The 72,089-nt window shown below is 38.7% G+C and overlaps 4 protein-coding genes across 4 annotated transcripts; 2 read left to right on the top strand and 2 right to left on the bottom strand.

Moving 5' to 3' along the window:
* The first annotated feature begins 29,459 nt into the window (after positions 1-29,459).
* Positions 29,460-39,101, top strand: LOC131310641 (putative phospholipid-transporting ATPase 9). Its single transcript, XM_058337783.1, has 11 exons — positions 29,460-30,670; positions 31,488-32,839; positions 33,938-34,048; positions 34,374-34,650; positions 34,756-34,844; positions 34,934-35,042; positions 36,674-36,883; positions 36,997-37,122; positions 37,240-37,338; positions 37,533-37,724; positions 38,190-39,101. Exons 1-11 carry the CDS (start codon positions 30,275-30,277, stop codon positions 38,823-38,825), a joined length of 3,597 nt encoding a protein of 1,198 aa, XP_058193766.1. The 5' UTR covers positions 29,460-30,274; the 3' UTR covers positions 38,826-39,101.
* Positions 39,102-48,178: 9,077 nt separating this feature from the next.
* Positions 48,179-50,105, top strand: LOC131309418 (F-box/FBD/LRR-repeat protein At3g26920-like). The gene is made up of 5 exons (XM_058336058.1): positions 48,179-48,691; positions 48,794-48,871; positions 49,029-49,109; positions 49,231-49,320; positions 50,055-50,105. The coding sequence occupies exons 1-5, from the start codon at positions 48,179-48,181 to the stop codon at positions 50,103-50,105; spliced, it is 813 nt and encodes a 270-aa protein (XP_058192041.1).
* An 802-nt stretch (positions 50,106-50,907) lies between these two features.
* On the bottom strand, positions 50,908-51,855 carry LOC131311250 (uncharacterized). The gene has a single exon (XM_058338611.1). It carries the CDS (start codon positions 51,575-51,577, stop codon positions 51,077-51,079), a length of 501 nt encoding a protein of 166 aa, XP_058194594.1. The 5' UTR covers positions 51,578-51,855; the 3' UTR covers positions 50,908-51,076.
* A 2,438-nt stretch (positions 51,856-54,293) lies between these two features.
* On the bottom strand, positions 54,294-62,163 carry LOC131311978 (uncharacterized). The gene is made up of 2 exons (XM_058339651.1): positions 61,797-62,163; positions 54,294-55,394 (listed from the first exon to the last, which is right to left on the bottom strand). Exons 1-2 carry the CDS (start codon positions 62,111-62,113, stop codon positions 54,551-54,553), a joined length of 1,161 nt encoding a protein of 386 aa, XP_058195634.1. The 5' UTR covers positions 62,114-62,163; the 3' UTR covers positions 54,294-54,550.
* Between the last annotated feature and the right edge of the window lie 9,926 nt (positions 62,164-72,089).

The following is a 72,089-nucleotide window of genomic DNA, read 5'->3' as shown; positions in this document are numbered from 1 at the left end:
TTAATTTGGATCCCCGAATCTCCGCGGGAATCTCCGTTCTCTGTTTGGGGGCGGGGATAGAGGGGACCAAAGGAAATATCCGTCAGGGATCAGGATGGATTCTGGGACAGGTGGAGGGTTTAGGGATAGTAATATCTGCCCCATTGCCATCAGACTTCCCCTATTCTTCTAGCAGCCAAGATTCCATGATGTCTAGATTGATGTTCCAATCATCGATCAAATTCCCCAACTTTTCAGATTGCCAAGTGTCCAGAAGGTTTAGATCGATTGGTAGATTGATCGTTTATTTGCTTGATCGACTTCCTCTATTCTTCTCGACGCCAAGATTCCAGAAGGTCTAGATCGATTGCTTGATCAATCGTCTATTGATCGAATTTCCCAACTCTTCGGATTGCCGAGAGTCCAGAAGGTTTAGTTCGATTAGTCAATCGAGCTGATCTCCTAGGTTTTTCCGCCTGCCCTTCATTCATACGATCTAATCACCCTTAATTACAAATATATTTATCCACCACAGCTTTTTGCAGCTTACATCAAGTCGATCAAAGAATGCATAAAGACTACATTGTTGTCAATATTGTTGAATGGATCTCCAACAATGAAGGTTGCAACGAAGACGGGGATTTGACTAGAGTTTGTTCTTATGCTCAAGTTTCTGGTATCAATACGAGCTTTTTGAGGACATGCTCTTAGCCGGTGTTAAGGTTTTCCTTGTGCTGACAAGTAATAAAAAAATTCTAGAAATGAATTTGTAATTATGTTTGTTTTTCTATCATGTTATTTTTAGTAATATGAATAAGTAATTCCATCAATAAAAGATGTGCAGTGCAAGTAGCAATTTTTGGCAATGACATGAACACTTTTAAATTAATTTGTAGGTGATATTGTGGACAGCATGCCCTTTGGAATTTTCAGATTCCAAAAATGCAAGGGCCCGGAATCGAGGGAGCGCGAGCGTGGAGGGCAAGCGCTAAAAAATACAGAGTTGCCACTCGGATTTTGAAGGTCCGACACCCAAGGAACAGTATTTCGAAATTCACCTGCCGCGCTGTTTGATTTGAAAGAGTGAAGGAACCAGTCGGTCATAACCATATCTGGGTTCGGGAGTCAGGTTATGAGAGGGAAAGGGTTTTAAGGCACCCCTCTTGCCCAATCCGAAGATCGATCTCTACTCAGGCATTTTGTGAAAATATTTGCGATTCTTCTTTTATTAAATAATTTTTAGCCAATTAGGGCGGGGAACAGTTAATCGGGGATTAAAACTGTAACAATTTGTAAGGTGAGATAAAATAGCATGGATGGACGATATACTAGAAAGTAAATGAGATAAAACCTAACATTGTGACTGGATATCAAAACAATGCGTTGGATATGAATTTGACACAAACAGTGGCCAACTTGCATGCATGGATCTGCCAGCATGCAAGTCCACTGTCGCGCGTCAAACCCACTCCATCGCACGAGGGTCAATATCTTCCCAACAGGTTAAGTTTTGCCTCCCTCTGGACTCTGAAAAGACTAGTGTACACCTAGAGTCAAACCAAACAGTTTATATATACTGAAAGTAAATAATAATTACAAACAGAATAAATGGAATTGAGATACAACCCCTAAACAGTGGGGGTATTAAAACAAGGGCCAAAGGCCAAACTGCCCATGCAAGGGCGACCCCTGAAAACAAGCCGACCATCGTGCGATGGAGTCAGATCATCGCGCGCGGGTCATGACTGGACTTCCAGGAATTGCTTTGCATGTCTGGGCTCTGAGACATATTCAGAAGCAACTCAGGAGCACTCCAGAGTAACTAAATAAGTAGCCTAAACCAAGCTATGGACTTTCAACATGCAAAACAGCGGATTAATTTTAATTATGCTTCACAGTGATTTATAATGCTACAGATTACAGAAAATAACTACCATCTTATCCCCACGAGGACCATCGCATGCTGATTGGGACAGTCCCGCGCATGAGTGGCTCCGTCGCGCGTAAGAGTGCTAGTGCACGGTTTTTTGTAACCTTGCTAACTTTAGAGGCAAGACTGATATTAATTACTAGCCTTGGTCCTGCCAGCCCCCCTCAGGGATCAAAACAGTAAGCAGTAAAGGAATTATACCTTTGCTTGAGTGTTTGAAAATGGACTGAACAAGTTGGTAGAGCTTGTGAAATGAGTGTATAAAAGTGGTTTGAGTGATGGAGTAGCTAGTGTGTGGAGGGTTATGGAGGGTTGTATGGCCTTTGTTTCTTTCTTCTTGATTTTTTTTGTAACCTTGATCTTGGAGGACCAATGGGGTATATATAGGAGGTGAGAGAGTGCTTGGTGGGTGGAGGACTTGGCCTAACAACCAGCCAACAAGGCTGGCCAGCCTTCCTTGGTGGAAAAATAGGCCAACAAGGTGAGGGGAGTGGTTGTGAGGGTGATGCAACCCATGCACCTGCAAAACGCTGTTCAGTCGACGAAAACGAGGTTCCACAGGTTAGTAGCCCTCAGATCATCACAAAATCCAGCTGTAAAAAAGGTGAAAGTGACAGGTATTAAAACAAGGGCCAAAGGCCAAACTGCCCATGCAAGGGCGACCCCTGAAAACAAGCCGACCATCGCGCGATGGAGTCAGATCATCGCGCGCGGGTCATGACTGGACTTCCAGGAATTGCTTTGCATGTCTGGGCTCTGAGACATATTCAGAAGCAACTCAGGAGCACTCCAGAGTAACTAAATAAGCAGCCTAAACCAAGCTATGGACTTTCAACATGCAAAACAGCGGATTAATTTTAATTATGCTTCACAGTGATTTATAATGCTACAGATTATAGAAAATAACTACCATCTTATCCCCACGAGGACCATCGCATGCTGATTGTGACATTCGCGCGCATGAGTGCCTCCGTCGCGCGTAAGAGTGCTAGTGCATGGTTTCTTGTAACCTTGCTGACTTTAGAGGCAGGACTGATATTAATTACCAGCCTTGGTCCTGCCAGCCCCCCTCAGGGATCAAAACAGTAAGCAGTAAAGGAATTATACCTTTGCTTGAGTGTTTGAAAATGGACTGAACAAGTTGGTAGAGCTTGTGAAATGAGTGTATAAAAGTGGTTTGATTGATGGAGTAGCTAGTGTGTGGAGGGTTGTATGGCCTTTGTTTCTTTCTTCTTGATTTTTTTTGTAACCTTGATCTTGGAGGACCAATGGGGTATATATAGGAGGTGAGAGAGTGCTTGGTGGGTGGAGGACTTGGCCTAGCAACCAGCCAACAAGGCTGGCCAGCCTTCCTTGGTGGAAAAATAGGCCAACAAGGTGAGGGGAGTGGTTGTGAGGGTGATGCAACCCATGCACCTGCAAAACGCTGTTCAGTCGACGAAAACGAGGTTCCACAGGTCAGTAGCCCTCTGATCATCAAAAAATCCAGCTGTAAAAAAGGTGAAAGTGACAGGTATTAAAACAAGGGCCAAAGGCCAAACTGCCCATGCAAGGGCGACCCCTGAAAACAAGCCGACCATCGCGCGATGGAGTCAGATCATCGCGCGCGGGTCATGACTGGACTTCCAGGAATTGTTTTGCATGTCTGGGCTCTGAGACATATTCAGAAGCAACTCAGGAGCACTCCAGAGTAACTAAATAAGCAGCCTAAACCAAGCTATGGACTTTCAACATGCAAAACAGTGGATTAATTTTAATTATGCTTCACAGTGATTTATAATGCTATAGATTACAGAAAATAACTACCATTTTATCCCCACGAGGACCATCGCATGCCGATTGGGACAGTCGCGCGCATGAGTGGCTCCGTCGCGCGTAAGAGTGCTAGTGCACGGTTTCTTGTAACCTTGTTGACTTAAGAGGCAGGACTGATATTAATTACCAGCCTTGGTCCTGCCAGCCCCCCTCAGGGATCAAAACAGTAAGCAGTAAAGGAATTATACCTTTGCTTGAGTGTTTGAAAATGGACTGAACAAGTTGGTAGAGCTTGTGAAATGAGTGTATTAAAGTGGTTTGATTGATGGAGTAGCTAGTGTGTGGAGGGTTGTATGGCCTTTGTTTCTTTCTTCTTGATTTTTTTTGTAACCTTGATCTTGGAGGACCAATGGGGTATATATAGGAGGTGAGAGAGTGCTTGGTGGGTGGAGGACTTGGCCTAGCAACCAGCCAACAAGGCTGGCCAGCCTTACTTGGTGGAAAAATAGGCCAACAAGGTGAGGGGAGTGGTTATGAGGGTGATGCAACCCATGCACCTGCAAAACGCTGTTCAGTCGACGAAAACGAGGTTCCACAGGTCAGTAGCCCTCTGATCATCACAAAATCCAGCTGTAAAAAAGGTGAAAGTGACAGGTATTGACCATCGCGCGGCATAGTCGCTTCATCGCGCGACTATTAAACCAACCGTCGCAATGGTCAACAGTCAAGGCTTTGACTTTGACCAACACTTGGCAGATAAAGCATCGCGAGTGAGATCCATTTCAATGCACGATGGTCAATCCTGAGGTCAGGGTTTTGACTTAGGGTTTTGGGGTTCAGGATAGATTCCACTCATTTCAAGCTCAAACCATTTCATTCTCTAAACTGTTTTTAATCTAATTCATCATCGGGGAAACAAGAAACCGAAAAACAAAGTAAAACAATTAGGAGATCCAGATTGGGGTGTCTACAGATATCTTCATGATTTCGTATTGAGAGGACGTGCAGTAACATCCCTCAAACTACCTCTCACGACAGATAATACTGCTTAGTTTTGGCTAACAGTTGTTTATTATATTAATTACCGTTATCTTCGTGAGCGTAATTGTCTGTGAGATACCATACAAAAACAAAGCAATCATGACTACGACATTTGTGGCTAAGTGTGTTGTTGGGATACTTCTCCCTACACGACGGTCTTTCAGAATGGATTCTGAGCAAGATACCAGGAGAACAATTCTTACCGGAGCTACTACTCGATGGTAAAACGCGTCAAATCTGGCGGTACACCACTTGTTTTCATGTGGCACACCCCTCACGTCTTCATTTCAACCACAATAAGCAAATATAAGAAGCTGAAGCCCTCCCCCAATGGCACTGTGAAAAGAGTATATCGGTACGAGATATATGCGCCCGATGACATTAATGTTTCTGAGACTCTTGGTCGTGATTGTATCGTTTACCCTGAACAAGAAGAGGTGGCCTTTGTAAATGGCATTGCCCTTCGGTATATTCGGTCTGCCCAAGAATTCAGGGCAACTACTACTGACGAGAGGTTAGAAACTTGAGAGATAGCTAATAATTATAGAATGCTTAATAAGAAGTTCAATCCTCATCTAGACAGGGGGAGATTAAGATTTGAGAACTAGTGTGTATGTTCTTAAAGACATTTTCTTATTCCTTGCAAGATCGTAGTTAGTAAACTCATACTAGTTCCCAAATCTTGATCTCTCCCTAGTTGGATGAGGATTGAAGTTTTATTAAGCATTAGAGAATTATTAGCTCTCCCAAGTACCTAACCGAATGCCAGTAGTACTCGGCCTGAATTCTTGGGCAGACTGAATATACAGAGTGGGAATGCCATTTACAAAGGCCACATCTTCTTGTTTAGCGGACATGGTATGATCACGACCAATAGTCTTAGAAACATTAATGTCACCAGGCGCATATACATCGTACTGATATACACTTTTCATAGTACCGTCAGGAGACGGCTATGGCTTCCAAGTTTTGCTTATTGTGGTTGAAATGAAGACATGGGGGGTGCACTTCGTGGAAACAGTGGCCTACCACCATATTCGGCGTATTCCTCCAACGAATAATAGATCTGGTAGGAATTGTCTTTTTGAGGTCTTACACGAAATCCATTCTGAAAGATCATCTCGAATGGGGTAGTATCCCAACGAAACACCTGGTCGCAGATGACTAAGTCTTAGTCATGATCGCCTGTTCGATATACAATATCCCTCAGACGATTATGCTCACAAAGATAACGGCAATTAATATAATAAACAACCATTAGCCAAAACTGAGCAATATTATCCGCCATGAGGGGTAATTCAAAGGATGTAGCTACACATCCTCTCCATATGAAATCACGAAATATCTCACCTAAAAATTAATTTAAAAGTGTTAATGTTATTGCCAATAATTGCTATTTGTACTACACATCTTCTACTATTGGAATTACTCATTCCTATTAAATAAAAAAAAAGAAAGAAGAAAATAGACATAATTGCAAATCCATCTCAAGATTTTTTTATTACTTGCCAAACACAAGAAAACCTTAACAGTGGTAAGAACATGTCCCATAAAGCTCATATTGGTAGTTAGAACATGTATAAACTAATACTAGACTCTTAGAAACTTGAGCACAAGAATGAACTCTTGTTCTGTGGAATGTCATGCACATCGATGAATAGCCAAACAAACTCAAATGAATCGAGCAAATTGAAAGTGAAAGCAAGCTCATACTATTATTCGCACACTCATCAGGTTACAAACTTACAATTGAGTGAGAGATATATCATAAAGCACAAAAACCCATTTTACTATAAAGAAAAGAAAAAATTCAATTACCATTATCCTCATTCCCATCAGCCATCCCTCATTCTTTGTTTTTCTCTCTATTTTCTATATAATCCCACACTTTCAACAAGCATGCACATTGCAAATAAACCTATCCCCATTGGCGATTTTACAAAGAAAGAGGCCTCAAGTTTCCTATATTTACACTTTTACCCCTATATGACGCAAGAGCTTAGCCTTGGTAGCTATGCGGATGACATGGGTTATCTTAATTACTTCAAAGTGTCTTTTGGTTTCTAGTCTGTCTTTTAGTTTTTGGTCTAAGTATTTATTATGTATCTTAAAGTATCTAGTAAGTTGTATCTTTGGTTTAATAGCGGTCTAGGTATTTGGGAGGTCTTGTTGGAAATTGTCTAGACTTTATTAAGTCTTGGAAGCGTAATCTTTGTAATACCTATAAATAGGTGATCTAATGAATGAATAATGAAGAGTTTAGGTTGAGTAAAAATATTTGCAAGTGTTTTCTTGCTTGGAATGAATGATTCCTCCGATAATCAAGTGTGTGAATTGGTCGCATGAGTGTCTTCTACGATTAGCAATGTCGATTGACTTCTGTTGCCCCTGGTGAGTGGCATCCCAGGACTATCCCTTTTCTCAGCGGTGATCCTGGCTCATCGAGTTTTCATCCCGTTGCATTTTGAGATAAAATGTTGCGCGTGAGAGAAAGACCGAGGACATATCACAAAAACAATGGAATTGGCGTAGCTTTGATGCCATGGAAGATGAATGATGACATTATTTTTTTGGAATGAATTTGGAGGAGATTTTCTCGAGGAGAGACCTGTCCCCTCTGCCTGAAGTTGATTGGACTCTACCTCCAAGGTATGATGAGTATACGGACGATGGTTTCCTACTAAATGTGATTTTGATAACATGGTGAATTCTAAATTTGAAGTTCGTCGAAGAGGATAAGTTTTATGACTTGAAAGGCGAAAAAGTTGATGAAGTTAAAGTTGTTGCTCATGAAACGATTGATAACTTTGAGTTACATGCAACAAAACCATTTCTAAAATGTAAGGATGCCATTTGGTTAGCGTTTTCAAAAGAAGACTTGGTTAAGGAAGTCATGAGTGAGCTGATTTTCTTGGCTAGAAATACAAAAGATTATGGAAGTAAAATGGCAAGGAGCTCATGACAAATTGACTTTTGGTCTGGTTTTGTAGTTCCATTGCAAATGGTTGATGGCCAATTTTCAAGAGTCGTGAAAATTTTCTATTTGTTGGTTGGTCGCAAACCTAAATTCAAGCAACATCTAAGGCAACAAACCAAAAGATGGAAAAGTGTTGTTGGTCAACCAGCGGGCCGTGGAAAGTTAAACTCGAGAACGAGTTCTTTTGAAGAAAGGGAGTATATCCCAGGAGCTTTGATAAGCACCTAATATTGCCAAATAGGGTGCGCTAAATCTCTAATTTATTTTAAGTGCACTAAATCTCTAATTTATTTTGATTATGTTGTTAATTTATTTGTTCTACTTTATTTTGCACGTAGGGTATTTTAGTTTCGTTTTGTAGAAAATCACTCAATAAAGGAGTTTTAAAGCCTAAAGCGTACCAAAGACATTCAAGGACTCAAAGAGGATCAAGAAAAAAGAATTTGAGACCCGGAGGAGACCTGATAGCACGAAAAGGGCAAGACAAGGATCAAGAGCCAAGTGCTGGAGTTAACAGCTTCGGTATTGGTAGAGAAGATTTTGTGCTATCGGTACCGAGTGGACTAATCAGAACTAGTTAACTGGTTCGGAACCGATGGAGAACAAAGCATGGTATCGGTACCGAGTTGATTTGCAGCAACCTTAATCTTGTTCGCTATTGGTACCGAGGGCTTCAGAGGGAGAGTTTTGTAGCATCTTGGGAATATTCTGTACGCGAATAAGGCTTGTATAAATGGTGTGATGTCACCCAAATCCAAACAAGTAGATTGTATTGTATTTTCTAGATCTAGGATAAATTTTGAATCAATTTTTGAATTGTTTCTTAGTGTTCTTCATTTTCCAGCACTGAATATTTAATTTCCTCCTTTAATTAGTTTAGTTTTGTTATTTTTGCCTTCATTAAAGTTGTAGCTACATTTCCGATCTATTATAATCTCTAGTTTATTTCAAGTCTTGTTATTTCATTATATTAGCTAGATTTTTGCTTGTTTTTATCTCTCTAGATATGAGTGAGTAGTTTTTCAAGACTAGATCATGGGGTGATTAGCACCTCATGGCTTGAGTTAAATTTGTTTTTCTCATCATAAAGTTTAAATTTTTGGTTTGAAAATTGATGTGTAGTTCGGATTTGTTTATCAAATTGCTAAGGTGTTAACCTTCTTGATCATGTGTAGGCAAGAGCGTTGCCTACTTGCCACACATGATGCTTAGAGCTCTGTCGCTCAAGGTGTTTGCCAAATGAATTCTAGAGTTAGCTTGGTAATCGAACCATGTATCTTCCGGGTTGTGAACCTTAGTTGTGTATCTCAAACCGAGTATAATAGGATGAGAAGAGTGATTTGACTTGAGTCGTGAGTGTTATGATCTCCTAGACCTAACCTGCCTTTTTATTAGTTAATTTTTCGTTTAATGTAGTCTTTTAATTTCCACCACATAAAGTAAAACAAAGTTGATTGTCTAAAAAGGCCGAAAACCTTGCTTACATCTAAAAATCCATCTAAGCCGTATTAACTATTCCCTTGGGTACGATCTCGGTCTTCCGGATTATTATGCTTCTTCAAATGACGTATTTACCCTACATTTGAGGTGATCATATTTCGATATATTGACGCAAACGAAGCATTTTTGGCCCCGTTGCCGGGAATTATCTTAATATGGCTTTCTTGGAGGTTCGACAAACTACTATAAGTATCCCGCTTTCGTCTAGTAGTTTAGTAGTATGTTTGGTAGCTTGTATTTAGTTTAGTAGATACCTCTAACCGATATTCACATCATAACCTGTGGTGTAACAAAGCTAAGTTAAATATTGAGTTTGTTTTTAGTTATTGTAGTTTAGTTTAGTAAATTGCTTTAGTTGATTGCATTGCTTAGCTGAGGTGGTGGCATAACCCCTCGCATATTCTATTGCTAAGATGAGGTGGCAGCTTAGCCCCTCCAATCTGGTAGTTTGTAGTTAGTTAGTATTTATTTTGTGTATTCCTGTGTACCGAAGCTCTACTTCCAATCGGCTTCATCGTTCTTCTTCTCCGCCAAAAATCTGGAGTATTGCTCGGTCTTATTTTGCCCATTCTCCGCCTCACAAATTATATCGCAAACGTCATTGCAAAGGCCCAATGGCCGAAGAACCTGATGTCCGTACTTTGCGTCAATATCTCAATCCAGAATGAGGTCCTCAAGTACCGCCTATAGTCATTCCGACTCCTACTGTTGGGAATGCCTTTGATTTCAAAGTTGAGTATCTTCGGGTGGTTCCAAAATTTCGGGGGCGAGAGTTGGAAGATCCGTATTCTCATATCTGGGAGTTCGAGTCTGTTCTACATTTCTTTGTCTCAGCTCAGAATCAACTAGATCAGGCTCGCCTCAAGCTGTTTCCGTTCACTTTGAAGGATAAGGCAAAACAATGACTCAATTCTCTGAAGCCTCGGTCATTGCGTAACTGGGGAGAAGTTCAAGATGCCTTTACAACCAAGTTCTTTCCGGCCAGCTGAACAAAGTTGCTTATGGATCAGATTTAGAATTTCAAGCAAAGGGAATGAGAGACTTTTCACAAGTATTGGGAATGGTATAAGGACTTACTCATGGTGGTTCTTCATCACAACTTTCCTTTCTATTTGCAAGTCAATTATTTCTACATGGGGTGTTCTCAAGAGAGTAAACAGCTTCTAGACACAATAGGAGGAGGCAACTTTACGGGGAAAACACGTAAGGATGCTTGGGATTATTATGAGAAGTTGGCCGAGAAAACTTAAACGTGGTAGTGTGCAGATCCTGGAGAGAGGGCAATGCACAATCAAGGTTAGTTCGGGGAAATTCTCTATTGCTGAGCAAAATGCTTTTGAAACTCGCTTGGAGGAAATTTCTTGGAAGCTCGATAAGTTGAAATTAAAGAGTGCTCAATCTCAAAAAGTCAAAGTGGTACGTCAAGTAGAGAGTTGAAATTTCAGTTTCTTTGCTTTCTTGGGAAGAAACGGACTCCGACTGACCGGGTGGAGTTTTTCCATTCTTTACCTGCTATTGAGGACATGCACTTGGATAGCTCCTTTTTGGAGGTTAGAAAGCTTCACTTCATATAAATCGTCTTGGTTTGTAAACCATGCTTCTGACTCTTTGTCGTACTTGCTTCAAGTCATTTGTTGCTAGTAATGCTCCAGAGAGACTTCATTGAAGGTATCTGCAGCAGAATTTCAAACGCCTCCACAATAATTAACCTGCGAAATTCAACGTACACCGCTGATAGCGAGAGGAGGAGTTAGGTTTTTTTTAAGTGTGGTGAGGTTGACATCATCTAGATCTCTTCAAGAGGAGCACCTCAACATTGGATGAAATTATAAATATTGATGCAGATCAGAGGTTCAATCATAACTAAAATATATAATATTTGCATGAAATTTTGTTGAATAATGCAACTGCTTGGGCCCTATTCCGGAACGTAAAATAAGTCCTTATTTTTTAAGAAGGCAATTTCAAGCTCAAAAATAATGGGCTTATTAAAATTTAAAAATATGCAATATGGATTTTTTTTGAAAGATCTCAATGAGATTTTTTATACGGTGCAAAAAAAATCAAAAAATTATTTTTTATTTACACGATTTTTGAATTTGAAAATGTGAAATAAGTACTTATTTTTTAAGAATGTGTTCTAGAACGGAGCCTTAGTTTTACGGATTTGACAAGACCATACAAAGGAAATCTCGATCGAAGTGCTTTGAATTTTGATATAGATTACTCCTTTGATATATATATATATATAAAATTTTTAACACTCCGTTTTGTGGATCGGACAAATTGGGACGGAAGGAGTATGTTTTAAGGGAAAGTCTACAATACACATCCCTTAAAAGGGTGTACCATATGCACCTATTTTGTGATCCATTCATAACATTTTAGCGTGTTTCGTAATTTTTGTTCTAGAATTTATAACTTTTCAGCAGAACGATTCGTAAAATTTTCATTATGATTTATAACATTTTGGTGTATCTCATACCCTTTATATAATTCGTAACTTTTTAACAATACGATTCATAACATTTTCTCTATAATTCATAATATTTTAGGGGTGCATATGATACACACTCAAATAAATGATGTATAGTGTAGTCTTTCCCATGTTTTAATTTGTTGTTTATGTTTTCATATTTTTACTATATTAGTTTCATATTTAAATTTCGGTTTCTCAGTTTAAGTTTGCTGATCTAAGAAAATAGAAAAAGAGGAAACAAAAGCAATCTCAGACAGTAAAATGATGAACATGACCGGCCCAAGGTATTTGGATGCCCTAGGCCAAGTGGTGGAATAGTGCCCTACATAAATTTTTTTAAATTAAAAACAATTAAAAAAGATACTTCAAAAAAGTACCATACCAGGATTTGAACCCAAACATCTTATATGGAAGAGCAAACATTTTACCACTGAACCACCAAAGGAGTTTATATTATAGTTGCACACAGAAAATATATATACTTATCTAGGAAGGGGTGCCCCATTTTTTGCCCAAAATGTGGAGGCCCAAGGTGGCGGCCTCTTAGGCCTCCCCATTGGGCCGACCCTGATGATGAACAGAAATAGATCATCGATTCATCGTACGTTATTTCGTAATCCAAAAAGAAGAAGTAAAAACCCCAAAATCTGAGACCTTAGGCTTGAGAATTGGATCACAAGATCGTGACGGAGTCGACAATCTTCAGAGATGGAGTCGACAATCTTCAGAGACGGAGTCGATCGGTCGGTGTTGAAGAAGACAGCTCCTAGCTGTATTTCTGTATTGAACCATTGGGCGTAAAGTGAGGTGTGAACAATACAGGGATAAAGATGTTCAACAGGGGAGAATTTGTAAGATATAACGCTAGAGATCAAACTAGGAGTACACACGATCCCGGTTGGTCTGATTTTCTAGAAAACAAATAACTAGACCATTCCAATCGGGATCTAAAAAATTGAAAACAAAAACCTAACCAATATATGCGTGAAACCTAACCAGAACCAAATCTAAGACCGGTCTGCTTTTATTTCGATTCCGGTTTCAATTCTTTCCAATTATCATCTAAACACTTATTCACAAAATATGAACTCATAAAATTGAAAATTTAAAGCACCAAATAACTCATAAAATAATAGCGATAGAAATTTATTAAGACTTGAAACCCAATATATATGATCCACGAAATACTTGACATTGTAGAATGTGAACTACGGATTTGGAAGGGATTTGGTAGGGTAAAGTAAATCGAAAAATCTAGGAATTATTCATAACCTCTGTGTGTGAGAAAGAATGAAATTGTCCGTACTCAATACTCTTAAGAATCCTTAATGGTTTGGGTTCTAATACCTACACTAGTATATTAAAAACTTTCCTAAAAAATGAGATTATTTTCCTAAATAAATTAACTTTTATAAGGAATACCAAATCCAAATACATATGTTTACACACACACACACACACACACACACACACATATATATATATATATATATATATATATATATGTAGTTTTATACAGTTCGATTCGGTTCTAATCACAGTTCTTTAATTGAAATCAGTAACTGAACCAAAATTAACGGTTCTTATTTTTTTGGAACCATAACTTGACCAATAAACCACATAACCAGACCAAATAGCACGGTTTGGTTCAAATCGGACCGGTTTTGTGGTTTAGCGATTTTTTGAGCACCCCTAGATCAAACATGTAAAGGATATTGAGTCAGTTGTATCACCGTTCATGTCGGGTCGTTTTAACCGAACCATCACCCCTTAACCGAATCGAATGTATTACATAAAACGAACCGAACCGCAAAGTTTTGTTCGTTTTTTCAGTTAGTTCGATTTTGCCGGTTAAAATTACACCCCCAAGATTCACCGCCACCACCACCACAAATACACTCACATACTCAGTATATGCATACATGTATATATGGAGAGAGAGAGAGAGAGAGAGAGAGAGAGAGAGAGAGAGAGAGAGAGAGAGATTACCCCTAGTATTACTAGGGTGGGAGGGAGGGAGAAAAGTCGGCGGCCTCATGTGGGTGAGAGAGAGAGATTACCCCTAGTATTACTAGGGTGGGAGGGTGGGAGAAAAGTCGGCGGCCTCATGTGGCTGATTGGTGTGGTAGTGGGAATGACTAAACCCTAAAAATTATAAAGTGTAAATATATATGCACACACTCGGGATCCAACGAGGGATCCCGAACGGTCTTACTGTGCGGGACTTCCTTTTCCTGATCGAATTGCGACGATCCGAGCCGCTCAAAGTGTGCAGAATGTGATTTCAAGGGTCCCCGTGAGAAATCAGCAAAAAAAATGATCGGAAAGGGTTTGATCCGAGTAGTTTTTTACTGAACCGTTCAATAAAAAACTGTTCGGATCAAGCCATTCCCGATCATTTTTTTGGCTTTTTGTAGCGGGTACCCTTAAAATCACGTTTTGATCACTTTGAGCTGCTCGAATCGTCGCAATTCGATCGGAAAAGGAGAGTCCCGCACGGTAAGGCCGTGCAATATTCCTTAGGAGATCCGGACTAATATATATATATATATCTCCCCTCGGTAGTCAGTGATGGATTGGGGCGAATCTGGGATGGAGGCTCCGTTCCGGAAACGGAAAAAAGCCCTTATTTTTTAAGAAGGCAATTTCAAGCTAAAAAATGAGGGGTTTATTGAAATCTAAAAATATACACTATGGATCTTGATTGAAAGATCTCATTGAGATCTTTTATACGATGCAAAAAAAATTAAAAATTTATTTTTCATTTACATTATTTTTGAGTTTGAAAATGTGAAATAAACTGCTTATTTTTTAAAAAGGTTTCTGGAACGGGGTCGGAGTAGGGAACGGATTTGGAGCGGATCAAGGTGGGGCTTACCTTTGGATATTACCGGATCCCTGAATTTTTTTTAGCAAAAATCTCTGTATCTGCCCGATCTTCGAAAAGATCCCCGAATTCCTGATTCATCCGGGAGAGGTAACTGATCAGATATAGACGGGACGACCAAGATGGCAATCGCTGATTAGACTAAAAAACTAGGACTGGCTGGGCATTACCTCTGCCCTTTTTGGTTCTTCTTCTACCAGCAGCCCGTACTCATTTTTCAGTCAGGCGGCCCACAAAAAAGAGGCCCTGGGTCGGTTTCCTCCAATGGGCTGCAGAGCCCATTAAATTGGCCACCGAAGTGATTCTTTTTTTTTTTTTTTTTTGTCAAGCGAAAAATCATGCATTAACTTAAACGATCGAAGTGAACAAGCCAGATAAACGGCATTCATAAAAGTTCAAAAAGACTACAAGAGTCGTAGACTAGATCCTAAGATGACCAACATCTATGGCATCGGTCAGGGCGAAGTCCCTAGCTGCAAAAGGAATGGAGCTAAAAACTACTAAAATTTGATCCTGCTGCGATCCAAGTCTGGCCTGGCAGTCGGCACTTTGGTTGGCTTGACGATAGATGTGGACGACAGATGAATTAGTAGGGGCAGCAATTCTTCAAGCTTCTTCAACTATGTGGCGGTGAGGGTGACCAACATGAGATCCTTCATTGCAAAATCCAACTGCCATACTCGAATCAGACTCTATGGTAACATTTGACATGCCCTTTTCCACAATGATCGTGAGGCCTCTGTAAATAGCCCATATCTCCACTTCCAAGCTGCTGATGCAGGTTGCTTTGCCATAATAACCTAGGATCCCGTTCTCCGAGCTATCTCTGATCACTCCTCCAAAGCCAGCCGCATTGGTGGACTCGTAGAAGTAGCCATCCGTGTTCAACTTCAAATTCCCTGATGAGGGTAAAACCCAAAACCACCGAAGTGATAAGCCTTGTGGAATCCATCAAACTATTTCAGCCCATTAACCTTCATATCAATAAGCAATTCAATTTTCCTTATGGGTTTAACAATGGATTGCCAAAGCTATTTTTTGGCAAAAATATCCCGGAAGATATTTTCCTATCTATTGCGAAACATCTTTGTGACCAGGAAAAAAATATCTCTTGCAAAAAACCTAGCTTTGCCGTCCTCAGCCAAATCATTATTTGGCTTCTTATCATCATTATATTATATCAGGAATGTGCAATTGGAGAGTTTTCTCGGTAGTTAACATCAAGCTTTCGAAATTAGTTGGGGTGCGCGTAATTAGCTGCTTGGACATCCGGTTATAAAATAAAAATAAAATGTGCATCTATATTTCTCCATTCACAACTTTAGGAGATGATCCAAACAGGCAAACAAGGCTAAAGCGGATGACCTCAAAAACATGGCTTTGTAACTAACTTTGTCAAAGTTTGACAAAATAGCACTTAAACAAGACAGTCAATCGCTTTATATAGATTATTAGAAGGAATCGCAAAAAATACAGGGGATGCGCTTTAGGATGACTTCAAACCATTCGCGCCTCACAAACTTGAAATGATTTATTCATTTGTTTATTCGTCTCCAATTCCCTGTATGATCTATAGAATTCAAATATTGGGTTCTTCGCTATGGTAATTTATTTATTTTTTTTTTGGGTTTTAGGTGTGGGTTTTTTATTTTCCTTTTTGATGGTTGGCGTCTTGTCTTCTTCGTTGTTTCGCGTCTTGGTGGCATTTTTCGCCGGTGTGCCTTAGTCCCTATAATCTTTGTTTGTCTTTCTTCAAAGATTAATAGTAGTAAATTTCTTTTGCTAAGCAAAAAAAAAAAAAAATTGTTAAAAGAAAATCGTTGAAAAGACTATTTGGATGTACAATACATCCTTTCAGAAAAAAACAAAAAAAGATGTAGAATACATTTGTTGGGACTCCAACTACCAAACTTTTGTTCAGATTGTAATGTTTCTATTCTTATTCCATACGTTTGTTCTTCCGTTATAATATGGTTGGTGTATTGCTAACTATCTTTTGAGGGCTCGGGTGGCATGTGATTGTCTGGGTCTAGAATGCCAACCTCGTTAGGATGTCAAATTTTTCTTATTGCGATGCTCGCTCAAGTCCGTTTTAATCGTTGTAACTTTCTTCAATAATTAATAATTTTTTTTTGCCAATTAAAAAAAAAAAAACAAGCAGACTTTTCAGCAAAAAACGTGGTGCACGTTTCTCCATCATAATTACTTGTCCTGCGCTAGCTAATCTAGAAGCCCTATCTTACCCTTCTAGTCCATTTTGGAGTACAAATTAGACCCTACTACGACGTCAATTCATTTTAAACTACGAATCAGGAATGTTTATTGTGAGTCTTGTGACCCTTACCCTTAATTGCATGGGAAAAATGTGTAATTTTGATTTCAAAATTTCAAATCCGTGTGAAAAAGTAGAGAGAGGACTTTATTTTGGAAAACGTTTTATTATTGTCACTCTCATGGAAAACAACAACCTTGTTGAATTTTCTCTTGTCCGCAAATTGAAAATTATCCAACTAAATACAGGACTCCTGTCGTTTAATAGATGTCCGCATCAAGGGATCACATCCCAAGACTTCAGAATGTGTGAACAAGGCATAACATGCCAAAGATCCATTGTCTCTGCTGTTAGCAGAGCTGATCCACAATTCATGCTGTTTTGACTTGTTCAATTCAGATTTTTATGTGGTCGGATTATATCAAAGCCGTCCGTGTCAAAATGAACAGCCTAATTGACCGCTCGGTATCTTGCTTGGTAGCATCTTTCATTCCCTCATTAAGCGTTCTCACATATGTAGGACAATTCATTTCTCCTTGTCTCCTAGTTCATGCATGTAGTATTTCTTTTTACTACGTACCTAAACGAATCAAAACTTGGAAATTTTGATCAGAACATTTATTATCAGGTTCACACTATATTAATCCGACTACGTACGTCAATCAGTTCATATTTTGCCCCAAAATGGGCACGCTAAATTAGCTGCCAATATTTTTCTTAAAACTTTTGAAAGATACCTTCACCCATGTATTGTCCAATGCGTATGGAATAACCTAAAGCAAAGAAATTCGATCAGGGATTGCAAGAGAAATATAATTTGGCATAACTTGCATAAAAGGTTATCCAGCTAAATCTTGTATAAGGGTGACATTCACATTGGTCATGAACTAGTGAAAAGTTGACTGGAGTACCCAAGTGATCTAGCTCACTGCAACAAAATACACCTTTTGCGTCACCGTTTTTGCAACGGGGTTAAATCTGGTGGCAAAAGATCAGCTTTTGCAACGATTAAATATCCCGATGCAAAATCACTACTATTTGCGACTGTAGCAGCCCGTCTCAAAAAAAGTCGTCGCAAAATGGTATTAGTTGCATCGGTTATTTGAAGTGATATCGCTACATTTTACCAAAATATATAACAGTCAAGTTATAGCTCATGATGCTTACCACATTCAACAATAGCTTTTGGGATATTCAAAAGCCAAAAACCAGTCATAGAACTAACCACCACTTCAGAGTATATGGATGAACAAGATTTTGCCATATATAAGTGCCGTAGGACTTTTCCAATCCATGTTATTTCGCGGCCTTAGAATTATTGTGTAGAACAACATTCTTGTTAATTTTATGGATTGCACCATCCATACTGGTCCAGCCAAAATATTTAATTTGCATGTTTTACAAATTTTCCACACAGGCTTCAAATTAAATTCGGCGTTATGCGCATGCAGCATTCCCCTACGTACGTGTATGTTAATACATGTGCATTTAGTCCATAAATAATGCAAGCATGGTGTAAGTTTTATGCCCGAAAAACTAGTACGTACTACTTTATGTTAATTAGGAAGTCGGTCTGTGTGCAATGCATTTTGGAATTAATCGTTCGTCGCTGTTTCAAATCATTGCGTAGTACCTTAGTGGAGTATACTATTGATTGAACTAGACATTAATTTTTTTCAATGCATAACGTTGAAACTCTGTAGATGAATATCTCACTCAAGTTGAACCATTAAACTTTTAAACAAGGTTTTAAGTATTGGTTGTTACGTATATCGTATCGGCTAATACGCAATAGTTTTCGCACCTTATGATATTGTTATATCCAAATATACCGGTGATCAGAAGGAAATTGCATGCCTATCGGCCAGTTCCTATTATTGATCGGTTCATTTTTTCTCGTACGTGTTTACCACTATTACGTCTAGCTGATACTCGATTGTTACGGCTTACTTAGGCACTTTAATTTTTCTTACAAAATTAATTTTTAAAAATTCACGACCACTACAACTGAATCACGCGACGTATCGTTCAATACTCACATTTCACTGTAACTGCAACCTTTACCTGTCCAGATACTAGTACTTAAGGTTTAGTTGCTAATGAAGGAGTTGAATGGAGCTTATTTTTCTTTACAAAATATAAAATATTTAAACCTTGCTTTTAAATATGAGACCCATGTCAAATGGATAGTCATGCTCGATCATTAGTGTATACAACAAAAGAAATACTCCTCTCCCTCTTACAAATTATGTCCAAAACTACTAGTTACATCTCTAATTGTATTATATTTATATTTATAATGTTCTCTATATATATATGCAATATGTATCTTATTTAATAAATCTCCTCTAATTTTTGAGAGTTGTGAATAGTGATTTCGGACATCCTTTTCAAAAAGAAGGGAGTACACCTTTGAAAGATCACATGCTTAAACAATGGAGCGGAAAGATACTTCAATTCAATTAATCTAGTATCAATGAAAAAAGGTAATGACTGCGTGCGACTAATCAATCTCCAGATATTAAAATCTATGACAGGGTGCAATAAGTTTAGAACTACACCCCCGATCTACGCACCCAATCACACATGCACACTCACACGTTTTTGTGGTCTCCACACATAGCACATGAAATAATCGATTCTACTGTCATTAAACTCTTCACCTGTAGCATGTATAAGTTTGACTATTATGGGTTGACGGAAGCAAATAATTATAAAATCATTTTTTAATTACTAGCTAGTAAAATATATAGATGAAACTGTCATTGCCGTCAAACACATGTATACATATGAACCCCAGACTCTGAGACCAGCATATATAAATACATACGATTTGTATATTAGTTTACGGTGTTTCCGGTTAAAATTAATATTCACATTAGTAATATAGTCTTCTTAACAATTTACAAAATATCGATCTGTTCTTATAATTTATGAAAAAATTTGAATTTTTTCTTTAAAAAAAGACGGATCGGACAAATTTTTAGGACAGATGTAGTAGTACTATACAAAAATATATCTACGTATTATCTGTATTCGTGGTTGTGTCTAGACTGTAGTTATTAGATATGACCAATGACCCACCACATTAATTCACATTTATATGTGTAGTTTTTAGAGTGTCTTTTGTTGAGACATCTTCTTTATTTTGTATTGAACTTAATTGAAGTATCAATACATAGTTGTATTTATATCCATATCTGTGTCCATAGTTCTTCTATATGACCATTGACGTGTAAGAGAATTAACAGCTAGCAATTGCCGGCCAGAATAAAATGGCTAGTATTTCAGTTCTGATCAGTTCATAGTTGACCTAGCTATCTCTGACGTCTCTTCTTCGCGAAGCCGGACGGCTCATCATCCATCTTGTTCAAAGGCGCCGGCTGCCTCAAATGTCCACAAAGTTATTAAAATTTCACTTTGGCTCTCAAATTTTATCAATTGTTTTATTTCTCCTCTAAAGTTGTGCATGTGCGTGTGTGTGTATACACACACACATAGTATATAAGAAAAATCAAATCATTGCTGTCTCCTAAAAATATTTGATATGTTGGATTTCGAAACAGAGTTTATAAGTTAATTGGCCCGTAAAAATTTTGAGGAAAATGCTACAATACATATCCCTACTATTAGTGAATGTTATGCTTTTTTTATGGTTAAGGGTGCATATAGTATGTACCGTAGGTGTTATGCCTATTAGGGTAAAATGTTACATCTCTTTGTAGTAAAATGATACGCCTCTTTGTGGTGAATGTTACCCATGTTTTTATTAAATGTTATGAAGTGCATATTGTAAACCCAAAAAGAGAACATGTATTAATTGTAGCTTCATAAGCAATATTGTGTTAAAACTAAGTACTATTTTAGGTAAAGAATAGGCCTATACAGTGGGTAAATTTTCTGATTAGGTTATTGAACTTCACTTATATGAGCTCACCACTTGAGGACGGTGAGGGATTATGAAAGAGCAATGTGGCATTGTTGCCTATTGAAGGTGGTGGTGTACTATGTGTGATTAGTGGCGGAGTCAGGATTTTGATTTTGGGGGCCAGCTTAAAAGAGATATTTTTTATCGGCACATATACTTATTATATCATAAGATTTTTTCTTTTCGATTCACTACATTTGTACATTAAAATGATTCTTTAGATTGATTCAACTGTCACGTGATTATTTTTTATTTATAAAAGAAATTGAGAGATGATAATGTAAATTAAATAACTAGGTTTTTATCAAGTCGGACCAAAATTATTAAGATTATAAGTAGTTATACACGAATAATTATCAATAATGTTCAAAATAAAAATTTTAAAACTCAGACACTCGGGGAGCTGGGGCCGAGGCCCCCCGGGCCCAATATAGCTCCACCCTTGTGTGTGATGGAGTTTTGGTGGTTCACTCATTGTGAATTTGTTTTGCGCCACTGGTTTTGGTGTATTAGTAGGATAACATTGTTCGAAAAGAGGTAAAGGGCAAACATTTAAAAGCATATTTCTGTTAACAAAAGTGATGAGACAAGTGTGACAGGGAAATCAATGTCATTTCAGAAACTTGACGGGTGGTTCCTATTATTTTCAAAACCTCAAGGTAGGTCAATGTAATTTACCCAAGTTCTTCTGTAATATCAAAAGTATACTCATTACGTAGGGTGACGACTATTCGCAGTCCCGTATTTTCTCCCTTAGCCCACTATATTTCGGTAAATGATTGTTGAAAATCATACATAACATTTCGGTAAATAGCTGTTGAAAACAAGATTATATTTCGGTAACTACATGTCGAAAATATGTTCAACCTTCAGTAAACAACTGCTGAACATATATTTTCGGTAAATAGCTGTTGAAAAAAATATTATATTTCGGTAATTGTATGCTGAAAATGTATCTCAATTTCGGTAACTAATTGTCGAGTATAATTGAAAAATTTTAACAGGCTAAGAAAGAAAATACGGGGCTGCGAATAGTCACCCCCTTACATAGAGCTAGATTCTTGGATAGCATTCTTTTTCTAAAATTCAGTATCTAGGTCAATTTACGTGCAATTCGACTAATACTGTAGATCAATTCACATCTGCTAGTGGAAGCCCCAATTGAAGTCATAGTAAAGGTCTATTGGACTAGTCTAAATAGAGTAGATATTTCGAACTTGAGACCTAAAAATGAAGTAAACCCTAAGTCGCAAGTCTTAATTACAGGCCAACCCCTTAGGGTTAAAAGATTTTTGCTTAAAAATCCATGTATATCATACTCCCTTCGTCTCTTATTTAGAGTTCGGTATTTCATTTTGGGTTGTCCCTTAATAAGTGTCCATTTTGTAAAGTTAGTGGGTAAAAATTGATGCATTGTCTATTTTATCCCTAAAAGTGGATTCTATTTTAAAAAGTTAGTGAGTAAAAGTATAATGATGATGGGTAAGTAGGGAAAGTGAAGGAAAAAGTTGATGTGAAAGGTATAATGATGATATCTTTTTAATAAATTGGAGTTACGAAGCAGAACACTTAAAAAAGAACGGAGGGAGTAATATATTATGAAACAAATCCCATACATTTTGAAAATATTAAACTTCACGAGTAACCTGAGGAAGAACTTATTACTGATTTTTTCATTGTTATTACTGTGTTGTCTAATAATAATTGCAAGAAATCCTTGGCCGCACAAATTTGGTAAAGCGAGGTGTCCCGAGTGAATTGTAGTAATGCAAGGTGTCACGAGTGAATTTGTGCTAATCACTTGTGTCAATATACATGCAATTCTGTGTTTAATTATGTTTTTGTAATGCACTGTGTTCCAAGGGCACGAAAATAGGTCGGTTCGGCAAGGGTATTTACCAAACCTGAATTTGTAACCAAAACCTAACTCAACCCGAAGCCCAATGGGCAATGGGCAATGGGGTTTTGTATCACCAGTATGGTAACTGTCCATGACAAGGATTGGTTCAGTTTGATTTTTTCCCGAACTCGATTTTGTATGTGTGTGGGTATGCACACATATAAGCGACGGTTTTCATGTAAATATATGTATACATGAAAACATATGTGTGTATCTGTGTAATAAAGTTCTAGATGATTTTGAATTCCGTATAAATTCATCCCTTTATTTCTAATCTTATGGCTAAGATGCAACTAAAACTTTTTATAAAAATAATAAGATGACAGATCAATTAGTAATGCTTAAAGATGACACTAAAAAGTAGAAATAGAAATTCCAAAAGATTTACTTGTTACTTTAATGTCAGTTTCAAACAAAAAGTGACATTGAAAGGAGCAATTATTTTGACAGCTACTTTCATAACCGTGATAAACATCTCACTTTATAGAGCCCTACTTTTGGTACCGATGGGGTGGTGTACATACTTCGTACATTGCCGTGTGGGGCCATTGCGGGTTTCAAACAAATAATTCGATTCGTTGATAATTTTAAAATATTTGTTCAAGTGGCTCATTATAAAATCAGTTCAATTACATATGTGTAAATACTTGATCGAAGTTTTTAATTTTTTATTCAGAAATTAGCCTAAATTATGAATGAAAAGTTAGAAGATTGGATCAAGTACTTACACATATCTAATTGAGCTGATTGTTGAGAAGGCCACTTGAAAAGATATTTTAAAATTTATCTAATGAATTGAATTATTTGTGTGAGACCCTTATTGGATCCTACACGACGATGTGCGCCATATGTGCACGACCCCACTGGTATCCTTAGCCTAATGCCACTTTATAACATAAACGACATTGAAAATCTACCCTTCCTTTTCGTATGTCACGTTTTTAAAAAGTGACATCTTTTTAGAATTTTTAGTGTCTATCTTTAGGCATTATTGTTACTTTATGTTTTTTTTTTTGGATAGAAGACAAATAAGATGACAGATTAAAATCGTCATCTTAAACTCTTAATTATGAATAGAAAAGATGACGGTTTGAAGCGCTTTTCATTATAATCACATTTTATGATGTAGCGCAATCTCCTTATGAAACTAATTGCAAGAAGAAAACACGAAAAACGTTTGAGCAAGACATACTCCCTCTTTGAACAAATGAATTTGAAAATTAATCTCGATTTTCTTTACTTCATAAACAACCACATTGCCCTAAGGCTTACAACGAATATATATAGGGTGGAAGAAACCCTAATCAAAGGAAATACAAAAAATATCAAAAAAAGAAAATTTCTAATATGATTAGGAAATCAAATACTAGAAAGAAATATAAGGTCGACAAAACTGACAGCAACAAAAACGAAATTTCTATCAAAAGTTATTAACAATCTAAAATAAGTAAATATTACTATAAACGGCAAAATAGACCTTTTTGAAGGCTAACAAAATTACTATAAATAGAATTTCCTATCAAAAGTTATTGTCTTCTTTAATCATTATTGTTGTAGTGTCTATTTTTCTTATTCAATCAAACCAACGGCTAGGATATTTTTAAATAAAAAATCTGAATATTTGAATCTTCCCTTTTTGATCGACTTGCTATTTTTATATTGGTCATATCTTTTAATGTATAATGTTCTTTAAGATTTTATAAATTTTATATAATGAAACTAATTGGGAATTTGGGATCTACCAAACAAGATTCTTATTGTATATTTTTTAATATTCATATTAAAAAATACATGGAATTTTAAATGACGCTACTGTCAAATAACCTATGTAAAAATTTGACTTTTGATTTAAAGTTAAAGTTTAAGATGCGACTAAATTCTTTTATAAATCATAGCCTTCTTTTTCTCTTCATTAAATCTAAGGTATGTTTGGTTGGATGGAATCAAGGTTGGAATGGAATAGTCATTCTAATGACTTACTTATTCCAATGTTTGGTTCACCATTGAATAATGAAATGATGATTCCAAATAGAATCACTATTTACCTTAGTAAAGGAATTGTCATTCCATCCAAAAAACTAAGGAATTGTTATTCCATTTATTTGTCACACCAAAATTACTAGTGCCACTCTAACATTCACTATTGCCACACCAAAAATTACTATTGCCACTCAAAAATTACTATTGCCACTCCAAAAAATGCTATTGCCACTCCAAAAATTACTATTGTCACTCCAAAAAAAATTATTGCCACACTATTCCATTGGAGATAAGAATAACTATTCCTAAGCACAACCAAACATGAAAAATGTGAATGATTATTCCATTCTCAATTCCTCCAATTCTATTTCATTCTTAATTCCATTCCTATTTACATTTCATTCCATCCAACCAAACGCATAAAAGCTAGGATGGCCCTCCTCCCTCTCTCTTTCCATTTTCATGTCCTCAATTTTGATTTGGTCCAGATTGGTTTCCTTTCCACTCCCTCAGGAATACGTTTTGCAAAGAATATAAATAAAAAATCTTTTAATTGGGAACCCAAAACAAAATATAAAAAAAACAATTTGGTTTGGATTGAAAAAAAAAAATTATTGTTAACTCAAAACAAAACCACCAAAAGATTACTGTCTAAGAAGGTCGATCACTAGATTTCTAAATCTTTACCAACGATGTGTATTGGAACTTTTTTCAAAAAAATTAAGACAATTTTTTTTTTTTAATGTCAAGTGCCTTAGGCACGAGTAATTTCTACTTCATTTATATGGGGGCATTTATGTTAATATAATTATGATCAATCAAGTTTTGATTTTGGTTTGTGGGTTGTATAAAATTCAACTGAACCGAAACCCTTCAATTGTTTAAGAATAGAAATCAAAACTGAACCCACGTATGTGATAAAAACCTTCACAATCGATGTGGATCATTTTGGGTGTCAATCGATTCTGATGGAATTGTCATCCCTTGTACTAGTTTATATCCATATACATTCAATTATGTGTTTAATTTCTTTTCAAAAAATAGAAAAATTTGTTTAATAAAACTTCTAGATAAAAAGGGAAGGTCTACTCGACTCTCATTTGTACAACCCAACGTACAACCGATTTGTCATATCAGCATATAGGTTCCATCATTTTAATGATCGAAAGTGTTCATGTCATAGACCACGTTAGAATTATTGGTCACACCAAAATTTATTTTTTATCTGATTTTGATAAATGCATAATTTGAACACATTTAGCTTCTATGTGAGTTATTATTTTTTTCTATTTTGATGATGCACTTATCGGCATTCTATAAACATGAACTTTTGTGCTCTTATTATTTTTCAGAACAATATTATGATGACCACATTGTGGATACTTGATAACATATGATGTGTCAGCATTGCATTGGTAAAATATGCTCCTCTACATTACATGTCAAATAATTTACCCATAAATGTTTTGATACATTACATATATAGTACCCAAATGGGGTCACCAAAGTATTAGTGTTATTTTCGATGCACTCTCTAAGGTGAATGTTTCTGATCATCAAAGCAATGAAGCCTATACTAATGTGACGAATCGGTCATAAGTTTGGTTGTAAGAAATGGGAGTTCTAGTAGATATTCCAAAACAAAAGAGAGTAAAACTATCATGGGAAGTGATGAGCACCCAATATTGTAGATATCTGGTGCGATTAGTCCCGTTTTATGTTGTTTTATCTTGCTTTTATTTAGTCTTTATAGCAATATTGCACGTAAGGTATGTTTTTAGTGTTTTCAGATAAAACATGCAAATAAGGTGCATTTCAACGCCATGGATGACCCAAGTGCTTCCAAGTACTCGAAGACCCTGTCGGCCCCTTAAAATTTGTCTAAGTATGGAAAAATGACTTTCTGAAAAAGTTTCGATTTTCGAGATAAAAAATGGCGGTAATTGATCCTTGAATTTTTCTAAGAGTAACTACAAAGTTGCAAGGTTTTATTTGAAGAGCAAGGTCATGTTTTGAGCCATTTCCTCGTATGAAAAATGTGCAGTTTTCAGTTTTGTACTAAAAGTGAGGGGTTGACATTTTGATTTAATTGGAATCTCGAAATTCTGGTAATGCCATTGTTTCCAAATGGGGGGTACTTTCTTATTTACATTAAATAAATTAAAGTAAAGAAAATGTAAAAGAAAAGTTTAAAATGTAGTCTTTACTTAAGTTTAGAGAATGAAAATAAGATGCTGAGGAGCTGTGAAGCTGCTGGGAGCTGTCTGCTGAAGCTGTGGCCAAGATGCAAGGATAACAGAACCGTATCGATACGGTTATTGGAGTATCGATACTTCATTAAAACAGAGAGTAGGTCAAGCTTCAGCGTATCCTTTTGTATCGATACGGGTCGTCTACGGGGAATCCTGGGTTTCAGAGCAAAACAGCTCAGTATCGATACGGCTTTGGAGTATCGATACGGGAGGCTTACAGACTTACTTTTTGACAGCTTTTAACTTTCCATAAGTGGCAACTTTCTACTACTTTGGTGTGTTTATGGATATTTTGGAGGAGAGAGAGAGTCTTTTTGTATAAATACTCCTCTCTCTCTCTCACTTGTAAAGGAGTAGGTAGTTAGTTTAGGTTAGTCTTTCTCCATTAATGTCTTCCAAGCTTTCTTAGTTAAATCTTTCAAGAACACTTGTAAGTCTTTCTCGTTTGTTAATTTCCCGTTTACTAAAGTTGTTTGTACGGATTAGATTCTTACTAATATCAAGTTTATTTTTGTTTTTATCGGTTAATCATGTTTTCATTTCCTAGTATAATTTCTAGCCTTTTCAATATGTGTGAGTAGTTTCTTGGCTAAGTCTTGGGCTACTCTTTCCTAAAGACTTAGGGTGCTATTTGGTTCTCGAACCCTCGGGCATAAAATCATGATTTTCGGAATTTCATTAACCTAGCCATTTTGGTCTAAGCGAGGGGTGTTAACTCCTTGATATGTAGTTTAGTCAAGCAGTCTTGGCAAGCAGCATACCGAGGGCTCGTGGCCTCCTACGTGTTAGATACATTAGCAAAAAATGCGTTGATTTAGTTCCATTTAATCACATCTTTTGATAAATGTAGTCGTTAAAGTTAAATCTTCCGGGCGTGAGCACGCGGTCGTGACTCTTGCTTGAGTTATAATGAGAACCGGTAACGACCTTTGTCAAGGGATAGACGATCCCTAGACTTGCCTTGTTAAGTTTATAAATCTCTTTTCTAGTCTTTTTATTTAGCATTTCCACTTTCAAAGCGAAACCGAAAGTTGGCCGTCTTAAACGCCACAAACCACCATATTAAATCTACAATCCGATTAAGCTATATTCGATTCTTTGTGGGTACGATCCCGGACTTTCCGGTTATTATGCTATCGATGACCTAGCCCTATGCTTGGGGTGTTTCAACCTTATATTTGAAGGCGAGATTTGAGGCTAAGCAGGAAGCCATTTGGAACAAATATCCCAGTTTTTAATGGTCTTCTCTTGTTTGGTTCACTAATAACGTTCCTAAGTGGGCATTTTATACTTTGGATTGTCTGTCTTAAGAAGCTTTCGACAAAAGATAGACTCAGGAGCTGGGGTATGCAAATAGACCCTCTCTGCATTCTTTGCTCACAGAAAGAAAAAACTGCTTCTCGCCTATTTTTTAACTGCATTTTATTATAGACTAATATGGGAATCTATTCTCAACAAATTTCAAATTCTTCAACCAGCTTGTGGATGGGAGAATGAGCTGAATTCTGCCATTAATTCTGCAAAGGGAATTCATTCCGTGCTCTTGTGTTCAAGCTTTCGCTTGCTGCTGGGGTATACTTCATTTGGCTTGAGAGAAACTCTCGTGTTTTTGGAGGGAATTCTAAGAATCCAGATCGTATTTTAGCTTGTATAGAAGAAAATATGAGACTTAGAATTTGTACATAGAGAAACATCCTTAAAATTGTTGAGAACCAAGGATTATGTGATCTTTGGTGCATTTTTGCTAGTTTGTTAGGGAATACTATCCCTTTGAGGTTTTGATTCTAGTAGTTTGTAGTAGGTTCTCATTGTAAAGCAGTTTTGTAAGGGGTTCTCCCCTCGGATTCTTGTTTAGTTGGCTATAAAACACATCATTTACCAAAAAAAAACTTATCAAAATCACCTTAAGATTTTTATAAATTATAGATTGCGCCTCACGTTTGGAAAATTACAAACTACTCCATGTAGCATAACAAATTAGTCTATTGTTGTGATGTAGCCACTCGGAAGTTCGACAAAATTTTTCTAACATCGTCAAATCTTACTTATAATGGATCACACTGTCTTTTTGCAAAAGTGTGAAAATAAACTTTTATAGACTCAAAAGAGACATGTTGGTTCACTGTTATTATGATTAGTTGATGTCAGAAAAATTTTATCGAATTTCATAGTGGCTACATCACGACAAGGAAGTAATTTGTTATGAGACGGCAGATATTTTGTAATTTTCCAAACATGAGAGGGTATTATGTAATTTGGAGAAACCTTGAGGGTTGGTCTTAATAATTTACCAAAAAAAAAAAAAAAACCTACTAGAATGATGTCTGTTGATCTGGGAAGCTTTCGTGGCCAGCACCAAAAAGTATTTATTTATGGAAAATTCTAACACCACACTCATTTACACACCCATTCACACATTCATACTCACAACAAGGGTGGGGCCCACACACACTGAGTGTGTAGTGTGTGCGGGCTACATCCTTATTGTGAGTGTGGATGTGTAAAAATGAATGTGGTTGTAGAATAATTGTTTATTTATTTTTGGATCCGCGCAAGCACCAAAAAGTAGAGTAGACCAAACCACACGCAATTGATTCATTCTCCAATAGTTTCCCGCGGAAAAAAAAAAAAAAAAACCCCATTTTTTCCGTGAGTCTGAAATTGCCATAGCTTGCTAGAACAAACCCAATCTTCAATTTGGTTTCTCATTTGAAGCTTCCAATCCTTGCTGATCTCAGAGACTCAGAGTAAAAGTGGTTTCGTTTAATATTACGTAGTAGTAGGTGAGAATTGGAACATGTCTTTGAACCAATGCGCGTGTAAAAGCCAAAGTCAAAGGTTTTAATAGACAGAGATCCAAGTCCATGTTCAAAGCTGTTGCCGAGAAAGATCAAACACCCGAATTTTGTAACAGGTGTCATGGGGTATATATTTGTATATGTACATGAATATTAGTCATACGTAAATTTTAGGACTTGGGTTCTTCTGAATCAGATGTTTCTGTTTCTGGGTATCTCTGTTTCCTGCCAAAGATTGTAGCTTTTTTATTGTCTATTTTTTGCTGATATTCAATAATTTTTCCAGCTGGGTCTGGTCTCTCTCTCTCTCTCTCTCTCTCTCTCTGGTTTGTGTTACTTTAATCCACCTCTTCTCATTTTAATCCAATTAAGTCTACTACTACTTGTACTACTTTAAGTTTGTTTCGGGGGGAGTTCTGTTCTTTGAGAGTTGAAATTTTTGGGGGTTTGTGGTTCTGGGAGTTTGTTGTGGGTGGTTTTTCTTGAAGGAGTTTCATTTTCTATTGAGAAAGTTGGTTTGATTTCATTTCTGGATCTGGATTTGGATTTGGAAGAGTTTGTGGAATTGCACATACACTAGTCTAAAATTTGAAGAGATGAAACATACTGGGAGAAGGAGGAGGCTGCATTTTAGCAAGATCTATTCATTTAGATGTGGGAAAACACCTCTGGATGATGATCATTCACAGATTGGGGGACCTGGGTTCTCAAGGGTAGTTTATTGCAATGAACCAGGTGGCTTTGAGGCTTCGATTCGCAATTATGTTGGTAATTATGTGAGGAGTACAAAGTACACGGCTGCAAGTTTCTTGCCCAAGGCCTTGTTTGAGCAGTTCAGAAGGGTTGCCAATTTCTACTTCCTTGTCACCGGCATCTTGGCCTTCACTCCCCTTGCTCCTTATAGTGCTGTCAGTGCTATTCTCCCTCTGGTTGTAGTGGTTGGGGCCACCATGATCAAGGAAGGCATTGAGGATTGGCAGCGGAAAAAGCAGGTATTCCTCTCAGTTATATGCTTTCCTGTTTTCACATTAAGGATAAAATTTTGTGTTATAATTTCCGAAATGGGGTTTTGAGAAAGTTTCACAATCAGGATTAAACAATTTTTTAGCACTTTTCTTGTGAAAAGAACCCCTTTTTTGGGAAAATATTGGCAAAAGTTATTTTTATGTCCTTGAAAAACTTAAGCAAGATGATCTGAAAATGATGATTATTTGCATCCAGTGTGAGTGTTCTTAATTTTTCGTCTCATTTAACTTTGGAATATTCTGGGAAATTTACTTACGGATTAGTTTGTGATGGTTAGTGGTAACAAAATGGTTGGACTAACACGCAATACGACAATGTTATATCTATGTAATCCCCAATCGCAATCATTATTGATTTTGAAGAATGGTCTTGGCTAAACTAAATTTTCTTATGCTGCTTTGGGCTACTTTTCACCAGAGAATCAGTGATTGTTTTTTTTATTGTTGATAGAAATGGTAATTCTAACCATCAAGCTGTATATGATCCAAAAGTCCAAACATTCTCGCTGGTGAATGAAATTGCTTACTATCATGACCTCAAAATCTTTTTGCAAGAGTGCAGTATATTGCTGGTTAGCTGGAATCACCATCAAATTACTCTTGTTTGTCAAATCTTTGTATCAAGTTGTATAACTTGGTATTTGCTTCATGCTTATGGCAAAAGTTATTTACTAGACACTCTTGTCATTTTCCAAACAAAGTGATAAATCTTTTTATATTGTTTATGGTACTTTGCAAGGATCACATAAGCTCCATTGTTATACTGATTCTACTAATTCTTCAGGATATTGCGGTGAACAATAGAAAGGTTAAAGTACATCGTGGTGATGGAGTTTTTGAGCCTACTCAATGGAGGAATCTCAGAGTAGGAGATATAGTGAAGGTGGAGAAAGATGAGTTCTTTCCAGCAGATCTTGTCTTGCTTTCATCCAGTTATGATGATTCAATTTCTTATGTTGAAACCATGAACCTTGATGGGGAAACAAATTTGAAACTAAAACAAGCAGTAGAGGTCACTTCATTTTTACATGAGGATTCTAACTTCAAGGATTTTAAGGCCCTTGTTAGGTGTGAAGATCCAAATACAAATTTGTATTCTTTTGTTGGAAGTATGGAATTTGAAGAGCAACAGTTTCCCCTTTCCCCTCAGCAACTTCTCCTCAGAGATTCTAAACTCCGAAATACTGACTACATATATGGTGCTGTTATCTTCACTGGTCCGGATACCAAGGTAATTCAAAACTCCACTGATCCCCCATCGAAGAGAAGCAAAATCGAGAAGAAAATGGATAAAATTATCTACTTCTTATTCAGTGTTCTCTTTACAATCGCTCTTATTGGGTCAATTTATTTTGGCATTACGACTGCTGATGACCTAGAAAATGGTATTATGAAAAGGTGGTATTTGAGACCCGATAATTCTACGATTTTCTTTGATCCAAAAAGAGCCCCGCAAGCTGCACTTTATCACTTTCTGACGGCAGTGATGTTATATACCTACTTGATCCCAATCTCCTTGTATGTGTCCATAGAAATCGTCAAAGTAGTTCAGAGTGTCTTTATCAATAATGACATTTGTATGTATTATGAAGAAGCTGACCAACCAGCGCATGCTCGCACTTCAAATTTAACTGAGGAATTAGGCCAAGTGGACACAATACTTTCTGATAAGACAGGAACATTGACTTGCAATTCTATGGAGTTTATCAAGTGTTCTGTGGCTGGGACAGCTTATGGCCGCAGTTTTACGGAAGTTGAGAAGGCTATGGCTAGAAGAAAAGGATCTCCATTGCCAAATGGAACGGTAAATGGGAAGGACCACGTTGACGATTCCTCTGATACAAAGTCGCTCATTAAAGGCTTCAATTTTGAGGATGAAAGGATCGTGAATGGGAATTGGGTTAATGAACCTCGTGCAGACATCATACAGAAGTTTCTTCGTTTACTGGCAATATGTCATACGGCCATACCTGAAATGGATGAAGATACAGGGAATGTTTCGTATGAAGCTGAGTCACCAGATGAGGCAGCTTTTGTGATCGCAGCAAGAGAGCTTGGCTTCGAATTCTGTAAAAGGACTCAAACAAGTGTATCATTGTCTGAATTGGATCCTGTGTCTGGCAGAAAAGTTGAAAGGTTGGTTTCTCTAAGTTTTTTGCATTCTCTTTTAGTTTTTCGTAGTTTTGGTTGACACTTGTAGCTTGGCTTGCATCCTCGCCAAATTATCTGGACACATCAGCCAGATACAGACTTAGTTTTTTTATTTTGAAGAGAGATACAGGCTTAGTTCATGGCTTGGGTTTTGTCATAATATCCCTTAACAAATGGACTCAGGTACATGTATCAAGTGAGGGAGCATATTTAGGGGTCACATTCACCAGAAAAGGATCTTATTTTGTTTATTTTGAACTTTTTTTGTTGTTGATGGGCTTGTCTATTTTAAACTTCTAGCTGAAGGGTCTGTGGAAAGGATAGTTGTCTTTGTATTTCAATGTGTTGAGTGTGAAAAAATGGTGTTAGCTATAGTGTCAAAATATTATGCCACATTGCCACAAAAATAGGCCTATAAAGATTATTATTTATCAGACACATACCCACATCCTTGTCATGCTGTTACATGTCCAACATGGGTATTTGGTTTCTTATGACTGGTCCATCAACATAGTGCTGCATGCTTATTAGGAAATAGGCTTCGGTAATGTTTTCGGGTGCTGCTCAGTGTCTTTTCTAAGGATAAAGAGAGACACATGATAGATGATGTTTATGCACACGTACAAAGTACACATAAGTTCCTACAAATACTTTTGTGGATGATTGTCATCTATGTAGGCCAAACACAAAACCCTTGCCCAAGTGTCAATACTGACCTGTTTTGTATACTTAGAAGAGTCCATGTAATGTTGGGAAGAGCACCAGAACTCTGTTTAGCTTCTGCATTACCTCGGTTTGCTGCTCAGGCTTTCAAGATGGATACCCGGTGAATACTTCCATCTCAAATTTTTAGGGTCGCAGAAGTTCAAAAGTTGACCAATTGGAGTTTAAACCTGATTGGCATTGTCTTAGTTTCCAGATTATATCTGGCTGGATAGGTGATGATTGAACTGTGAATTACATGTATACAGACACATTGATGCATTAACATATCTTTCAAGCTTTGGCATTGCTCTTGCACATCAACCACGTTAATGAACTTGAGTACAATTAAACTTGACGTTAGTACTTTCTTTTTTGCAGGGTGTATAAACTTTTAAATGTCTTAGAATTTAACAGCTCAAGAAAGCGGATGTCTGTAATAGTAAGAGATGAGGAGGGAAAGCTTGTACTGTTTTGTAAAGGTGCTGACAGGTTTGTAAATTTACAGCTTCAATCGCCCAAATCTCATAAGCACGGTGAATAGGTGTCCCGTATTCTTGGTCCTTTCCTTTCTTGGGATGTTGCAAGAAAATTTTTAGCATTAAAAAGTCAAAGCAAAATTCGTAACTGAGAAGTGTGGGGCAAATTTGGAAATACTGTACTTGACATTGTTTACCTGTACATTAATTGCCCACCTTAAAGAGTTGGAATCCCCGTAAAGGACCAAGAATATGTTAAAGAGGGAGTGCTTTTGGAACTCTGATGCATGGTGGGTGTATTTTTATGTAAACATTCCTTTTCGTTTTGTTCAATGCAGTGTCATGTTTCAAAGGCTTTCCGAACATGGAAGGGAGTTTGAAGACAAAACCAGGAAACACGTGAATGAATATGCTGATGCAGGTTTGAGGACCTTGATACTTGCTTATCGTGAACTCGAAGAGGAAGAGTACAAAGATTTCAATAAGAAATTTGCAGAGGCCAAGAATTCTGTCAGTGCAGATCGGGAGGAATTGATTGACGAAGTGGCAGATAACATTGAGAAGGATTTGATTCTTCTTGGTGCAACAGCGGTTGAGGATAAACTTCAAAATGGGGTGAGTTTGAAACTTATCCGATAAGAGTCATCATGATAAGGTTCTTTGCGGAGATTACTAGTGGCAAAATGAAACTAACTTGGTTTAATCTTCTGTATTTGTTAGGTTCCTGAATGTATTGACAAGCTTGCTCAAGCAGGAATAAAGATATGGGTTTTAACTGGAGATAAGATGGAGACAGCCATCAATATTGGGTATGCTTAGTATGAGTTTTCTGATATTACTTATGTGATGTGAGGTGCACTTGTCTCAGCATTTCTGACTGAAAAGTTCAAATTTGCAGTTTCGCTTGTCGTTTGCTTAGACAAGAAATGAAGCAGATATTAATACACTTGGACACACCAGAAATCACATCTCTAGAGAAAGCAGGAGACAAGGGCGCCATTGTCAAGGTAAATTAACATTTTTTTTATTTGTTTAAATAGCAATTCAGAGATTTTTAAAAAATGTGGATGGCATGAACAGTCTGGTGAGAAAATTGTCTCATACTGATGACTGAAAATTATGTGACAATTGTGATATGCTGTAAAAATTAGATACTTATGGTATCAATATATACCTCTGTAACATACACTGTTTCTTACTTGAGTAGTTCCAAGAGGATAATTTTAAGCATCTCTCTCAAACATTTCAAGCCAGGAAGCCTTTTCAATCATGCTGGGTTAGATGGACATATCTAGTCTTTCTTTCTGCTCTTCAAAGGGGCATGGTTTCAAGATTTCCGAGCAACCAAGTTTATTCCTGCGACACGAGCAAATCTCTTTAGTCCTTTGTGACCATGTAATTTTGACGAACTTGAATCATATTAGTCATTGGGAATGCAACCAGTTGATTTGGTTGCATATTGACCAAATGAATGAGTCATTGTCACAGGTTGTGGCATTTTGGGGCATAACATATATTATTGTAGAAATGGCTGCTAGTTTCTTGTTCTTAACCATAACAAAAAATCCGCACATTGTATGGGGTTCCTTACTTCCTTTTGTTGCCTAGGCCTGAATTAGGAATGGCAACGGGACGGGGCGGGTTTTGCCTCACCCCAACCCCGACCCGAAAATTTAACCTTGCCCCCGACCCGACCCCGGACCGGGTAATTTATGGGTGCCCCCACCCCGCCCCTATTGGGTATCGGGTTTACCCGCCCCTGGTCAATTTGTTTTTTTTCATTGAGAAAATATGTTCTAGATTTTAAAATAAGTGAGCACAAACAATAAAAGCTTATGAAATAACTATTATAATTTAAACAAAATCTATTATATAAAGGCAAAATGGAAGAAATAGTTAATATTTTATGTGGTATTTTAAGAGTAAAAATACAAGAATAAAAATAGTTTTTGTACGCATAAAATAATTTCGGGGCAGGGCGAGGCGGGTACCCGAACAAGGTAACGCCAACCCGAACCCGACCGGGGCTCACCAATCCTCCCCTGACCCGACCCCCCGAAAAATACGACAAAAACCCGCTCCGATCGGGGCGGGGAGGGGCGGGTTAGGGGCCGGGCAGGTTGAATTGCCATCCCTAGCCTGAATGTATGTATTGGAATGGATTCATAAGATTTCCACGAACCCTGATAGGAAAACTGGCAATATTGGAATGGACTCACAAGATTCCACATTCCCTGGCAATATATCTTTCTTTTTTGATATCCTAATGTGCATTCTTTAGCCTTTGACATTAAGTCTCATGGTATTGGAGACTGCCAAATGAGCAATGACATTGTGTTAATCATCTCAGACATGGATAAATATTACTCCCTCCATCCCATTTTCTTTCTACATTTTTTTAGTCGCGCCTTTAGTCGATCAGCAAATAAGATACTCTCGTGGACGATTTTCCATATTGTTTTCACCACTCAAAAGATTTTAGTTCTTCTGATTGGTGAAGTTGCTTGATAATTTATTTACAAAAGTATGTTAGCTGTTTCTCTGATTAAAGGTAAAGGCACAACTATAGCAAACAGAAAAAAAAAAATGAGGCCATCGTCTTTACGACATTAACAGGTATTTTGATTTTGTCCTCTAGGCTTCAAAAGAGAGTGTTCGTCGCCAGATAAGTGAAGGGAAGGCTCAACTTACTGCATCAAGAGGAAGCTCTCATGGCTTTGCTTTGATCATTGATGGGAAATCACTTGTGTACGCTCTGGGGGAAGACATGAAAAAGTTGTTTTTTGAACTTGCAGTTGCCTGCGCATCTGTTATTTGCTGCCGTTCATCACCGAAACAGAAGGCACTGGTGAGTTGTCCATATTTATTCCTTCCTATGTTTTCCCTGTTATTCTCTTTTATCCAATTTAGGTTTAGAGAGGAATGGTTAATTCCCTAAATAACTGATACCCGGATAAACAGGTCACTAGACTTGTTAAAGACGGAACCGGGAAGACAACATTAGCAATTGGTGATGGTGCTAATGATGTGGGGATGCTTCAAGAAGCTGATATTGGGGTTGGAATCAGTGGCGTTGAAGGAATGCAGGTGATCAATCAAACCAACAGCTGAATGTGTTCGGATCTATTGCCACTGTGAAAATGCTTCAATTGCTTTTCTTTGGTCCTCTTCTTCTGAGACCTCTATCTATTTTCCAAATCTCAGGCGGTCATGTCAAGTGATGTTGCAATTGCTCAGTTCAGATTTTTGGAGCGGTTGCTACTGGTGCATGGACATTGGTGTTACAGAAGGATATCGACAATGGTACTAATTTTTCATCCCGAACATATACTCCGACTGTTTTATCTTTCTTGTTTCAGTTGACATATTGGTCAAAATTCTGCTGGTTTGAAATTTCTAAATGGTTGGAAGTCTAAACTGGTTTCTACATTTTAACAAAAATGATTAAATTTCATAACCATCTTAACACTCATTTGACATATTCCTCCTGGTGGCAGATATGCTACTTCTTTTATAAGAATGTGACGTTTGGTGCCACGGTCTTCCTGTATGAAGCACATGCATCTTTCTCCGGGCAACCCGCATACAATGATTGGTTTTTGTCTCTATACAATGTCCTCTTCACATCACTTCCTGTTGTTGCTTTGGGAGTGTTTGACCAGGATGTATCTGCTCGCCTTTGTCTGAAGGTATGACTCGTTTTTTTGGTTGCAATTTTCAGTTCAAGATGTGGTTTGTTTATCAGTGATAACAGTTCTAGACTGCTCTTTAAGAAAGGAACACAATAAGTTTTAAAGGAGTCCGGTTTAAGAATCCTCTTCATTCGTGGTTTAATAATCGTTGATGGTACACCAAAATGTTTTGGTGTATGTTGTCCCAAAATTGAGTTGTGGTAAGTATTTTTGATACACTGTTAAGTATTCCATATGGAGTGGTAAAAATTCCAAAGCAGTGGTAAGTATTCTATATCAGGAACAATAGACTTCCTGTTCGTGGAGTCTGAAGGTTTTACCAGCATACTAGATACTTTTAGAAATGTAAATTTTGTATTTCTTTCCACCATTTTTTTTATCGGCCCTGCGAAAATACACTTCGTGGATTTTGGGTTTTGTTCCTTTATCTTTGTTGCCTCACTACATGTTCCCATTTGGCAGTTCCCCTTGTTGTACCAACAAGGTGTGAAGAATGCCCTCTTCAGCTGGCGCCGAATTCTGGGCTGGATGTTCAACGGGCTTTGCAGTGCGGTCATCATCTTCTTCTTCTGCACCAAGGCATTGGACCCACAGGCCTTCAACAGTGACGGAAAAGTCGCCGGGTACCAAATAGTTGGGGCCACAATGTACACTTGTGTTGTTTGCGTTGTGAATTTCCAGATGGCCCTAGCGGTTACCTACTTCACCTGGATTCAACATATCGTGATCTGGGGTGGTATTTCTCTCTGGTTCCTTTTTCTGTTCTTATACGGATCCATGTCTCCCGATGTTTCTACCACTGCTTACAAAGTACTGGTTGAGAGCCTTGCACCGGCACCCGCTTTCTGGTTAAACATACTCTTTGTTGTACTCGCGGCTCTTATCCCCTACTACTCGTATTCGGCAATTCAGATGCGCTTTTTCCCAATGTACCACGAGAAGATACGGTGGATTAGCAAGGAGGGTGGTCGATCAGACGACCCTGAGCACGGCAATACTATGGGACAGGGGTCGATAGGACTCACAACCATGGGTTCCGGCGCAGGTGTCGAAGAAAGAAATCACAGTGTGGAACCTAGCTTTCAAATCCGTAGATAGTAAATCCAGTGAACTGTTCTTGACTGTTGATAGTATCCGTATGTACAGAAAGTATACTTATCACCTGTACCATATGTTTTTGAACAGGAATCAAATAGCTCGACATTGAAATTTTTTGATTCTTGCCTTATGAGGCTACAATTTATTCGTTCGTTCTTCATTTGTTCATTCCGTACCAGTTCCGGGATTTACCTCGGACCTGTCGAGAAATTCTTGTAATAAATGGAACTGCCACTCTTCTTTCTAGTTACTGTAATAAAAAGAAATTTTGGTCAATCTAGAACTTCCCTTTTCATGGTTTTTATAGGCCTGTACATTTCTGCTGTTTGATTTCAAAGTAAGCTAACGTTAAGTACTTGATACTAAAGAGTAAACTAAAGTTAATCGGAATTATTCCCGGATTTTGCGGATGGGAAGGAAGAAAAAGTAAAAATGAAAAAAAAAGATAACGCTCACCATCCAAGTTAGGAAATCAACGAGATACAAATTGATACCATTTGAGGATTTAACGAGAGATACAGGGTGAAGGGATAGCTCACCACACAAAGGAATCCACCAAAGAGATATAGAAACGATGAACAAAAAGTAAATATACTTCTTGCTGGCCAAAGTCTATTTTAATTCAACACTCAAAACTACTCATTTCATTCATAGCAACAAAATTTATCTATCTTTTACATATTACACAGTTCATCAATTGTATCAAGAATGAAGTTGATCGGATATTGCTACACATTTGATCGGGTGATAACTAGCATTCAATAAACTAATTGTATCCCAAGCAAGGAGCTTTCTAAACCTGTTCGAGTCAAATTTTTACGATGATTTAATCAATAAGCACAATGAAATCAACAGCCCCAATTGTTAAAATTATTTTGTTTTATTGAGATCAACTAAATAATCATATCGAAGAGTATCACAAAATGTATAACATATAGTAATATTATTAGATTTTGGTGGATCAATTTGTTTTTTCGTAAGGTCTATTCCAACGCTTTTTCATGGGCTGCTGGAACATGGAGAGTTTATTCTTTTGTTAGACGCTGATAAATGGGGGGCCTATTTCAGCGCTTGTGCTTTGGGGATGGAAAATGGTTGGCCTATTCCAGCGCTTGTGCTTTGGTCGCTTGAAAATCCCCATTCTAGCAGCGACTAAAAAAAAGTACTGGTATAGACCTCCTATTGTAGCGCTTTTTGCAAGCGCTAGTAGTGTTAATCAAATTTCTTGGAGAGAGAGAAATCTTTTTAGCGCCGCTTTCTTCTTCCCCTCCCCTTGGATTTTGACACCCTATGCGGCGGCGGGAGGAGAGGAACTCCATTTCTAACCGGCTTTCCATTTTCTGGGATCTTTCTTTCTCTCATCCACTTTCCTCCATCTCGATCTACCACACCAAAACCACCCGCCACTATCTGTGACACCCAGCTTTCCGGTGGCCGGCGGTACTGCAGAATGACAGGCTCCGTCTGGACGGGAGGGGGCAAGTCATGGTTTATAAGAAAAGATCCCTCCTACTTGTACAAGGGCCTTTTAAAGTCGAGAGAGCGGGCCAAAGCGCATAGGAACTTCACAGTTAAGCGTGCTCATCTTGGGGTAGTCTAGAGATGAGTGACCTATTGGAAAGTTTATGGACTTTGGGCGTCCAAAGCGGACAATATTGTGCAAAAATGGAACGGGTCGTTACACTAGTGCTCTCACCATCGCAGTTTTTGTACTTCTCGTACTTAGATTTGCGCCTTTCTAAGATTTACCTATCACTACGGTTTACGGTAGTTCGAGGAAGGGTCTCTGGTGGATTGTGGAGAGTGTGGTGTGAAGCTGAGGTTGGTTAAATGGCGGTTCGGGGCGGTCTGTGATCTTCGTTGGTTGTAGGTGATTGCGAAAGCCGATTTTGCTTTGAGGGGAGGTCGGTGAGGCCGGTGAGTGAAATTACCACTGCCATCTTCATCTCTGTTTGCGGCTGGTTGTGAAGCTCAGCGAAAGGTGAGTTTCGTGGCGGTAGGAGGTTTTTTCGATCGGGTTTATCCTGTTTTTCTTTTTTATTGGTTGTTGTTACTCTCCGGTTATAGAGATTTTCATTCCCTATGTGGAACTTTGTCCATTTTTGATGGGTTTTGCTTCTCCGTTCTTGTTGAGATCCTATCAAATTCGCATGGATAACCCGAAAGTTAAGGATAATTTTTTTTTTCAACGGAAGACGGGATTTTGGGTGTGTGTAGCCTTTGGGCAGTTTTATTGATAAAAAATATAAATTAAAAGGTTTATTTTTTCAAGGGTGCACCATATTTGGTGTGCATTTAGATCATCTCCACTCCTTACCCAATTTTAAACTCAAACTTAAATTTGAGTAAAAACTCTTCAAATCACAGCTTCACTCCTTACCTAAACTCATACCAAATTTGGGTTTTACACAAACTTGCCACCAAATTTGGTCCATCACCAAATCCTTTACGGCTGCTTTGTGGTGGTGTTTGTCGCCAGAAATACCCCGTCATCGTCGTTGTCGTCAACTCAAGCAAGGATACGTTGCCGAAAGTGGGTTGTGCTCGTCATCATCAACCAATACTCGATTTAAACCTGACTTGTTGCAACTTCGGCGGTGCTGAGCGGCGAAGGTCGATGGTTGGGGCTTCAAATTTGAGTCAAGGGCTGGATACTATTATACAAAACCAAGCTTTTACACAAATTTTCACTCAAATTTGAGTAAAAATTTGGGTAAGGAGTGGAGATGCTCTTAGAGCTCCCGATAGTATCTGAAAAGTTGATAAATTTGTTTCCGGCTTCAAATCTGAGTCAAGGGCTGGATACTCTTATACAAAATCAAGCTTTTACCCAAATGTCCCCGGAACCGCCCCGTATATATATATATATATATATATATATATATATATATATATATATATATATATATATATATATATATAGAGAGAGAGAGAGAGAGAGAGAGAGAGAGAGAGAGAGAGTTAGGTTCCGGTGAGGGATCCCTTATTTTATTAAAATGCGGGACTCCCATTCCCGATTGAATTTCGATGATCCGAGCCGCTCAAAGTGATCAGAACGTGATTTTAAGGGTCTCTGTGAGAAATCAGCAAAAAAAATGACCGGGAAGGGCTTCATCCGAGCAGTTTTCATTGAACGGTTCAAAAAAAATTGCTCGGATGACGCCCTTCCCGGTCATTTTTTTTGTTGATTTCTCGCGGGGACCCTTAAAATTACGTTCTGCACGCATTGAACGGTTCGGATTTTCAAAATTTGATCGGGAAATGAAAGTCCCTCATTTTAACAAAATGAGAGATCCCTCACTTGAAAATTCCTCTATATATATATATCAACCATATTTTTAATCATATTTTTATGAGAGCTCTAGAGATAAAATTTAATTATGACAATTTAGTAATATGATTAGAATAACAATACCTATTTAAACGAATTGAAAATTGGAGCACTTCATTTTTTTAAACTGTGTTGTATATATTAAAAAATATGGTTAAAAAATTAATTGCTCCAATTTTCAATCCGTTTGAACCGGTGCGAAGATGTGTTTTGTTAATCATATCATTCTAAAAGATCATAATTAAATTTTGTCTTTATAACTCTCGTAATTAAGTTTTTAGATCTTCTTTTTCTTCTTTCTTTTTCTTCTATATAGATTTCGAATTTCTTTTTCGAGCGACGGGTTCTCTGCCCCTACGGGGATGAAGCAACAGAAGCAATTCAAGATTGGAGGTCACGACAAGACGAGCCGTTTATCATTACGATAGGTGTCAAGTGGAAGATTGCCTTTAGCCGCCTCTCGGATCTATTATCCCCCAGGGGAGACATCTATCGCGAATGGGGAAATCAAGGCAGGTCCCTCTATTCAATCTTTAGCATAAAAGATCGACATCTTATTCTTGTGACTGGCGATCCGATTGACATGACTACTCTCCCTAGATTCAATTGACCAATTCCGATTCTTTCTTTTTCTATTGATTCTTTTCCCATTCTAAATAAAGAACAGAAACTTAATTATGAGAGCGACAAAATTTAATTATGATCCTTTAGAATAATATGGTCAAAATAATAAAATTTTCGCACCAGCTCAAACGAATTGAAAATCGGATAATTTAATTTTTTAACTATATTTTACTAAACTCACCCATCCTATCACTGTTATCAAACGAGACCTAAATAATTATAGAATCCGCAAGAAAATCATCCACCATTTTGTTACGAAGATCAATTTTCACATGCTTCTTAGCTAAAAACGCTCTTTCTATAACAAAAAAGGGTTGGGCTAAATTTTTTTGACCGAAATTTACATATAATTTTTTTTTTCTAGGTTTTTGAACGTCCTTTTTCTAGGTTTTTGAAGGTCCACCTGGGCTGCAGCAGCCCAAGGTGACTTTCACTGATTAAAAAAAAAACAAGCCTACGAAAACTAGGGATCCGAAAAGTAGAAGCGATAGGCAATAGAAATATGGGGGAGAGAGAAATCGGAGAAAACAGGAGGATTGGGCAAGCGGGTGGACCGTAGACAGACCTACGGTGGTTGATTTTACCAGCTGATTGGTACGTTATACTTTTACTTATAGGAATTTATTATTTGCATCGATTTGGTTGTATATTTTTGTTTTTCCCTTTTTGTTTTTGTTTTACTTATTTGTTGTTCTTACCTAGGGTTTTGATAGAACTGGTAGTTGAAACAGTGAAATTACAGAAAAAGATGGACGAATGGGGAAGAAGAAGAGGATAGAAAGAAAGATTTTATTGATGACTTAGAACCGGCTACAATGAGAGTTGGTGAGAATCAAGAACCTTGGAATCAAAGAACCTTTAGAGCATCCAAGGTTCTAAAAGACGCTAGGCACTCCCAAGTCGGCCATTTAATCGCCTAAGCGTTTGACCCTAGACGGGGACTAGTCGGCCACTTAATCGCCTAAGCGTTTGACCCCCGCCTAATCGGTCCTAGGCGGAAACTTTTAGAACATTGAGAGCATCTCCACTTCTTACTTCAAATCTTGACTCAAACTCAAATTTGAGTAAAACCACCCAAAACTCTCCTCTACTCAACTTGGTTAGACTCAAATTTGAAGGCAAATTTTACATTTTTAAATTTACAATATTGCCATTAATGAAGTTTTTACCCAAACTTGTGCATATTTGTGCTTAGGTTTGAGTTTACCTATTGAAACACCCAACATTAAATAAAAGCTTTTACTCATATTTTTACTTAAATTTGAGTAAGAGGTGGAGATGCTCTTAGGGTCCGTTTGATTAGCGAGATAATGATAGAAAATGCAAGAAAGAGAATTTTTTTTGTGTGTTTGTTCATTTAGCAAGAATATCTTAGAAAATGGTAGAAAGAACTTTACCTGTACAACCCTCTAAAGGATGAGAGCTTGTTTTAATTTTTCTCACAAAATGTGCAGGAAAATTTTATTTTCTCGTGAAAATCAGCAACAAATGCTCTTCCTTCCTTCTTCATCCTTTTCCCTTCACCTTCTCTCTTCTAATTTCGGCAATTTTATTCCATCCAAACAAGGATATCTTATTTTCTCTATTATTTTCTTACAAAATTTGCATTCTAATCAAACAGATGTGAGAAAAAAATAATTTTTCTTTTTCTTTTCTTTTACTTCACTTTCTATCATATTCAATTTCCATTTTATTTTTCTCGGTACTCAAATGGACCTTTATGGAGCCATTTTTCTTTCTGACCAAAAGTTGTGAGATTTGATGAGAAAAGAAAGGGGAAGGTCTATCGAAATGAGATGGTAAGATAACATATTCTTTTCTTTTCTTATCATTAAGAAAAATCACACCCTTTCTTTTTCATTTCTTACCCAAGTAGCCAAAGGGGAGCTAATTGCTAGCTTCAGTCACTACCATTCCTCCCCCTTTATACACGCAAAACGAAAACGGAAATGCTAACAGTCAGAATTTGGAAAGCAAAACAGGAGAAAATTTATGGTGCCGGGTGGGTATATTCCACGTGGTGTCCGGTTGGCACATCCAAGCCGTCCAATGTACTTTTGAACGGTCCAGATTGAAATCCTCTCTTTTCTCTCACTCCATCATTCTCCCCCAAATTCGAACGGACACCACATGGTACCCATTCGATACTGGAAAATTTCTCGCAAAACAGACTAGCAAACTATAACAACTCACAAACGATTCAGCTCAACTTCTCCTTCCCCTGATCAGCTGCATCCTGGCCTATTGTCCAGCTGGAGCACCTGTCACGTCTGTCATACCTTGGCCAATTGAAATGCCACGCGCAGTTGGAGATGTATCAGGTTTGTGCTAGTTTCCAGAGGAAGATGGGCATGTTGATTGGGATGTCTCTGGGCAAGATGGGAACTAGGGTTCACTACTGATACTCCCTTTCCTCTCCACTTTCCATCGAATCGAGATTTCTGAATTTAGAGGCGGCTCTACTTGAGAGGTTCCATGGTCAACTGACCATTCAAAAAATATACTTGTAAAAAATTTGGATTAACCTTACTTTGAATATTCAACCCAAATATCAATGAACACCCAATTGTAATAGTATTGAACAACTAACCCAAAAAGAATCAAACATCCAACTCAAAACCAATTAAACACTCAATTACAGTCCACCAATCCAAACAATTCATATTTGAACACCTAACATATTATCTCAATTATTAAAATTCACAATCATAACTTAAAAAAATGAAAAAAGAAAGAGAGAAAGAAGAATCTTTTGGATAAGCATTTGAAAATAGGCATTTAATCCATTTCACAATATCCGAAGGTAAAAGCCCTAGGGCTATAACGATTTCATTAGAAAATATAGAAAAGAACCAAAACTACTAAAACCTAGACGCCGGAGCACATCCATTAGGAGGCTCCTAAGCACATACTACCAAGGCAGACCATACATAAATGCAGAGCATCGGGCCCGTCTCCGATTTTAATTAGTAGTAGAGCTCAAATGGACATCCAGCTCAAAACATAGCGATAAGCACAGATGAAATCAACACTGAACCAGAACAAACAACCTAAATAGGCTAAAAAATTATTCGCCCACCTAGCACTCCTACAGGATCTGGAAAAACCAGACCAGTATAGTTACCAGACTAGGGAGACCAGCCGGGAGAAACCGAACTAAAGACAACCGGTAAAGGAATCTTCAGCCAATGAGCTGTCGCCCGAGAACACCACTCCAAAAACTGGAGACTTATTGCTGGAGGGAGCTGAGCCACCATAACATCATCTCTCTCTATTTTTATTGTCAATAATCTAAATGTATTAATTCGCATTCATGACAATTAACAATAACTACTTTATTTATTTATTTATTTTGTTTAGTTAGCTTATAGAATTACGGACAAAAGTTTTAAAACAAACTAACAATGGTGCAAAACCCCGCTAACTTAAATAATATTCCTTTGAATTTAAGATTACGACAAAAAATCTTATCATGTCATCCTAAAGAACAAGATATTTTCGAGGAGGTCATCCCCAACATACTTGCTCCAATTTCTTTTAAAAGGATTTTAGTAGATTAATACGCTGATTAAACGTTGACACAAAATATGAAAACTCGTCTAGGACAATTGTAAAATTTTACCCCCAGCTCCAATATTCTCGAAACATTCTAGTACATACGCAATACGATAACTTTCAAAAAAAATTAATTTTGTCAAAAAAATACACTCCTCCGTCCCTAAATAAAGGTAAACCTAGGCCTTTAAAAAGATGTATTTTAAAGGCCTACTCCTCATTAATATCTATTGTTTTGTGAAAAAAAAAGAAAGAATCTTTTTACGAAAAAAATGCATCTTTTTAAAGGCCTAAATGTGCGCACGTGACATTTATTTAGGGAAAAAGGGAGTAGTATATATTTTTGAGTTCTTATTTCACCTCGTAGTTAATTTTTTAGAATGGAGGTTATGTATTTTTACCGCCTTATTTATACTAATTTATGAGATTTTGCACATATATTATTGGTGAATAAATCAACTAGTAGAGTTAAGGTAATTTCTGAACATCCTACCACAAATTCCTAGAGCCGCCATTATCTCCAAATCTTTCATGTGACTCTTATGAGATGAAAAATGAGACAAACAATGGTTGTGTTTGACTATCCAAACCATTTATTGTATAGGCCTCGATGTGTTTTATCATTCATGTCAAAAAACAGTTCAAGTTAAAGTGTGGCCTTTCATTTCTCTTGTGACAACTTTCCAAAAACAAAGTATATATATTTTGTTCAGATGGATGGATACCGATGTCCAACCAATGTAATTTTTTGCATAGATAACGAACATATTGAGGCCTATAAAATTAACCACTCAGATCATCAAAATGATATCGTGACGAGTCCTTTATGCTTACTTGAGGGACCATGTGAGCATTACATGGGACAATCTTGATTCCTTTCCATCACAATCGAACAAGTAAGAACAGTATGACAGAGCCCTAGATTTTTTTGTAAATTCACATGGCTCAGTTCTACAACAGCACGAACAGTATGGCATTGATGTAGATATGAATGGAAATACTCCCATGTACGTGCATGAAAGCATGTTTAAATGTCTGCATGTTCAGTTTAGTGATGCAACCACTTACTCCATTCTTTAGAAGTAGGAATGCACCAGCACCAAGAAATATTTATACCGGTTATGGAACTTGGGATAGTGCTCAATGGGGGAATTCTTTATTGAACCAACTTTAATGATCGATGGAAAGTGAATTACAGTGGCTTTCCCCTTCTCTTACCCAAAGTCCAATTTAATTTTGCAGATCAACAGGACAAATCCACCATTTTCCAAAAGTTGGAACTCAGCAAGTTTGAGCTCTCTTTCTTGCCTCGGTCCCTATATATGTTCTTTGCTAGGCCCAATTTGCAATCTGGATTTTGCTGGTTAATTCCTCGAGCGAAATAATAAGTTCAATATCCAAATGGAAGCGCTATAAGGAACAAACGGAGAAGCAGTGCAATGATAGGATCAGCAACTTACCAAGCAACCTTATCGGCCACATCCTGTCTTTCCTTCCCACAAAATACATGGTGGCAACCATTGTCTTATCAACCCGTTGGAAGCAATTCTGGACATTGATCACAAGTTTTTGACTTTGAAGATGATTTTTTGCTACATCCTAGAAAGAGGACCAATTCCCACCAAACTTGTTTTACAAATTTTGTTTATCGAGTGTTGGAACTCCGCAGAGTGTCGTGTCTGCATATGTTACGCCTCAAGGGCTATCAAAGTTATGATGTTTCACATGTTAATACTTGGGTTGCTCTAGCTTGGTCTGTGGTGTTCAAGAGATTGACCTCTCCATTCAAATTCAAGCGCGTAGTGATCATGTTCTGCCTCGGGACCTATTCACTTGTTCAACAATGGTGGTATTGAAACTTAGTACTTATTTTGTGATGAATGTACCTACTTCTGTTTGCAAGCGGAGTCTCAAAATTCTCCATCTTCATTTGGTTGCATTAGTAGATGACGACTCTATCTATAGGCTCATCTCTGGCTGCCCAGTGCTTGATGAACTGAGTATGGTGAGATGTGTTGGAAAAAATGTGCGTGTTATTCATATTTTTGCACCCGTGCTTACAAAGTTGTTTTTAAAAGCATTGGCATATTATGATGGATCTGAGTCTGAAGTTCCTGCTCACAAGATTGTTCTGGATACCCCAGCTGTTCGGTACCTGAGTCTTGATACTGATGTAGTATCAGTAGGAGGTTATTTGGTAAAGAACCTACGTATACCTCATCTCATCAATGTTAATATTGACATTGAAGGTCCATTTAGGATGGGATCCCATGAAGTTGTTTCTAAGGCTGTAACTGATCTTCTCGTGAGGATATCCAGTGTTCAACGTCTAGTCCTACGGGGTAAATTCATTGTGGTATGTTTTCTTAAATTTCTTGATGTGTTGTATTTTTGTTTGGCTGGTAAACATGTCTGGTTATCATTGGTGTTTGACTAAGTCGGGTCTTCTTGTATGAAGGTTCTTCATGAGCGTAATTATCGACTGCCTATGTTTCATAATGTGACCTCATTGAAGCTTGATTCGGGCCTCTTTCGTGCATGGAAATCAATATTATGTTTCCTAGAGAAATCGCCGCGTCTAGAAACTCTTATTTTCTCAGATATATGTCTACTGGGGACCTAATCGCGTTCTTATAAAATTCATCTGATTAGCACTCATTTGTATACTTATTTTGACTTCATATGTATTACAGTATCCGGGATATGAAGCTGGCGATCCCTTGAATTGGAAACCACCTCGGAATGTGCCAACGTGTGTAGTCTCTCATCTCAAGGTAATTGAAGTTTTTTTATTTTGATGGGGACGAAGCGGAGCTGAAAATGTTGGCGTATTTTCTGAAGAATGCTAAAGTTTTGGAGAAGTTGATAATACATTTTGAAAATATTGCCCATCAGTTAGAGGAGAAGGAACTGGTGGCGATTGTGGAGGAACTTTGGGAGTTACCAGTTGGCTCAAAGATTTGCAAGTGTGCTGCGTTTGGTTGGGTATTTGAAAAGTTTTTTGAAAAATAGCAGGAGTAATAAGTAGAGAGAGAGATAGAGAGATAAATGTTGAAAGTAGGGAGAATCTAGAGGGAAGTTTTTGAAAAATACTTTTTGGAAAGGGAAGAGAACACAGCAATGCTTGGATTGTAGTAGTTAAAAACGTACCACAGACTACCGTCGTATGAAGTAGGTGCATTGTTAATTTGCTAGTGGTGTATGTAGACCATCGTATGTATGTACTACGATTTTTTGATACCTACCAGTTGCCTTTAACTTGTGCTTAAATCTCTTAATAATAAGCCGTCCTTTACTTTCCGGTTTCGATTTTCAGTCCAGTTAACCGGTTTTCTCGTACATTTATGATGGATATATATTTAAATGTCTACATATTCAGCTTAATGACGTAACCATTCAATTACTCCTTTCTTTAGAAGTAGGAATGCACCAATACCAGGAAATGTTAATACCGGTTATGGACCTTGGGATAGTGCTCAAGGTGGGAGTTTATTTTGAACCAAAATTTTATGATTTATGGAAAGTGAGTCACAATGGCTTTCCACTTCTCTTACCCAAACTCTAATGTATTTCTGCAGATCAACCTGACAAAATCTACCATTTTCTTGAAGTTGGAAACTTGGAATACTTCTTAGCTCTCTTTCTTGCCTCAGTCCCTATTTGTTATATTTGCTAAGTTCATTTGCAGTCTGCATTTCATTGGTTAATTCCCTGAGCAGAATAATGGGATCAATCTCAAAATGCCTGAAGCTCTATGGGGGAAAAACTGACAAGGAATGCGAAGATATATAGAGGATAAGCAACTTACCAAGCAGCCTTATCGGTCACATCCTCTCTTTTCTGCCCACAAATATGCGGTGGCAACCAGTGTCCTGTCAACCAGATGGCTGGTAATTGAAAATTTTAATTATGAAGGGTACGAAGAGGAGCTGAAATGTTGGAGTATTTTCAGAAGAATGCTGAAGTTTTGGAGAAGTTGAGGAGAAGGTACAAGTGTTTTACCCATTTGAGGTTACCTAGGGGCTCAAAGATTTGTCAGATTGAAATCTTTTACTAAAGTAGACTACTGCCGTTTGAATTAGGTGTATTGTTAGTAATTTGATACCACCGTGTGTAGCGTGCGCATTGTTGTTTGTTATGTACAATCTTTTGATGCCTACCCGCTTTTAGTTGCCTTTTAATTAACTTGTGCTTAATTATAAGTAGTCATATAGTACATTTTTTGCTGTTATGAAAGAAAAATTATTGGCGCTGTCCCAGGCCCCAATATCGGGGTATTTTTAGTAATCTGCATATGGGAGAGTATTTTGGTCAAGTTATGATGTTGCCATTGTTTAGTTATTTCAATACGCAAGGGTAATTGAGCATTTTATAGTAGTGACGGGTATCATTTACCTACAAGGTTATTCTGCAACGAAATTTTAACCTCGTTTGAACTTGCAAAAATTGTTTGTTTGAATAGGTTAGGGACAGGTTTGATGGTTGCAAGTGCGTGGATACAGACGAATAAGGGATTTGGATTGAGATTAATTATCAGCTCTATTTTTTTTTAAGAAGCACAAACATATTGCATTCATAGAATAAACGAAGTGCAAAGGACGCTATCAGCTCTAATTTAAACCTTTGATTTATTGTGCGAGGGAAAAACCAACTCAAATGGATGGAATTGAAGTATAAAATTAATAGCACACTGCATGAGAAGATGAGCAACTTTTTGTGGACCGGCTGTGCTTTTTCTTAGTTATTTATAGCCAGCCATTTCAACAAAGCCACATTGTACAACATTGGAATCAGATTCCTGTCTAGAAACACTGACTGGTAAGCCACCTGATTCTTCTTTTCCCCAAAAGCTCCCAAATGCGAATTTGCCCTCTCGAAACAACTCCTCCATAACCTTCTCAACTTCCTCCATACAACAACCATATCCACGGCATGCATCCCTCGCCAATCCTTCTTCATCAAATTCGAAAAAGTACTCGCCTTTGTACGTATCCATTGGCCTTTCTATCACCGCCTTCCCTCCCTTCCTTCGTCCAAGCTTCTTCTTAGCGTATCTTTTAGTCTTCTGGACCATGTTGTAAGGAAGTTTGAGCAGGATGAATATTAAGATTTCTACAATTAAGCATTGGCAACAACATGATATAACTATGCAGTCTGAGGCAAGGGAGTTCCAATCTTCCATAGCTTTTTGGAGAGATGGAGGAATCAAGGAGGAGGGGGTGATGATGAAGAAGATGATCATGCTTCAAAGAAGTCATTTCTTGTGAGGGAATAGGTTCTAGGTTTCCTTCTCGTCTGGAATGGGTATTATGAAGGGTGAAGCAATAAGAATAACAAGTAGTAAAGCTACATTGTGATAATGAGGATCCTTGACTTCAAGACATTGTTTGTTTCCAAAAGATAAGATTGATACAAAGGCTAGTCCAATGCACGAGGCTACGATGTCCAAATCTTTTGTTTGTTGTTGAAGCGATGCTCCACTCTAATGTTCACCAAGTGACACTTTCTGTGTTATGGGCCAAAACATGCATGCACCATCATAAAGTGATAGACCTTACTGTATGAACCAATCACATTCAATTAAGTTGGGGCGATACTGTAACGCTCTTTAATTACCTAATAACTTTTTATTGTATACTCACTTCGTCCCTTTTTTTAGAGTCAAGTATTCTATTTTTGGCCTCCTTAATAAGTATCCATTTTGTAAAATTAGTGGGTAAAAGTTGGTGAATTTTTCATTTTGTCCCTAAAAGTAGATTTCATTTTGGAAAGTTAATGAGTAAAAGTGTAATGATGATGTCTCCATAAAAGGTAAGAAAGGAAAGTAGAGGTAAAAGTTGATGTGAAAAATATAATGATAATGTTATTTTAATAAATTGGAGTTAAAAAGTTGGAAACTTAAAAAGGGACGGAAGGCGTATGAAATTGTTATTAGGTAATGACCTTATAGACCCCCCGCACTACACATGTAGTGCGTCCAATCCGGCCGACCATCTCGGTAATGGACGGCTCAGATCTATAGGAGCTCGGATTATATCCGAGCTGTTCGTACCGAGATGGATGACCAGTTCGGCCGCACTATACAACACTACAACATTTCTAATTCCCTATAGGTATATACATGTATATGCCCCTTCCATGACACAATCTCTAACACAAATTTTGCCACAAAAGTACTCAAAGCCCCATGTTAATAATCAGAGCCATATATTTATATATATATATATATATATATATATATATATATATATATATATATATATATATATGTATCTACAACGTTCAACTTGTTTAAAACATGTTTTTAAGAGTTATTGTAAAAAATCAACTCATTCAGGTATTGGTATGGGCTTGATCCAATCATTCAATTTTTATTCTGTCAAGTTTAGGGACAAATACCGATTAAGCCTTTACCGATATCTAAAAGCTAAATGTAAGGTTGAGCAATCATTATGAGCTCCTCTTTTTTCTTGCTTCTACAGTCCTTGATTTTTTTAGAACTCTTAAAAGCATGTTTTAAACAAATCGATCAGCTTCGATCATTTACGTGGAACTTAAAATGGGTCCAGACAATGTTTTTTTTTATTTTTTGGGTAAAAATTTGTGATTAGTTATATATACACATGGCTACATGCATATATTTTTGGGTAACACTATAGAGTTATAGTGTCGGAGGACATTGGGTTCCAAGAAACAACCACTAGTTGCTCTTTCCGGGGCACTTTTGGAGTAAGTTTTTCTTATCCCTAGCATTTTCATAACTTGAGACTTGTGCTTTCCAGCCATGGAGCTTGCCTAGTAAAAATAGATATTCAGCATATTTCAAAGGAAATGATTTTCACTCTCCTTTTAAAATCAACACCCTCTTTTTTGTTTTTATCCACATAAATTTACAATGTTGCCCTTAAATGTTGTGAAAAAGTGTACTGAAAACAAGGCAAGATAATAAATTAATGTGAATAAAAGACCAACAAAAGGAGTGTTAGATTGCAAGATAGTAAATTCATGTTGCCAATAGACTCCTTTGTTCTCCATGGTCCATTAGCAGTAAAGTTTTTTTGAGTCTCACTGATTGTTTGTTTAATTGGGTCTCTTTTTATTGAGTTGTATTGTTGCTCCTTGGGTGGCTGCCCTCCGTTTCCAGCTTGCTTTCCTTGTATTGCTTTGTTTTGGGTATGTCGATCCCTCTGTACGTGTAAGAGGTTTTACTTCAATATAACTCTAAGTTACCCCACCAAAAAAAAAAAAAAAAGAGAGCGTGAAAATCACTTTCCTATTTCAAACCTGATTCTACCTTTCTTATTATTATTATTTTTTATCTTCAGTCAATACATGAAATAGATTATATTTATCTGTGTGTGAGAGAACATTAATGGAATTACAAGTCTAAATTATATTTCAAACCTGATTCTACCTTTCTTCAAGAATGTCTGGTGGCAGTCATTTTCAAACTTGATAGAATTATAGTCCAAACTTGTTTTTGAGCAGATCGATGTAGTGCACCTTCTGAATTATTTTTAACCACTGTGTCTAACTGGCAGTTTGAGGAGAAAAATACCCAATTGTTTGGACAGAGCAGGACGTTCATTCAGGTAAGCAAAGGGAATACCGGAAAAATAGCTGAAAGCCTCAAACAAACATACAAGGGTGAGTGACAAATGGCTTTAAATTGAGAATCCATTTTGAACGTTTGACAAGAAAATAGATTGTTTAAATCAATTGTTCAGAATCCTTTCTCAAACTCATTTTCTAAGAAACAATCCGAAAACTCAGATTATCATCATGATCTAGTAGAAGGTGAAAGACCACCTTATCCGAATTGTATATTGATATTACTCTCCACCATCAATGACCGCCAACACCCACCACTCCCACAACCGTGGCCACCGCCCACCACCGTCACTTAAGTTTCCTCATCACATCCTAATTCCTAAATTCTTCATTGAAAAGAGAACAAAGAATCGAACGAAAATGTACATTACCCTAATATTCTTCTTGTGAAAATCACTAGATACACCAGTACATTTTACAACCAGATCGAACACATGAATACAAAACCCCCCCACAAAGGTCTAAATAAAAACCAAATCAAAACAAACTCTAAAATTTTGGTATAGCATGTATCCTTTTCTTTTATTGCCCAAACTGAAAAAAATCGCAATTTACACACCAAATGGGAGGTTAAATGAAACTTTCTGAAGGTTTCATACACATTTCATTCCCATTTGCTCCTAATCACATGCGTGTGCTTGAAGTCAAAGGTTAACACAACACTTCCATCCATTCTTTTCAACACAAATCTCTCAACCAACACATAACAACCAAACTTACTCCACACCCCACCAATCCCTCCAAACTCCTCTGTTCTTTTCACCTTCACTTGTCTACTTTCCTCCCTCACCCACCCTCCTCTCTCCTCCTCCCACTTCATTCTATCAATAATCAATGAACTCAGCCCAATATTTACTTGTTCCACACCACCAAAACCCCTAAACCAAACCACCCCATCACCCACCCCATTCTCATCCCACACTGCCTCCCTCCCACCCACAAAAGCCACTTCCCTCTGGACTTCAGCTTCCACAGAAACATAATTCCCTTGACTACTGAAATTTTTTTCACATGCGAAAATCATTTCCCACCTTTGCTCAAGTGTCATCTCATAAAACAACGATCTCTTCATTTGATCCTTCAAATTTCCATCCTTTACAAACATGAAAGGACAATACCATTTCCCCACGACAACGGGAGAATCAAAATTCGGGAGGCGGGCACGAAGGGTAGAGTTGATGCCTGGGGCTTCACCAAGTTCATAGGTTTTGGGGGTTTTGGTGTAAACTTCCCATCCATTTCTTCTGAGGAAATGGGGAGGGAACCCATCTGGTGCAACTGATTTTGCAGTAAACGCACCATCACTTCGCCAGCCTCTTTTACAGGGGAATATCACAAATTGCTGGTATATGTCACTGGGGTTAAGGGGTCTTGGGTAGACATCGTTAATGCAGTTGGAGAAACAACAAGGGGTCATGTCTTCCTCCCTTGAACATGCATATGCTTCCCTATGACAAAAAATACAGAAGTCAGCAAACTTAATACTACTAGTACATTCCATCGGTGCAAATGATTCGCAACATGATAAATGGACCATTGTTGTAGCATTTAATAAACAGTGTCTGCAAAATGAAAGCAATGGCAAAACCCATCTAAGGATTTTGGGTATAGTAGCCAATAAGGGGAACGGAAGCAGGAAACTCAATTTCGAAATGGAAGCTTGAAATGTGGTCCAAATGGATTGCAGGAAATGTGGAACACTAGGTGAAATGAGATTAAGGAGGATAGTTAATTTACAACTTAATTTAGTACGCATCTAAGCATCTTCCATTGTAGATGCTTTGAGATGAACATAGCCACAAATGGATGTGTAGAAAAAAAAATGCATGTTTGCAAATAGACAGTGATGCAGGACAAGATTTTAAGAGTTTTCATGTATGGAAGCTTTATGTTAGTAATAAATTGGATTAGAAAATTTTAACTTTTTTGCACTGAGCCAGGGAAATCATTGCTCTGGTACGGCTCGATGTATCGTTGCAGCAAAAGAACTGCCAAATATCATCCTAATAGACGAATATGGTAGATATTGTTCTAGTAGAAGTGGTTTTGTTTGATCTTGTCCTAAACGAGAGAGAGAGAGAGAGAGAGAGAGAGAGAGAGAGAGAGAGAGAGAGAGTTGTCTAAAACAAGTTCATGGTAGAGGCTCCCTCAGAGAAGTTGGAGGCCTCCAAATATAACTATGGGCACACACCCTTGAAAAAAAACGGGTGCACCCCTCTTTGAAAAGCGCGGCGAAACACTTCGATTCAAAGTCGCCACTTGAATTTTTGAGGTAAACACACAAGAAACCGAACTTGAAACCTTGCTACGTTGTTTGATTTTGAAAGGTGTAGACTGGTCCGTCATCACCTTATATCTGAGGTTCGGGAACTAGGTTACGAGAGAGGAAAGGTTTTAAGCCACCTCTTTCGCCCAATCCGGAGATTGGTATCTACTCGAGCATTTGTAAAACATTTGATTCTCTCTCATTAATCGATTTTTAGCCAGTTAGGGCGGGGGAACAGTTTAAGGGGGATTAAAACTATAACATGTTGGCAGAATGTGATAAAATGACATGCTTGTTTATTGAAACAATTAGTATAGGTTGAAAACAGATTTCTGTGAGAATTTTAAACAGACTGGAAGGCACTGTTTTAGAGTGTCGTGCACAGGAAGAAATCAGTATGCACTGATCAAGTCACTGTATACTGACCCGACCGGCGCACACCATTCAAAGACCTGCGTGCGCCCGTAGGTTTAAACCCGCAGCTCTTATTCTAAACCATCTAGGCTCTGGAAGGACCAGTGCACACCCAGGACAAACCGCATAGTTCATACACAGTCTATATACAGTTCCAAGCAGTTTGAATGGGCTCAAAGGCCACAAAAATAATAAAACACCCCATAAACAATGTGGGGACAAAGCAGAGGCCAATGCCTAGTTACCCATGCAAGACCAGCCACTGGTCAGAGATGAACCCGAGCGCACACAAGTTATAGTCACCTAACTAGTGCTTGGTTTACATGTTTCTGGATTTTGGGACACATCCAGAATGACCCCAGGGGTATTCCATTGCAGCAGCTTAGAATATTGAATACTAATGCTAGCAATTTAAACTAAGGAAAACAGTAAACTGATTTTATCATGCCCAAAGGTGATGAAAATGGAAAGAAATACAGAAAATAGTTAGACATTGATCCCTACGCCAGTACTGCACATGCAGCCATAACTAGAGTATGCGTATTTTGGACCGACGCGTGCCAGTTCTAACCACACACGATTTTGAAACCTTGCTAACTTTAGGACCAAGACTGGTATTAATTATCAGCCTTGACCTTGCCAGCCCCCCCGGATCAGAACAGAGAGTTATTACCAAGGTGGTATACCTTTGGTTTTGAGCTTGTATGAGTGTTTTGAGCTTTGAACTTGTGGTTTGATGGATGGATGGAGAATGTTTATGGATGGATGAGAGTGGATAATGTGTTGCTTGCTTGCAAGAGAAAGACAAACAATGGCCTGAGAGAGTGGATGGTGACTTTGTTAACCTTGTAACCTTTTTAAAACTTGGAGCCCAACCCTTTGCAAGGGGAGTGAATGGGGGTATATATAGAAGGAGAGGGTGAGAGAGAGGGGTTCAACTAGCCATAAATGGCTGGCCTTTATTCCTGTTAGAAAAGCTCAACCCATGAAGTCTTCTTAAAACTCAGGTGTTAAGAAAAGGGAAACTGAGACCTTATAACCACCACTAACGGGGCATGTCCAAGCGATATGGGACACATTCCAACACACCCTCTTGGACCACAACACATGGCAATTGGACAATGGTCCACCAAACAAAGGCCCAACCAAGCTCTGATACCAAGTTAATATTTGTAATCTTTTCTTGCTTCTTAACACTCCATATTAGATTTGGACTATTGCCAAACAAACTTATTCTCAGCAGGGCAATGATGCTCAGTGTTTTGAGTTGCGAAAGTGACTTCGTACTATGGATCAACACAATCGATCTATTGCTGTTTACTTTGCTGATCTCAGTGGGGCCTGACAAGAATTTGATTATTATCAGGGGTTTCAGGCAATCTGTTCCGTTGATGCTCGTGCTTGGTTAAATAGAATAGAGAAAAAGCGTGTGTATGACTTTCTTGCTGGTCTTGATGTGGAGTATGATCCAATTAAAGTGCAGGTGTTGGGTCGTGTTCCGTTTCCATCTTTGGGAGAGATCTATGCCATTGTTCAGCAGGAGGAGAGCAGAAGGGGTGCTATGTTACAAGCTCCTACTTCTGATCGTTCTGCCTTGGTTGCTATTCCGCAGAGACAGTTTGAGTCTGGTAGTGGAAAGTCTTCGTCTGGTACTACCAGTGGGACCATAGATCGTATGTCACTCTAGTGTGATTATTGCCACAACACTGGACATACCAAGGATTTCTGTTGGAAGTTACATGGTCGTTCTTTTCGTGGGCGAGGCAGTGGACGTGGACGTCGAGATCGTGGTCCCGAGCGTTCTCCGGCTCAGGCACATATTTCAGAGTTTGCTACATTGTCTGATTTTGGGTTCAGTACAGGAGTTCAGTCACCTTCTGATTCTGTTGGCGGTTTCTCTCAGGAGGAGATGCAAGCTCTCAAGCATCTTATGGCTCGGGCTGATTGTTCCTCTACTATAGCTCCTACTTCTACAGCAGCTCCTACTGCATCCTATTTTTCTCATTCAGGTATTCCAGCTAATGTATTTACTGCCTCCTCCGGTATTCCTTGGATTATCGATTCTGTTACTTCAGATCATATGACAGATTGTTCTTTTGTTTTTTATTCCTATTCTACTTGTTCTTGTAAGGATAAGGTTCGAATTGCCGATGGGTCGTTCTCTTCTATTTCAGGGAAAGGTTCCGTTCGCTATTCTTCCTCTATCTCTCTCTCTTCAGTCCTCCATATTCTAAATTTTGCCACTAATCTTCTTTCAATTAGTAGTTTTACCCATTCTGCAAACTGTTCTGTGATAATGTGTCTCATATCGCCTGGACATGCTTCGTTTGTGCTGGTTATAAGGTCCCAGTTTCTCTCTTCTTAACACTTGGGTTTTAAGGAGACTTTATGGGCTGAACTTTTCTAACATGGTATCAGAACTAGGCTTTTGAAGGCTTTTCCCCTTTGTTTGTATCATAGTTGCACTTTGTTTCATTGTGATCCGTGTGTTCCGGATACTTTGTTGACCTCTCCACGTGCGAATCGGGAGTCGCACGTGCAGGGGAGTGTTGGGATTTGTCCCACATCGGTTAATTATCTCCTCCAAAACTAGTATATGAGCTTGGGCAGCCTCTCCACTCTTTGCCAATTGGTTTGGAGTTGGATGCTTTAATAAGTTGAAAAGGCCAGCCCACACTACTCATTAAAGCCTAGGTATTAAAGAGAAGGAAGCTAGGGCCTTATAACCAGCATAGAGGGGGCTTGTCCAGGCGATGTGGGACATAATCTAACACACCCTCTGGCCCACAAAGCGTGGCAACCAGACAACATTTCACCAACGAAAGGCCCAACCAAAGCTCTGATACTATGTTAAAGCATCTAACTCCAAACCAATTGGCAAAGAGTGAAGAGGCCGCCCATACTTATATACTAGTTTTTGGAGAAGATAATTAAACAATGTGGGACAAATCCCAACACTCTCCCGCATGTGCGACACCCGACTCGCACGTGGAGAGGTAAACAAATAATCCATATAACACTTGGATCACAACAAATAATGGTGCACTTATGACACAAACAAGGAGAATAAATTCTTCGAAACTCTAGCTCTGATACAAAGTTGAAAAGCCCAGCCCACACTACTCATTAAAACCTAGGTATTAAGGAGAGGAAAGCTAGGGCCTTATAACCAACATAGAGGGGGCTTGTCTAGGTGATGTGGTACACAATCCAACACACCCTCTGGCCTACAAAGCATGGCAACCAGACAACGGTTTACCAACGAAAGGCCCAACCAAAGCTCTGATACCATGTTAAAGCATCAAACTCCAAACCAATTGGCAAATAGTGGAGAGGCTGCCCAGGCTCATATACTAGTTTTTGAGGAGATGATTAACCGATGTGGGACAAATTCCAACGCTCCCCTGCACGTGTGACCCCCGATTCGCACGTGGAGAGGTCAACAAAGTATCCAGAACACACGGATCACAATGAAACAAAGTGCAACTATGGCACAAACAAAGGGGAAAAGTCTCCCAAAACCTAACTCTGATACCATATTAAAGCATCCAACTCCAAACCAATTGGCAAAGAGTGGATAGGTCGCCTAGGCTTATATACTAGTTTTTGGAGAAGATAATTAACCAATGTGGGACAAATCCCAACAATTCCCTCCAAAGGCTTCCCTCTCATTGGATGAGAGGGAAAGGAGATGGGAGATGTGTGAGAGAGAGGGGACATCCCCCTGTCCGAGAATGCTTCTCAAACGAATAAATAGGGTGTAAGGGTGCCCCAAAAGTCTTGTGATCATAGCTGAATAAAGATGATGGGACTAGATTTGACCGGCATACGCTGGTGTTTGACCTGCGTGCGTAGGTCCAAGTTTGGTCAACGGTCAAAGCTGACCAATGTATGACACATGGCAAGAAGACTACGGCTTGGCTGAGGCTTTTTGAAATTGGCTAGGTTTTAAGGTTTAAATGGCTCAAAGGGGGTTCAAACACTCAAAGCTCAAATACTTACATTCCCGGGGTGTTCTTGATCCGTTTCATCATCAGGGAATCAAATACCGTAAGTAAACTAATCTGGCAAGTCCAGATTTGGGTGTCTACAATAACTGGTGATATGACAATTACATAAATTACAGAAATGCTACACACACATATAATCTGTGCACAGATTGTGCACAGATTTTGTTGTGGGGCCCACCACGGGTCCCACACAAATCATCCGAGCCGTTCATTAAATGTAAAATATTTTTTCAAGGGTTCCCGTAAAAAATAATCTCAATCCGATACCTATAGATACTCGATCCAATCGTATAACTTTTCATTATCTGAAAATCTGAATGAAAAGTTAGATGGTTGGATGAAGCATCTATAGGTATTGGATTGAGCTTATTTTTTACGGGGATCTTTGAAAAAATGTTTTACATTTAATGAACGGCTTGGATGATTTGTGTGGGACCCGTGGTGGGCCCCACAACGAAATCTGTGCACAAAAATCTGTACCGGTAGCAGGACTCCATAAATTAAGGGACGAGATGAGAATTTTATACAAGATTTGATGCAAATTTGGTTATCCCCACCAGCGTAAACAATACAAAATCAAGCTTTGGATCAATTGAATTTATGAGAAATGTCTTTTAACAATTTTGAATATTTACTTGTTAGACATTTTCTACTTAATTGATTGGGAAAAATTTTAAGCTTCAATTTTCTTGTTTTTTGCTTTATAGGGTTGTTAAATTATAGACTCACAAAAGAACTCTGAATCATAATATTGAATCAATGGAACCTTTTAAGTGCCAATAGTTGGCAAATGATTTTATAACTTAAGTTATCCTCCGAACAATTTTAATCTTTTTGAGTCATTTAAGTCAATAAATAATAAACATTTTACTGGATCTCTAATTTTGAATGAAAATTAGTACCAAGTCTGTGATTTGAATAGATGAGTACTTCTAGGTGCATATATGGATCCTGGGCAGAGCTTTTCTTGGCAACAACATCCTGATATATACACTTACACCCAACTCGGCAATTCTATAAACTAGCATCCATCAATGGACAATGATCAAACAACTGCTGTGCAAGAAACTGAAAACTGAAAAGATACCCAACCATTGACCTCCACAAAGAATACTAGTTATTATGTCTAAATGAAGCAGGGAAAAATCGAAAACACATACCCTTTATGCGATCCGTGGGGCTTAATTGCATAATACCGGTTTGAAGAAAGGGGCTGATTGAGAACTGGAATGAGCGTTGCGTCATCATGAGAAACATCCTCGTTCTTGCCCCCGCCCGACGAGTACCGAACAGTTAAGTTCTTGTTCTGAGGGAAGGGGAGATCTTTCAGATACCGGTTTTTGCACAATCCGAAAAAAGTAGTCCTCTCCGATTCCTCGTCCTGTATCACTAAATAACCGGAGTTCGGGCCCTCTGGTGGCAGCGAAAGTGATTCAGGGGACCTCAGATAGTGGGATAGAGGCCTCGTCACATACATTTTCTTTTTCTCTATATGAAAAAATGGTTTGCAAGACGTGGAAGAAAACTCATGGTGGTAATAGCTAGCTAGTCAAGGTCGACCTTATCATTAGATTGTTCAAATCAATGTGCTGGCCACACGCACCAGTGTGCAATTATCCTGATAATTAATGTTTTGTTTGATTTGTGATTTGAGTAATGTTTTTGAAAATGAGTGGAAAGTAATGATGGGAGAGAAAGGTAAAGAGTGGAGAGAGATAAAATGAGAAAAGAGTGTAATGAATGAAAAGTTAGAGAGATAAATAAGAGTAATGATTGAGTTGAAAAATATTTTTTGAAAAAAATTGTGAAGTGAATAAGGCATTAAGTGCCCGCTACATATTTGTAGGTTCGTTAAGAATACAAGTGTAGGGAGGTATTCCCGAGCAGATACATTTAGTTACCGAACACGTAATGTTTGGGAACATGTGGTAAATACGACTGGACTTATCGCCGGGCAGTATGAAGAACAGCGATATGGAACAAAGACATGTGAAGTCCTTGGTCCATGCAATCTGTTCGGCTGAATAAAGGCTAATGACATGACAAGTCACTGGTGTAAATTATTTGTTCGGCAGATAAGAGACATTCTGATTACGTTTGGACCAAGTTACATGTGAGGTCCCTGGTCCAGGTAGTCTGTTCGGCCATGAGACAGCCGAACAAAGAAGGAGCTCCAATCAAGAGTAGGAGCAGAGGGAATACTCTAGAAGATTCCAGAATAGTCATGTCCCATATAGGGATAAAGATCCTAAGAATATAGGATCTGAGAAAGATACCCAACAAGTATGAGATGTTCGGCTCTTAATGGAAAAGAGATCCATAAACTAATAAAGGAAACGAGACTCCTTGATATCCTGGGTTTTCTAAACGAGTTAGGAATCCTATGACAACAAGGATGCTTGGACAGCAAGCATCCATAAATCTATAAATATGAGGTAAACCTAGAGGTGAAAGGTACGCAATACATTGCATTATTATTGCTTTCCTACTGATAATTAGGGTTGAGTTTTCTAGTACGTGATACTAACAAAGGCATCGGAGGGCCTTTGCCACGAGAGGCAAAGGTGCGCTCACCTCCTGTCTATTTTGCAGATTAGGGTTCAGACGTCGAGCTAGGGTTCCGGTGAAGAGGCACGAATAAGCCGTTGCGATCCAGTTGATCCGAAGTATCAATTGTTTTCATCCCCCTACAACAAGTTTAATACTTTAATAACAAATTGAAGCTAGCTCAGTTGGCTAGGACTCTTACATCTTATTAGGAGTTCGAGTATTCCCACTTATATGAGGGTGTATTTCACTTAGAGGGATTTTTCTTTTCTTCTACCAATTGAAAAAAAGAAGAAGAAAGAATATCAGTTTAATATTACTTGCCAATCTTTTTAGAATACAAGACTTCTTGTCCAATAATTGTCGATTCATACTTGGAACGCGGTTTATGCGTTGTTCAAACGCTTGTCAATGGTACACGGTGCCTTTACATATTGGAAATCAGAAGCAGGGCTGCAATCGAGTGAGCTGCTCGCAAGTAACTTGAGGTTCGACTTGTTAAAGACTCGGCTCGACTCCATTTGTTAAGTAATCAAGCTGATCTTAAACTCAAATTTTAAGTTTGTATAATAAACGAATCGAGCTTAACACTTTAAAGTTCGGCTCGTTTATATAAGATTAACTCGTTTATAGATGCTCGTTTACTGAACGAGCCGAGTTCAAATGCTCTAAAGCTCCGCTCAAGTCGATTCGTTTACGACCTTAATCAGAAGTAACCTGCGGTTGGTTTACTGATAAGCACTAGACAATTGATTGATCTAAGAAGGCCTTTGTTTTGTAGTGGTTCAATTCAACAGCCGCCTGCAGTCAATTTGATAAGACCACTTACAAAATTAAAAGAAAATGAGAGAATGGAGAGAAATTGATCACTTCGAGAGGATAAAAACCTCCAACTAGACCACTGCGAGGTGATTGATCTAACCTCCAAAGCCTTTAGGCAATTGCGAATTTTTTTTCTTGCATAATGACCAATATGACATTTACATTTTTATATTATACTCCATCCGTCCCGATTTGTTTGTTCCATTTTTGACTTTTTGAGAGAATTTAACCTCTAAAAAAATTGTTTATAATTTTCAATTCGTAATAATTTTAATATACAATATAAATCTTGTTTGGTAGATCTCAATTAGTTTTATTATACAAAATCTTCAAAATCTTAAAAAATATTATAAAATGTAAGATATAAGTATTTTTTTTTGAAATACATGAATTTTGACAATTGGACAAACAAATTGGAACGGATGGAGTAGAGTAAAAAAAAAGGAATGCAATCAAATGACACAACTAATTGACATAATATCCTTGAAAGGAAATGCAATCAGATGACATAATGTCCTAGATTTCTTTTTTTTTTTTTTTTAATTTATAAAATTGAGAAGTTTTATTGATTAGTGCTTGCCCGTGCCCACGGCACTATTCATTCCGGTAGTGCCGTAGGCACGGACATTTTGTAATATATTTTTATTATTTTATGCCAGCACCAGAAGCCGAGCAATGGGTAAAAAGAACTGATGGCATTTTTGTAATATATTTGTAAGAGTGTGTGTATTTTCTTAAGAGAGTTGAAGAACACAAATCAACCCTTTGATTAAATGAATCTCAGCCCTTCTTCTAATTTATGTTCCTTGTGTTTTATTAGGTAGATGTAAATCTAAAAACACTTATAATACGGAATTCATTACAAATATTTTGGACAAAGGTAAATTAATCGTCTAATTGATACAAAACGAGAAAAGTACAAGGCGGCTGATGTCTGCATGCACATTCTGTTGAATTTGATAAGCATGTGATTATTAAAGTAGACTAAAGAAAAAATTAAATAATTGGTATACTTTAACTGCATTAGGCTTAAACATTTCAATATACAAATGTAATGTAATGTATTGAAATCTATCTAATAAAATATAAGGGTGTGGGCCTCCACACAAACACAAATACATCCAATGGCTGAGGTTTATTTGATCCAAGGGCTGATGTGAGATTTTCCTTTTATTAAACTGTCCAAGCTTTTTAATTTAATTACAAAATTGCCATCAATTTGAAACTGTCCGTCAGACTCCCTCAAACCCTTCCTTCAGATCTCCCACCGCCGTCCACGATCATTACTCCCACAGCCCACGATTATTACTCCCACCGCCATCCACCACCAGCTCCATCAGACTCCATCAAACACCATTGTCCTTTAAGCACCGCCGTTGCTACCGACAATCTCAGGTTAGTGCCCAATTGGGGTTTTGTTTTTCTGTTTCAAAACCCAAACGGTTGGTGTTTTGTTCTTCACGTACACATACCCCCTCTCTCCTCCACATACACATACCGCCAGACTTTGTCGGTTGGTGTTTTTTTATTGGGTGCTTTTATGGTTTTATTTCAATTGGGTTCTCTTCAGTTCGAAATTTATGCCCGCAACATGCTTTTTTTTTTTGGTGCTTGGGGTTCCGATACCACACATTCCCATGTGGTGAATGATGGTCTTTGATTTAGGAATAGGTTTCTTGCTCAGCCCACCAAATACCACCACTGACTTACCAAAGGCAATAGCAACCCATCAACAAAATTTGGATTCTAAAAGAGAAATGGGTTAGGAACCCATTAACTTGGAAAAATGCTCTAAAAGAGAAATGGGTTTTGAGAGAAGGAAACTCTGTTGTTTGTGGGAATTGAGTGGGTGCGAGTGTGGGAGTGGTTCTCAATTGGAGAGAGAGAAACAGAGAGCTTTCTTTTTTTTACTGGGAATGATGGGTTTAGAGTGTTAACTTTTTATCTGGTATTTACTGAAATTCTATAAACAAATTGATAATTCTTTGTAACTAGCTTAATTGTATAGTTGGGGGAGTGGTGGAGTGTCATGAGTACGAGTAATTCTCTTTCGTGCCATTAAGAAGAGGATTACATATTACACACTAATGTTTGAGCCACTAGCTAGCAAATAGCGTAGGCACGGACAATTCCAACCAGGATGCATAGTGCCGTAGATACGGGCAAGCACTAGTAACCTAAAAAATGAGAAAATAACCAAAAAATTTGATGTCTCTCTTAAAAGGTGCTTTGATAGGTGTGGGCATGCGTGCCCTTTTCTTTTTTTTCCTTGGAAGGGATTCTGTTCCCTTCCTAAAGAGAGAAGTGCCGGTTCGCGGGAGCGCTTTAAGCTGGACGACAAGCGCTCGCGAAAATACAGAGTTGCCACTCGGGTTTAAAGGTCCGACACCCAAGGAACCGTATTTCGAAGCACTTGCCGCGCTGTTTGATTTGAAAAAGTTAAGGAACCAGTCTGTCATAACCATATCTGGGTTCGGGAGCCAAGTTACGAGAGGAAAAGGGTTTTATGGCACCCCTCTCGCCCAATCTGGAGATTGGTCTCTACTTAGGCATTTGCGAAAAATGTTTGTTTGTGATTCTGTTTCATTAATCAATTTTTAGCCAATTAGGGCGGGGGAACAGTTAATCGGGGATTAAAACTGTAACAGTTTGCAGGATGTGAAAAGTTAGCACGGATGAGCAATTAGTATAGGATGAGAAAAGACTGCTATGGGAGTTTAAACAAACTGGAAGGCCCCTGTTTTGGAGTGACGTGCGCAGGAAGAAACCAGCATGCATTGAACAAATCACTGCATGTTGTTCACTCCTGCGCGCACAACTCCAAGACACGCGCGTGCCGGTGAGCTCAAACCCACAACTCTTATTCTCAAACCCTCTGGGCTCTGGAAGGACTAGTGCATACCCAGGACAAACCGCGCAGTTCATATAGCAGCATAATATACAGTCCTAAGTAATGTTAAAGGCTAAAAAGCCCTGCAAATGAATAAAGCACCCCATAAACAGTGTGGGGATAGAATAACAGCCTCATTCCAAGTTACCCGTGCAAGGCCACTCACTAGTCAGAGGCAGACTATAGCGCGACGGAGTTAGTCTGGCGCGCGAGGGTGCGCCCTGGCGCTCTGTCGCGCGATGGAGTGAGTCAGGCGGGCGATGGTGCGCCAGGGTGCACTGTCGCGCGATGGAGCCAATCTGGTGCGCGATGGTGCGCCCTGGCGCGGACCAGTGTTTGGTTTACACATTTCTGGGTTCTGGGACAGGTCCAGAATGATCCCAGGGGTACTCCAAAACAGAAGACATGCAAATTGTACTACGGCTAGCAATTTCTAACAAAGGAAAGCAGTAAACTGGTTTTTAACATGCTTAACAGTGATCTATGTACAAAATAAAGCATGAAACAGTAGGACACCAATCCCCACGCGGTCCATTGCATGCAGCACCGGAGTGTCGCGCGAGAAAGTGGGACCATCGCGCGCTGGTTCCTACCATGACGGTTTTTGAAACCTTGCCAGCTTTAGGACCAGAACTGGTATTGATTACCAGCCTTGGCCCTGCCAGCCCCCCTCAGGGATCAAAACAGAATGCAGAACAAAGGTAAGCTATACCTTTGGTTGAGGTTGAAAGAGTGTTTGAACTTTGAGGTTTGATTGTTGGAAGCTTTTTGAGTGGTAGAAGCAAGGAATAAGATAGCTTGTTGCTTGGTATTTGGGTTTGTATGGAGGATGGTGTGTGTAATTCTCCTTTGGACCTCAAAACTTGGAACCCTTTGAAAGAATAACCATGGGGGGTATATATAGGGGGAGATGGTGGATCTGGTTGGTGCCAGGAAAGGAGTTCAGTCAGTCCACGAGGCTGGCTGAGAGTTGCATTGGTGGCCAACTGTCCTCCTTCAGAAAGATTGGTGGTAGGTTGGACCGTCGCGTGACGGAGTCAGTTTGGCGCGCGAGGGTGCGCCCTGGCGCTCTGTAGCGTGATGGAGTGAGTCAGGCGCGCGATGGTGCGCCTCGGCGCTCTATCGCACGACGGAGTGAGTCGGGCGCGCGATGGTGCGCCCCGGCGTGGGATGGTTGCGCCCTGGCGCGCATCAGTAGGGTTTTTGGTTTTTGAAGTGGCTTAGGCTAGGTTAGGTTCAAGGGTTTTGCAAACACTCAAAGCTCAAACACGCTATCATTCTCGGGGTGTTCTTGATCCATTTCATCATCGGGGAATCAAAAACCGTAAGTAAACTAATCTGGAAGCCCAGATTGGGGTGTCTATAGTAGCCCCTCTTTGACGGCACTTGAAGCACCATCGACTTGGTACAAGTAACGTCAAAGAATTCTAGACACCCCTCAAGGCAATCCAGAGCAAAGCATACTAGCAAAGTAGACAAGTAAACTTAATGAACCTGATTGGTGGAATGGACTGGCTGTCCATTGTCGGGGATGGAAGCAGAAGTGGACCAGTGAATCGCCGCTTGTTGATCGAATTTGGACAGAAAAGGCTATCGTTGCAGATGTGGACGGGACAAGCCGTCGTTGTTGGGGATCAAGCTATCCTCGGCATGAAGCATTCCAACAAACATGGGTAGGTCGTGTCAGGTAGGTTGAATTCCATCTGTTGGGAATCAGAGCCAATCTCCTTATCAAAGACCATCCGAGACAGAGCAATAAGGCTGTTGGAAGATGCGCTTGAAGCTAGACTGAAGTAGAGGTAATTGTTTAGAGCAGGCTGAGGCGAACTCTCCTGGGGAACAATTAGTTGCAGATGGGTGGACCACTGAACAAACCGACGGATGATAATTTGATTGTCGTTGTGGATTGTATGGACGATATGGCTAAATACCGTTGATGGATTTGACAGGACCGGCTGTCATTGAAATGCGGATGAAGAGATCAATGTGCTGAGTGATCAAACCGTTGAAGAATTTGACAGGATGGGACGATCATCAGTATAAATGATCGAGCCGTTGAAGTCTGGATGAGAGGATCATCAGTATAAATGATCGAACCGTTGCAGACAGGATGGGAGGATCATCAGTATAAATGATCGAGCCGTTGAAGTCTGGATGGGAGGATCATTAGTATAAATGATCAAGCCGTTGCAGACAGGATGGGAGGATCATCAGTATAAATAATCGAACCGTTGAAGTCTGGATGGGAGGATCATCAGTATCAATGATCGAACCGTTGTAGACAGGATGGGAGGATCATTAGTATAAATGATCAAGCCGTTGCAGATAGGATGGGAGGATCATTAGTATAAATGATCGAGCCATTGAACATTGGACAGGACCGGCTGTCGTTGATTTGAGATGGGCGGATCAGTGTGCAGAATGATCGAGCCATTGAGATTTGGACAGGACCGGCTGTCATTGATTTGGATCGGGCGGATCACTATACAAAATGATCGAGCCGTTGAGATTTGGACAGGACCAGCTGTCATTGATTTGAGATGGGCGGATCAGTGTGCAGAATGATCGAGCCATTGAGATTTGGACAGGACCGGCTGTCATTGATTTGGATCGGGCGGATTAGTGTGCAGAATGATCAAGCCGTTGAGATTTGGACAGGACCGGCTGTCATTGATTTGGACGAGCAGATCACTATACAAAATGATTGAGCCATTAGAGATTGGACAAGACCGGCTGTTGTTGATTTGAAAGGGCGGATCACTATACAAAATGATAGAGCCGTTGAGATTTGGACGGGACCGGCTGTCATTGATTTGAAAAGGGTGGATCACTATACAAAATGATCGAGCCGTTGAACATTGGATAGGACCGGCTGTCGTTGATTTGAGATGGGCGGATCAGTGTGCAGAATGATCGAGTCGTTGAGATTTGGACAGGATCGGCTGTCGTTGATTTGGATCGAATTCTGATTCCCCAAAGTGCATTCTAAGTGTCAACAGAGCAGGACAGCGAGGTTATGTGCTTGACGGTTACCATGGCAAATGAGACAAGGAAAGTGGCGTGTGGCATTCCCTCATACTTGCACTAACCCACAGAAGCGATTCCGTCATAGAATTTTCCTGCTTTAAACGTTTGATATACAATATGCAATGTTGTATACAATATGAATGCACAAATTGAAAATGTAGACACAAGCTAAGGGCGGCTCCTAAGAGGACAACGATGTTTAAGGGCTATCACTGAGCCCCAGTACTTTACTGTCTTTTGCTTCTGAGATGCACATCCAGATAGAGAGACGCTTGAGCGGGCCGGCGTGCCCAGTTGACATATAGCGGTGTGGCATTGGGCCTGCATGCCCTTTCTTCGATGCTTGGGCGGATAAGCCCCAGAGATATGCTTGGCCTTGGGCTGACGTGCCCTTGCCGTCCATAAGATTCCACAGCTTGTGGATTACAGAAGCAAGGGTAGCAATGTAAAAATTGCATTTTTCCAGTTTATTGACATATAAACTATGCGCTAATATCTAATTTGCATTGACAAGTGAATTGAGTCAACACATAGACATACATACATGTACAAACGTGCCTAGCTCGAACAAAAAGGGAGAAAGACCTCAGGATACGATAAGGATCCTTAGACATATGGAAAATAATGAAATTTTGGGTATTAACGTGCCAAAACTCACAATATCCCTTTAGATAGGTGAAACTGACACTTGTAAGGTCAAACATATGTATGGTGACCTGGATGAACAAATAGAACTGAGAAAAGCATATCAACATGACAATGGATTGAAATCTAGAAAAATGCCACAAAAACGGACATAAGACGCAAATAAAGACACATATAGGCCCGGACTGAAACCGACACCCCCGTGCAGTCACATTAGGTCTGCACAACATGACAAAACTTGGTAAAAGCCCCTTGAACAGGACTTGAAGGCAGTAGCTGATTGCTATTGATCGCTGCGCGAATTGAAAAAGCGCGCGCAGGGTTGAGACCAGCGCACATAACTACAAATAGGTGCGCATGAACCTCAAACTAGCGCACATGACTGCAAAGCTACTGCAACTGCTCACACTAGACTTCGCTGAACTTAGAATAAACTGTGAGCCGTTAGGCCTCGCTAGCATTTCATTCTGTTTTTTATGCTTAAAATCTTTTAAGGCTTTACGCTCAGCTTTGAAATTGAATTAGTAGTTTGCAATAAAACTGAAAGACAAAAGGTTTTCCCCTTTCAGATGCCTCCCATGCAGCTTGATCTTCGATCCTCTTCGACCTTTAATGTGTACCAAACGTCAACCATGGATCCAATTGATAGATTATGACCGAGTCTCAAAGAGAGGCTGCCTACGTATTCCAAGCTAGGGAATTAGGTCAAAACGTAGTTCAGGCTAAGGTTCACTCGAGTATTTTACCTCACCTTTTACGCTCTAACTTTTGCCTAGAACCGCCCATTCGGGTTTTCGGTCTGGCGAGCTTTCAAATGTTGCCTTTACTTTTGCCTAGACCTCCTTCATAGGTTCTTGGTCTAGCAGGCTGCTCTAACTTTTGCTTGGAACCGCCCACCCTTAGGGTTTTCAGCCCAACGAGCTTCTCTCAGGGAAAAGGCTTTTGAATTGAGCCATGCTGACCAAGGTATTTGAATTTGATTGCCATCGAGGCCGGTTAAGATCGATGATCTCTGGCCACAGCCTCAGATAAAACAGCTTTGATAGCGCAGAGTCCAATGTGCTTCGGTTGACATGTCTCGTTCCAGGCCAATTTTGAACTTTCTAACTTGTACTTGGTGGAACGCTGTTCCTACAAACTTGAACATGGTATAAGGCGCTGGACCTTTTGAGCTTCGCTTTACATGGTTTGGCACCTGATAGCAACAGGATTCGATGTTCCTTTATCTCAGGGTCTACGTTAGGCATGTCATTTGAGAGACCATGCCAAAACATTGATGAACTCTTCAAGCCTGCCTGACCGGGCGCAATGCTCCTCTGGGGACAGTGTTGAACCAGTTTGAACCATTTGGAGGTTCACCTCATCTTTCAAGTTTATTGAAAACTACAATTTCAATTAATAGGCTAAGCATGCCTTTCGTCTTCCCTTTCGGCGAGGGAACATATTTCCTTGGGGATAATCCATCGAAATATATCCCTTCGTCGTCAAGGTCAACACAGTTTATTCAAAAGTCAGCAAAGTA

The sequence above is a fragment of the Rhododendron vialii genome, chromosome 12a (genome assembly GCF_030253575.1).
Source record: "Rhododendron vialii isolate Sample 1 chromosome 12a, ASM3025357v1".
NCBI classification, from domain to species: domain Eukaryota; kingdom Viridiplantae; phylum Streptophyta; class Magnoliopsida; order Ericales; family Ericaceae; genus Rhododendron; species Rhododendron vialii.
The sequence above is the reverse complement of the archived record's forward strand: the minus strand, read 5'-3'. Positions and strand labels throughout refer to the sequence as shown.

Bases quoted from the DNA above. Each gene is read 5' to 3' on its own strand.
- LOC131311978 (XM_058339651.1), bottom strand. From the start codon at position 62,113: ATGTATGTGACGAGGCCTCTATCCCACTATCTGAGGTCCCCTGAATCA. The intron at 55,395-61,796 runs GTATGTGTTTTC...TTTTTGTCATAG, and splicing joins CCCCACGGATCGCATAAAGG to GGAAGCATATGCATGTTCAA.
- LOC131310641 (XM_058337783.1), top strand. From the start codon at position 30,275: ATGAAACATACTGGGAGAAGGAGGAGGCTGCATTTTAGCAAGATCTAT. The intron at 30,671-31,487 runs GTATTCCTCTCA...CTAATTCTTCAG, and splicing joins ATTGGCAGCGGAAAAAGCAG to GATATTGCGGTGAACAATAG. The intron at 37,725-38,189 runs GTATGACTCGTT...CCCATTTGGCAG, and splicing joins CTGCTCGCCTTTGTCTGAAG to TTCCCCTTGTTGTACCAACA.
- LOC131309418 (XM_058336058.1), top strand. From the start codon at position 48,179: ATGGTGGTATTGAAACTTAGTACTTATTTTGTGATGAATGTACCTACT. The intron at 48,872-49,028 runs GCATGGAAATCA...TATGTATTACAG, and splicing joins TTGATTCGGGCCTCTTTCGT to TATCCGGGATATGAAGCTGG. The intron at 49,321-50,054 runs GTATTTGAAAAG...TTCCCTGAGCAG, and splicing joins AGTGTGCTGCGTTTGGTTGG to AATAATGGGATCAATCTCAA.
- LOC131311250 (XM_058338611.1), bottom strand. From the start codon at position 51,577: ATGATCATCTTCTTCATCATCACCCCCTCCTCCTTGATTCCTCCATCT.